The sequence below is a fragment of the Triticum urartu genome, chromosome 7, assembly GCF_003073215.2.
Source record: "Triticum urartu cultivar G1812 chromosome 7, Tu2.1, whole genome shotgun sequence".
NCBI classification, from domain to species: Eukaryota; Viridiplantae; Streptophyta; class Magnoliopsida; order Poales; family Poaceae; genus Triticum; species Triticum urartu.
The window spans coordinates 13,369,084-13,440,095 of NC_053028.1; the positions used below are offsets into that span (position 1 = coordinate 13,369,084).

General features: G+C 45.4%; 5 protein-coding genes across 10 annotated transcripts in view; 3 read left to right on the forward strand and 2 right to left on the reverse strand.

Moving 5' to 3' along the window:
• The window catches only part of LOC125524977, a 7,507-nt gene extending 6,073 nt beyond the window's left edge, over positions 1-1,434 (forward strand). For all 3 annotated transcript variants that reach the window (XM_048689999.1, XM_048690000.1, XM_048689998.1), the window contains 3 exons: positions 58-375; positions 507-568; positions 668-1,434. In XM_048689999.1, the coding sequence (XP_048545956.1) occupies positions 58-375; positions 507-568; positions 668-1,144 (857 nt within the window). In that variant the 3' untranslated portion in view covers positions 1,145-1,434. The remainder of the gene's footprint in view (positions 1-57; positions 376-506; positions 569-667) is intronic.
• Positions 1,435-22,982: 21,548 nt separating this feature from the next.
• On the forward strand, positions 22,983-31,981 carry LOC125524978 (disease resistance protein RGA5-like). Of its 2 annotated transcripts, XM_048690002.1 has the most exons (5): positions 22,983-23,210; positions 28,222-28,433; positions 28,673-29,585; positions 29,664-29,887; positions 30,056-31,981. In XM_048690002.1, exons 2-5 carry the CDS (start codon positions 28,283-28,285, stop codon positions 31,654-31,656), a joined length of 2,889 nt encoding a protein of 962 aa, XP_048545959.1. In that variant the 5' UTR covers positions 22,983-23,210; positions 28,222-28,282; the 3' UTR covers positions 31,657-31,981. The 2 variants fall into 2 exon arrangements, with proteins under 2 accessions (XP_048545959.1, XP_048545958.1); XM_048690001.1 differs by having other exon boundaries at positions 29,664-31,981.
• A 2,748-nt stretch (positions 31,982-34,729) lies between these two features.
• Positions 34,730-39,145, forward strand: LOC125518131 (dimethylnonatriene synthase-like). The gene is made up of 6 exons (XM_048683068.1): positions 34,730-34,792; positions 36,238-36,461; positions 36,566-36,686; positions 36,804-36,946; positions 37,406-38,065; positions 39,016-39,145. Exons 1-6 carry the CDS (start codon positions 34,730-34,732, stop codon positions 39,143-39,145), a joined length of 1,341 nt encoding a protein of 446 aa, XP_048539025.1.
• A 556-nt stretch (positions 39,146-39,701) lies between these two features.
• LOC125518604 (membrane protein of ER body-like protein) lies at positions 39,702-46,100 on the reverse strand. Of its 2 annotated transcripts, XM_048683429.1 has the most exons (11): positions 45,418-46,100; positions 43,660-43,812; positions 42,892-43,470; positions 42,636-42,806; positions 42,348-42,515; positions 41,940-42,203; positions 41,486-41,581; positions 41,296-41,394; positions 40,899-41,114; positions 40,716-40,777; positions 39,702-40,618 (listed from the first exon to the last, which is right to left on the reverse strand). In XM_048683429.1, the coding sequence occupies exons 1-11, from the start codon at positions 45,773-45,775 to the stop codon at positions 40,145-40,147; spliced, it is 2,640 nt and encodes an 879-aa protein (XP_048539386.1). In that variant the 5' UTR covers positions 45,776-46,100; the 3' UTR covers positions 39,702-40,144. The 2 variants fall into 2 exon arrangements, with proteins under 2 accessions (XP_048539386.1, XP_048539387.1); XM_048683430.1 differs by lacking the exon at positions 43,660-43,812 and having other exon boundaries at positions 45,418-46,098.
• Positions 46,101-52,910: 6,810 nt separating this feature from the next.
• LOC125521322 (membrane protein of ER body-like protein) lies at positions 52,911-58,134 on the reverse strand. Of its 2 annotated transcripts, XM_048686378.1 has the most exons (10): positions 57,601-58,134; positions 56,587-56,742; positions 55,620-56,207; positions 55,335-55,502; positions 55,060-55,218; positions 54,743-54,979; positions 54,371-54,466; positions 53,972-54,286; positions 53,768-53,829; positions 52,911-53,658 (listed from the first exon to the last, which is right to left on the reverse strand). In XM_048686378.1, the coding sequence occupies exons 1-10, from the start codon at positions 57,938-57,940 to the stop codon at positions 53,185-53,187; spliced, it is 2,595 nt and encodes an 864-aa protein (XP_048542335.1). In that variant the 5' UTR covers positions 57,941-58,134; the 3' UTR covers positions 52,911-53,184. The 2 variants fall into 2 exon arrangements, with proteins under 2 accessions (XP_048542335.1, XP_048542336.1); XM_048686379.1 differs by lacking the exon at positions 56,587-56,742 and having other exon boundaries at positions 57,601-58,127.
• Positions 58,135-71,012: the final 12,878 nt, after the last annotated feature.

A 71,012-nucleotide genomic window follows, 5' to 3' on the forward strand; every position in this document is an offset into this window, starting at 1 on the left:
GCATGGACTACTGTCATTCAGAGATGCAGCCTGATAACAGTAATTATATTTCTTCAGATGTTCATGGAACTACGACGACAACGTTCGAGAATGGCTCATTTACCACTCATGTAAGTCACACAACAGAACTCAAGGTCGATTACCCGAATGTGACCACTACCGCGAGGGGCAATTTACCAACCTCGCCGATTCCTCAAGCAGAAGATCAACCTTATGTAGCAGTGTCAGTCCCTGAAGATGTGAATCCTGCTGCTCCTAGCCCCCAACAGAGTGATGACTGGGATATACCAAAAGCCATAGTGTATGGTGGCTTAGTGGAGTCAGTCACCAGCCTCTCCGTTGTTTCAGCAGCAGCATCAAGTGGAGCAAAAACATGTCAGCTACTTACTTTCACTTATTTACATGATGGATTCTTTGCACAAAAAAACACATGATGAATGCACTATTTTGACACTGATATTTATATTATTCCATCTAATTAAATTCTGTTTTTCACTTGCCTGTAGTGGACATATTCATCTTGGGCATAGCCAACCTTATGGGAGGGCTTCCTCTCATTTTCCACAATGTAACAAACTTCTCTGCACACTGAATGTCACACTGTTCTTACTGATCACTGCAGAAAACTCAGAAAACTAACATATCCTTCCTTTCCCATCGACAACAGATTGCCGATCTAAGAGACATTCGAGATGTGAATGAGGACAACGAACGCGTCGGCCACTACTGGTTGCAGCTCGGAAGGCGGTCGAAAGCCCGACTCCACATGATCCTGGCCCTGCTCTCATACATCGTGTTCGGGCTACTTCCACCAATCCTCTACGGTCTGTCATTCCGTGAGAGCAATGACAGGGAGAACAAGATGATGGCCGTCGCCGGTGCTTCACTCGTCTGCATCGCTCTGCTAGCACTTGGAAAGGCGCATGTCAAGGAAGCACCCAGGACATACTTCAAGACCCTAATGTACTACCTGACAGTCGCTGTGAGCTCGTCGGGGCTGTCGTACGTAGCCGGCGTGCTGATCACGCGGCTCCTGGTGCACTTTGAAATTATCGAGCAAGGTGGGTCGGCTGCTCCTCCTTCTCTGGGCCTGTCACTCCCTCATTCTGTGGGTGCACAAACATCTGCCTGGGCCTCATTCTGAATTCTGAACTCTGAAGTTATTGGGAAACAGTGCTAAAAAAGAGAAGACATGTATGAGTGGCATTGGTGTTTAATCCTGACATATTGATAGCAGAAGTGAACTGGCAACCAGGCAACTGAGAAAGACCAATTGAAATGAACACAGGCCACTTAGTTGACCACACCAAACCGAGAAAAGCAAACACCCTCGAAAGAGTTGTTAGTACCCGGTGGTTCCACAGCAGTGCTTTTGTGTGTGTATTGTGTAAAAGAACCTAGATTGCGAATAAAAATCATTTGATTTTCGGTGTATCCGATGTGAAATGGAAGGGGGCATACAGTCCCAATCCTTTTCGGTGGTACACGTCCATTATTACGAAAATAGCCATAAGTTACGTGCCTATTATCCTTATTTTGTTTCTTGATGTTGTGTATTGAAACATTGGTTCCATGAATGTAATCAGGAAATCAACCTGTTCTTAAGAAGAAGATTTTTTTATGATGTTTGTCCTAAATTATGCGTGCTAACCTTAGCATGAAAAAGTAACAGAATGTTGTATTTTGCTCCAAACACTTCATTTTGTAAAAAAAACAATAGATGTGGATTACTCATGAGAATTTGGGATGGAGGTTTGTGCCCCTCTCTGCTAATGGGAAGACATGGTCACAAAGGATTGATTTAATTAGAGATGAAAACTAAAGCTACAGGAGCTGTATATATCACCATAGCATATAAGGTGTGGGTGCACCTGATATTCTCCCATTAATTCGCTTTGCTGCTGAGGAGTCTGGAGACGAACGTCTCTTCTGTAATCTGCTTATGAACATGTTATTGGCGGGCGTAGGCAAACCTTGAAGCTCCCTCCCCGCCCGATCAGGGCACGTTGGATTAATAGTCTGCCCCTCCCCACACGTTACCGGCAGCTGCAACCATTTTTTCTCTTGGAGCAAGGAACATTTGGCACCCCGTTCCATCCTTGCCGGTCCAATTCAGAAAGCATCCGAAGCAAACCCTAGTTGGGCACAGACAAAGCACTAACAGATCAAGCCGCCATGACTCGACCTCTGCCTGAGATAGAACGATGGCGCCATGGTGGAGGGCAGCCTCCCTCAGGAGAGCCACTCTCTACGAAACCAATTATTGGTTTCGCTAAAACTGACTGAAGCTCATGCCTGAGGCTGAGGCCGAGTGGTCAATCAGCTTAATCGGCTTCGTCGAGATCGACAGAGTCCAATCGGCATCGCCTAAGTCGACGGTTTATTACAGAATCGCGCATTATGTATCGAATTAGTGAAAAATGTATTACTATTCTTAAAAATAGCCTCCGTGGTTGCCCTCTGCACGGCTCTTATATTTTTCCACTAAACACAATATACACGGATAATTTTTCCAAACTGCTCTCTCGTATCAAGATCACTTCTTCCAGATTTCAAGAGTGGCTGTGACTCTAAGAACAGCAGATGCTCCTACACCGCAGCCTTCCCAACCACCAAATAAAAATGATTTAGCTCTGTAAGATATGACTTCTGCGGTACATATAGCGTTAACATTTTCAGTACGAACTCCCTCTGCCCCAAAGAAAGTTTGGCCAATCTAGTACAACTTTGTACAGGAGTGCATCTTTTACAAGAACGAATTGGGACGATGAATGATGCAATGTTGAATGTAAGGTCAATTGAGTAACCTGGAGATTCTCAACATAATTATTCTTCTTTTAGATAATAATAATACTAGTAGATAAATATTCTGTCAAAAGGTAACTTAATATTTTTCCACCATCAATGCAGGTGTTCTATACCAAAAACAAACCAAATTGCAATGCTTGTCCAATGAGAAGTGAATGTAGGCTTTAAGCAAGACATTCACAACTTATATTCGATCCTTGAGCCAAACTGCCTTATGTTGATTGAGATTTGTGACACATATTAGTTTCACTCAGAATACAACTATCTGCTAATTAGTTGGTTCTATTTGTTTCAAACATCATGTTTCATTTTATTGTGCAACTAAAACTTATCTCGGATTCTTGGTCTTAACTTGGCCCTCCTATGTTTGTGTACTTATTGATTTGTGAAATTCTTAGTTCTTCCGAATTTTCTTACGTTACCCAATTCCTTTTGATGAAGTGAGTGGTAGCATGCCCACTCTAAATTTCACTACCTGATTTGTGCCATGAGGAAAGTACATAGCAAAAGGATTTTCACACTAACAACTCTAACCCAATTATCGAGGAGCCAGCAAGTCCAGCACGGGAAGAACATCCATAAACTTTGGAAAAAGATATTGAAGATTATGATCCATATACTGCTCAAATACCGACCAGAATTGCTCAGAGAACATTTAACCAATATCTGGATCATAATCTTCAATATGATTTTCCAAAGTTTCTGAATGTTCTTTCTGTGTTGGACTGGCTAGCTACTCGATAATTGGCTCTGAATTGTTTGTGCTAAAAACCATTCACTGTACTTTCACCAAGCTTTTCTCATGAGGTGTAGAGAGTGCAAGCCATGCACTTCACTAAAAGGAATCGAGAGAAAAACAATCGGAAGGACAAGAAAATTCACAAATCAGTAATAATTAATTTGTACACAAAAGTAAAGAGCACCCATTTAAGACCAAGAATCCAAGATAAGTTTTGGCTGCACAAAATAAAATAAAAATGATATGTGTATCAAAATTAACAGAGCCATCGGATTATCAACAGATTATATTTTGAGCGGAAATAATATGTGTCATACAAATTTCAACCAGTGTAGCTTGGTGCAAGGACCAAATATAAGTTCTGAATGCCTTGCGAGGGCACTTGCGAAATGCCTACATTCATTTCACATTGGATAGGCATTGTAATTTGGTTTCTTTTGGTACGAAAGACATGAATTGATTGAGAAATATTTATTTATTCTTTCTAGGGAATATTTATGTACTAGTTAAAGAGAACAAATTCATCCTTAGATCCTATGAATATTGTTAAATCTGCTATATACTTTAGTTATTATTTGTACATGATGATTTATAGAGATTGCAATTTACATGGAAAGAATAACATATCATTTGCTGGTAAAAAACACAAGCTCGTAAATTTAAAATTATATTACTACACTCACAGTTTTTATTTATCAAGTTTACACCTACGAGGCCAAAGGTTAAGCGAAAAGATGAAACTGCCAGTTATTGGTAGGGAAGTACTTAAGAACAGTGCATTAATCATGTCGTCTTAATAGATTTACATATGTTACAATCACATAAGGAAATTAATGAGCATCTACCATATCCATACTGGAGGAGGATGGAGTTAGAACCCAGATTCTTGGAACTACATATGATGAAGAAAAGAAGTTTGAGAGGAATATCGGCTCCATACAGTATGATCTATAACACTAAGGCTGTGTTTAATAGCATAGTACTATATAAACCAAAGTATCAAAAATTTCAGTAATTTTGCCTATAGGTATGAGATACCATGGTTTTACTAAAACGAAGCATTTTGGAGTATTCACAATACATAGAACCTATTTGGCTGTTGCCTCACAATGCTATAAATTGTGTTGCCTAGCCGTTGCATTTAAGCACTCAGCAACTTTGTTTTTAAAAATGAGGTTTGGGGTTCTTTTTTTATGCAGAGAAAAAACTAGTATTAAAACCACAGTTATTAGGGGCAACCAAACAGCTCATTGTAAATAAAACTATGATAATCTCAAAAATTGTAGTATTCTTAAAATACTAAAAAAATACTTTGCTATCAAACGGGCCTAAAATAAGAATATATAGTGCAAGATCATGACAGATTTAACACGCCACTGAAAAATGTGTAGAAACGTGTGAGAGATGATATACTAAAAAGAAAGTAACAAATAGTGTAATAAAGTGAATTAATGCATTTTGTCTACATTAATAAGATAACTATGCCATGCGGATCTCTGCTTTATAGTAGATAGAGACCATTAATCATCAGTATGCTTATACCATGGTATTTAACCAGTAGCTAAATGCATTGTCGCGAAGTATGAACACTCTCAATTTAGGCATAGCCTTATTCTAATAGAAGAAATATGAAATAAGACAGTAACAAATCTATTATAATTCTGATAACCAAAATTATCAGATGTCATGACTTCACCATTATACTCACTGGCTGAACACATATGTGTAGCCAAAGGTCAATAAATGTACCGGAAACATTACCCAGCTCATTTTTGTTCCAACAACGAGCGTGGAATAAGATCTTATCTCAGAGTCTAATCACTCTCTACTTCATACAGGACGAATTAGTATGTCTTCATGAGCTGGAGGAAACAACTGAAAGAAACAACTTTTTCAAGGTTTGAGTGCAAGAATCAGCTTACATATCACAATAATAAGATGATGACAAAGAATCCCCTCGTACCATCTTTCAGAATTGCAGTCACTTGGCATTATGTGCTACAGCCATGAAACAAAAATGATAATAAGAAAGATTAAAAGAGAAAATAAGAAAGGAATCACTCTTAAAGACAAGAGTAAATCGCAAGATCCACACAGCCTCACGAGTTCAATCCCGTGGTGCTGGGTTAGACAGAATTATTAGTACAATTCCAAATTCTGGAAACAGAACTGCATGCCCAAACTATGGGCCGGCTTATTAAGTCAATGGCCAGATTAGATACATAGAATTAGTGCCAGTCAAACAGACATGTAGGATTAGTGCAAAACAAACAGACATGTGGTTAGATTAGTTACCAGAAGAAAAGAACCAACATATCTGATTGGTAAAGGAACATATACCAATATTAGCTGGAGATCTTGTTTTATGTCTTATGCACACTGAACAAAGAAAAAACAGCAAAGAAGAACATAACCATCTGATGTAGAATCTTTGACCTGATGGCAACAAATCTGCAAATTAGGAACAGATATTCAGCAACAGCAGCAGCGTACAAAGCATACATGAATTAAGCATACAGCAGCAAGCTGCAGCGGCAGCACACAAAGCTACAAATAATCTAATTTACAGCAGCAGCAGCAGCAGCATGCAGATGTCAATCTACAGCAGCACCAGCACATCTATTGCCGTGGATGTTGGGGAGGAATTGGTAGGGAGGAGCAACAACACGCCTTGCTTCTTGGGCACGCATGGGCAGTGGAGGAGCAGGAAACCTTGAGTTTTTTCGGGAGGCAACCACAGCACCGCAGCGGAGACAGCAGCATCGAGGAGATGGTGCAGATCAGACGACATGTCCTCCCTCTGTCCATGGCCTCTCCAGGCGGAGGAGGCAACGACAATGACGGTGGGAGCGACCCGCTCTCTCTATCTGACGTGCCGTGCTCTCTCTATCTCCCTCCCATGACGCTCGAGCACGACAGGAAAGCAGCAGCGCTACCGGCAGGCAGGAAGGAGGAGGGGCAGGTGTGTGACGGAAGGGGAGGAGGTAGAGGGGTGGCGTCGAGAGGGACGGTAGGGGCGGCACCGTAGAAGAGGGGCTAGGGTTAGGGTTAGGGGAGAGGGGGAAGCAAGGATAATAAGATCATAAAGAGTTTCTCCCACTTTATATTATAATAATAAAGCAAACACACGATACAACAAGCATGTTGGGCCGCAGCACAACGAGGCCCAAAAGATAAAACATGAGAAAGAAAGAGAAACAAATGCCGACACCAGCAGCTTGATGAAAAGAAGAAGATGGGCGGCAAGCACTGCGCCCTCCGGAGATCTTCCACCAATGCAAGGATAGTATATAATAGAATGGCCGAGACGGTCTAATAGACGGTCTAATCTATCGGTACCCATCTCTTGGGAGGCTAGGACGTGCAATGACGAAATTGCCCCGTTGGGGCATGGATATTACGAAGGAATGCAATCGGAGTTTTATCTGACGACCTACAATGGCTGGCTGAAGATCCAACATCCCACATGATCCTAGCCCGAGATCGGACTGCCAGTATCACGGAAGAAATCCGATCAGACGGCCAAGAGTCTCGGAGCTTTGTGAGAGCTTAATACCCTCTAGGTCTTTACTCCTGAGAGCATCTCCAACGCCGATGCATCCGTCCGCAGACACGGATGCAGGAGCCGCCCATCCAAAGATTGCCGCATATGTCTAGTTGGATTTAAAAAAAAATGAAGGAAATTTATCAAATTTCATGCAAACTCAAACTAACAGATGATATTCATTTAAACTATGATAAATTTTACATAAATTCAGACATATTTCATCCAGTGAACTATAAACCTTTTAAAACCTAATCCTATACTTAACGGTGACCTGGTAGGCCATGTTGGGCTGGCCGGTGGTTCCTCTATAATCATCACAATCGCTGTTTTCGGAGTCATAGACTCATAGTTGTTGGGCTTCGGGCAGCGGAAGGGTACGGTGTCGCTGCAGGGCTTCCCGACAGCTGCTTGATGCTCGCACATTATCCTGTTCGCTTGCTCCTGCGCCGTGCGCAGTGCGGCCGCAGCCACCGCGGACATGCGCACGGGAGAGGGCAGCATGCCTTGAAATTGTTACTTGCAAGGATTAAATCTGGTAAAATAAAATTTTTGGTTTTTAGTTTTGACCAGTCGATGGGGCGGACGGCTGGTAAATGATAAATTGCAAAGTGAAATAAAAGTAAGTAAATTGCAATAAGATATTTTTTGTTTTTGTCGATGTTCAAGAAATCGTTAACTGGTAGCTGCTCGGTCGGTTTAGTAGTAGCAATTATGTTTGATAGCAAAGTATCAGAAAAACCAAAGTATCAAAACCTGCAGTAATTTAGTCAGTAGGTACACAAAACAATGGTTTTTATTTAACAGAGTTTTTCGAAGTATTCATAATACAGAGCAGGTGTTTGGCTACAACACATAATGATGTAAAATTTGCTGACTAGCCCTTAGGCAGTCGCATCTAGCTAGCCATCATGGTAGCAATGCAAAAACATGCGCAGCTGGCCTGTTGTGTGCTGTTTTTGTTGCGCTAATCTAACTAGGTAGATTGGCTAGCCCTTGACATTCACGTCCATATGAACTGAGGAGCATGCACAGACGACGGAACGGTATCTTGTATATTTTGTGAAAGTCCACCTGCAGCACGGTCGCCGGTGACTCACCAGGCGATGTCTCTTTTTTAGATCAAGCGACTTGTTAGCATAGGAGGAAAGAAGATAACAACGCTGCTCTGTTTTTTAAAAAGAAGTCTGTAGTTCTTTTTTTTATACAGAGAAAAAACCACAGTTTGCTCAATACTGTAGTTTTAAAAACACTGTTGTTAGGGGCAGCCAAACACCTCGTTGCAATTAAAACCATGGTAATCTGAAAAACTGCAATATTCTCAAAAATACTAAGCTATCAAACGGGGCCTAATCGGTGAATCGGCCTATTAACTGGATTAATCGGTCGACCATAATCAGTAGATTGAATAGAAACTTGCCAACATATATCTAGATCCTTTTATGTATTATAGCATACTCTCATGCTCCCAACTATGTAGCATAGCAAAACATGTTGCCATACAGATATGAAAAGCATAAAGAATAGGTAAAATTATTAAAAACATAGCTATTAAGGAACAGGAAGGGGCTGGAAGAGGTTACGGGCCAAAAAGTTGGGCTTTGTTGCCAACTCGATAATAGGCTAGCAGGGATTAATTGGGATGACAACTGATTAATCGGTTTAACTGGTCAATTAATCGTCCTGACAAGTTAACACGATAAATAGGTGTTATTCGATTCAAACACGCTATGAGTAGCGATTAACTGACCCTTTAATTGATCCGGCCGGGTCCCTCCTCCTTCTCCTCCTCCCTCCCATGCCGCCGCCAGAGGGGGCGGCTGCTGGGAGTCCTTGTCCCCTCACGCGTCGATCTCGGGGCGGGCCGGGGCTGACGGGTCTGGGCGTCGTGCTTGACCACGGGCGTGGTAGCGCGGCGGTGCACTGGAGCAGTGCTTTCGGCGGCTTGGCGGCGACGTGACGGGCATCGTGCATGGGTGAGGGGGCGTGCCTGGGGCGGCATGCGGTGGCGGCTTGGCCGGATCTGGCCCTCCAGGCGACGCGGGCCGTGGGAGGCGCGAACTACGGGCGGACGTGATGCGAAGCATCCCACGTTCATCCCCATGTACACTCTGACTACTCTCCAAGTCCCAAGAGAACATAAGACGAGACCTCAACTAGGCATCATTGGACACAAGGTGAACTCGCTCCTCTTGGAACCATCACTTGCCATACGTGAGACATGGCTACTACCTTAAACATGTGTGCTATGCATGATCAGGAACCAAGAGGAAGCCATGGACAAGAAGGCGAGGACACCAAGCGCGAGGATCAAGAAGAAGGGCCACGGAAGAAGCTCCAGCCACCGAAGGACCGGTCGGGACCGGACGTCCGACGCCTGAAGACCCACCAGACGACTGGCCCGGACCGGACGGCCGGCGATCCCGCACCCGAGCCAAAATGAGCGGACGTCCGACACACTCCAGCGTCCGGACGACTGACCGCCACCTCATCCGAGCCAAAACGTCGGACGTCTGACAAGTACCGGACGACCGGACCCTCACGAGCCACCGGACGTCCGGTACCTGTCGGACGACCGGCCCATGGCTGTGTCTAGTGTTGCGGGCCGAAGCCCATGTACCCCTCACTTACCCCTTCGTGTCTCTAGACTATATATACTCCTCCACCACCTCCTAGTTAGGGTTAGCATTGGTTTAGCTCATTTGAGAGATAAAGCATTGCTCATCCACATCGAATCTACTCCTCGAGAGAAACCGCGGCCTCTTCGGAGAAGATCCCTTTGGATTCAAGACCTCTTCGCGGAGAAGAGCATCAAGACCTCCTCACGGAGAAGACCGGCTACCCTTGTATCGTCCCTAGTTGATCGCGTATCGTGTGAACTCTTATGTATCCGAGAATCTAGCACATGTGTGGCTTTCTTGTATTGGTTTAGTAATTCTCTTGTGTTTCCCCTTGTGTTTTCCCTCTTTTCCCCCTCGTGTTCTTCGTGTTCATCGTGGGATCCGCTCCTTTCGTGAAAGATCGGCCGATTAGGGTCCTATCCTACATCATCTTGGTATCATGAGCCACGTTGATCACGATTTCGGAGCCTCCCCTTGTTGTTTTCTAGCCTAATTCTGTTGTGTTCTTCCCTAAATTCGAAAATCCCCACCAAAAAATAGCTCCAATTTTTTTTGAGATTTGTTGGTTTGACGAAGTTTTGTTGATTTTGATCCATGGATTTGCTTTGTTTCAGGTGGATCTAGCATCTCCCCAAGTTTCCCCATCTTTCATCCACGAAATATCCTCAATTTTGACCCCAAAATCCCCAAATTCCGCCCAAAATCGCGTCCCAAAACTCGCATCTCGTGTTCACCCCGAACCCCGGACGACCGACACTTTACGGACGTCCGGAGCCCCTGGAACGACCGGACGTCCGACCTTTTCCGGACGACCGGAACCCCTAACCTGAGCCGAATTTACGGATTTCCGAGCCCGCCCGGACGTTCGGCCCCCGGACATCCGACCTTGTCCGGATGTCCGTAAACTGTAAAAACTGATTTCGCTCAAATTTTGTTTCGGCCATAACTAATTCATCCGAACTCCGATTTTGACGTTCTTTAGCTTGTTTTGAAGCTCTTGACATCCCCCTTCCCACAAAAATACTACCATCACCATTTGACTCCATCAATGTTTTGAAAGTTTGGCATATTTGCCTAGGGCTTCCACCACATCATCCGCTACACCACCACCGACTTTCGCAACCTAACCAATATTGATCCCCATCGCATTAGTGGTTGCTTGAGGAGTGATTTGAGTCTCCTAAGGTGTCTAGGCTACTGAGAGACGGTTGCTTCTTCATTAACCACCACCACCACTTCCGCATAGGCTTACCAACCATACACTTCTTCCACATCGACTTAACCCAATTTTGTTTGTGTTGAGAGTTGTGTCTCCTAAGGTGTTTCGGCTACTTAGGGACCGTGCTTCCAACTCCAACACCGTGTATAGTCCACCACCTTACCCTCCATTTCCGCATTGCGTACTCCACAACCCATCATTGCCATTCCGCAATTCCATTGAGCTTTCACAAAACCACCACCGCATTCCCGCTACCACCATTTGACATTTGACATTTGAGATTTTGAGTTCGCGATTTTTCCGTTTCCTATGATGTTTCGGCTACTTAGGGACGAGTCTCCATCATCTTGGTATCTCCATCAAGATCACCGCCACTCATCATCGACACGGACGGCAACCTCCATATCATCTTGGTATCGTGGTATCCCTCCATTGTATATTCCATTGCCATTGCATTGATAACCCCTAGCCCATTTTATGTCACTTGCCTATCGAGACTAACCATTTGAGTATTGTCGGCAACGTTACTTGTGCACATTAGTGATCTACACCTCCCATTGCATATATACCGTATCATATTGGTATCATCATATCATCCCTTGTGCCATAAGTTTGTTCCCGCATATATACAATTGCTATCTTGGTTTGTGCACTGTGCCAAAGTGGCCATACAAAAAAAAAGAATAAAGCTTTTAAGAAAAAGAGAAAGAGCAAAGAAGCTTGTAAGCAATAGCTATATCATCATACCACATTGCATAAGATTGTCATATCCGATCATCTTGGATCATACCACCGGAACATCATACATATATAGCATACTTGGGATAGAAAGTCAATACATTTTGCATCTTATAGGTTGTGCACAAGTGTCGTATCCGCCTATAGAGCAATCGTGCTAGTGTCTCTCTTGAGTTGTGCAACACGAGTGTTTTCCGTGGATTCCACATTTTGTGCTCATCCTTGGTTGCACGACCCCATTTATCTATCCGTGTGTATGTTTCCGTGTGCCATTCATTGCTATTGGTCTACTTGTTTCACTTGCGAATTTGTGAATCTCCTCTTGCTAACATTTTGCATCAAATTTTTTTGTGCCACTATCCTCACCGAGCTCCACCATAAGCCTTACTTGTGTAGGTGTGAGAAACCGACAAGAATTGGTACCAATTGTTCTATTTCCTTGTCCACATTGGAGTGATCATTGATCCACTTTCAACTTCGGTCAAGGTACATTTGGTATTCGTTCTTCTCTTTCTACCACTCACATTTTTCTCTTGGAGTGATGGATAGGCAAGGCATTTCATCTCCGGTCTTCCACAACAACGACGGCGTGAACAACTACATCACCAAAGCGTCTTCGATCTACAACAACAAATGCAAGGCGCACAATCAAGATTGCGAGAGTGCATCGAGAACCTCTCCATTGACATTCGCCACAACGAAGCGAGGAAAAGGGACTACATCTACAACAAGCTTTCCGCACAAAAGAAGGAGCAACATGCAAGGATGGAGGAGATTCGGACTTTGTTGGCCAAACGTTCTTCCCCTTCATCATCCTCAAGGTAGCGGCAAGCAAGTCAATCATCTTCGGAGCGCCCAAGCGACACAAGCGCAAGTCGTCCACGTCCACATCTCCATGGCGACCACCATCACGTTCGTGATCCACCTCGTCATGAAGGGCAAGTCACCTCCAAGCATCATGTGCACAACGACGACGAACACCATCGAGCTCAAGAACGACAACGACAACATCATCATGAAGATGCTCGAGATGCGCCTACCTACAAGTCCCAACAAGCCCTACTTCACGCCAAGTCCAAACTTCATGACCACAAGAGAAGACCGCGAGACAAGCACCACCAAGACGGAGCTACGGCTACACCAACCACTTCGGCATCTTCGCCAAGTGCTGTCAAGGCATCTTCGCCTTTGGAAGTACGGCATCTTCGCCTACTTCCCGTGAGTTCGCCTACATCGACATCATCAAGTACAAGGCGACCACCTACAAGTGAGGGCGACACTTTCATCTTCGGAAGCCCCCCCAAGCAAGAAGGTCGAGCTAGGGCTATCCCCTTCGACCATGGCGACGAGCATGAACCTCTTCAACAACATGAAGACGGCGCCCATATTGGACTCATACTCCGAGTCAAGCTACGAGACCGCACATGAGACCTTATCTTTGGTCTTAGAGGAGAGTGATGGTGTGCCATCTTCGGCCTTCATCCACGGCTACAACCACGACATGATGGAGCATGGAGACATTTGCACCAACATCTCTCCGACACCCACATGTGACGAGATGCCCCAATTTCCATGTGAGGAGAGCCACCACCCCATAAGTGACATGAGTGACTCCACCACACGTGACATTGAGAGCATTTCCTATGAGAGGATGAGTGTGACCACCACTAGCCCCACACTTGAGATCATGCCACACATCCTATGTGAGGTTGAGAGCCATTTGAGTGACTCCACCAACCATATGAGTGAGATCATCCAAGAGGGAGTGAGTGAGCCACAACACTTAGTGAGTGAGGTAGTTGACATGGCATGTGAGGCCACTATGATTTCTAACGACTTACCCTCTACTCCAAGTGTGTTTTCTTTGGTCCTAGGTCTCCTACATGATGACACGCCTATCCTCGACGAGTCCATGCCTCCAATGGAGACAACGATGGCCATGGTGGACGATGATGCACCCCCCACATGGTTCCATCAAGATGAAGATGACTACGACTCGGTCTTTGACACCTCACCTAAAACACATGAGCGATGCTCCAAAGGTAACACAGGTGATGTTGCTTCTCTCATCCCACTAGTGGACTATTTTACGAATGATTGCTTGCATGATGTTGACACACCTATTTCCATGCTTCAAGCTAGTGCAACTCCCTCATGTCATGACTTACCTATTTATGATGAATATGATGACGAGCATGTCAAGTTGCCTAGTTGTGATGTTATGCTACATAGGATATCATGTGAAAACTCTATTAGTCACATCATGTTTGATAATCCTTTGAACTTGTCATATGCTATGAGTGAGATCTCCCATATTGCATCATTTCAATCTCAACATAGTAACTATGCTTGCCCCATTAAAATAAATCCCATTTTCACTTATGGCATAGATGACGAGATGATGGTCATTGGCTTTTGTTTTTCATGTGATGATATTGCCATGCTTCCTTTACATGATTTGCGCAATTCATCTACTATGCCATGCCATGATCACATAGAACCAAATATGCTTTGTTTTGGATGTTGTCAATATTCTCCATGTGATGTTCCCATTAATTCTCATGAGGAGACCCCCATAGTTTCCTCATACATATTAGGAGATTTTGATGCATTCCAAACTTTGCATGTTTGCCATGATTGCTTGCATCGTATGCATTCCATGAATAACAATGCTCTACATATTTCTTGTGATGCGTTACACAAGTTGAGTCTCCATTATGCTATATATAGCAACAAACCTATCATGATGGATGACATGTTTCTATATCATGCATCTCATTTATTTGAGCATTGGATATTTTGTGCTAACCAACACAAGCACGTGTGCATCATGATGGATGATGTGTACATCTACCACGCACACACAATTTTCCCTTTGTCTTTGTTTTGTGTAGGTACTCATGTATACTCGTCTATTGGAAATATGCCCTAGAGGCAATAATAAAATGATTATTATTATATTTCCTTGTTCATGATAATTGTCTGTTATTCATGCTATAATTGTGTTATCCAGAAATCATAATACATGTGTGAATACATAGACCATAACATGTCCCTAGTGAGCCTCTAGTTAACTAGCTCGTTGATCAACAGATAGTCATGGTTTCCTGACTATGGACATTGGATGTCATTGATAACGGGTCACATCATTAGGAGAATGATGTGATGGACAAGACCCAATCCTAAGCATAGCACAAGATCGTGTAGTTCGTTTGCTAGAGCTTTTCCAATGTCAAGTATCATTTCCTTAGACCATGAGATCGTGTAACTCCCGGATGCCGTAGGAGTGCTTTGGGTGTACCAAACGTCACAACGTAACTGGGTGACTATAAAGGTATACTACAGGTATCCCCAAAAGTATATGTTGGGTTGACACGGATCGAGACTGGGATTTGTCACTCCGTATGACAGAGAGGTATCTCTGGGCCCACTCGGTAATGCATCATCACAATGAGCTCAATGTGACCAAGTGTTTGGTCACGGGATCATGCATTATGGTACGAGTAAAGTGACTTGCCGGTAACGAGATTGAACGAGGTATTGGGATACCAACGATTGAATCTCGGGCAAGTAACGTACCGATTGACAAAGGGAATTGAATACGGGATTGATTGAATCCTCGACATCGTGGTTCATCCGATGATATCATCGTGGAACATGTGGGAGCCAACATGGGTATCCAGATCCCGCTGTTGGTTATTGACCGGAGGGTCGTCTCGGTCATGTCTGCATGTCTCCCGAACCCGTAGGGTCTACACACTTAAGGTTCGGTGATGCTAGGGTTGTAGAGATGTTAGTATGCGGTAACCCGAAAGTTGTTCGGAGTCCCGGATGAGATCCCGGACGTCACGAGGAGTTCCGGAATGGTCCGGAGGTGAAGATTTATATACAGGAAGTCCAGTTTCGGCCATCGGGAAAGTTTCGGGGGTAATCGGTATTGTACCGGGACCACCGGAAGGGTCCCGGGGGTCCACCGGGTGGGGCCACCTATCCCGGAGGGGCCCATGGGCTGAAGTGGGAGGGGAACCAGCCCCTGGTGGGCTGGTGCGCCCCCCATGGGCCTCCCCTGCGCCTAGGGTTGGAAACCCTAGGGGTGGGGGCGCCCCACCTGACTTGGGGGGCAAGCCCCCCCCCCTCCCATGGCCGCCCCCCCCTTGGAGATTGGATCTCCTAGGGCCGGCGCCCCCCCAGGGGTCCTATATATAGTGGGGGGAGGGAGGGCAGCCACACCCAAGCCTTGGCGCCTCCCTCTCCCTCGTAACACCTCTCTCTCTCTCGTTGGAGCTTGGCGAAGCCCTGCCGAGATCACCGCTGCTTCCACCACCATGCCGTCGTGCTGCTGGATCTCCATCAACCTCTCCTTACCCTTGCTGGATCAAGAAGGAGGAGACGTCTTCCCAACCATACGTGTGTTGAACGCGGAGGTGCCGTCCGTTCGGCGCTCGGCCATTGGTGATTTGGATCACGACGAGTACAACTCCATCAACCCCATTCTCTTGAACGCTTCCGCTCGTGATCTACAAGGGTATGTAAATGCACTCCCCTCTCCCTCGTTGCTAGATGACTCCATAGATTGATCTTGGTGCTGCGTAGAAAATTTTAAAATTCTGCTACGTTCCCCAACATCGTCAACCTCTCAATCCCAAGAGTTGACGAAACGAGCTCTTGAGAGCAAAGATGACTTGGGATCCCATGAACTATCCTTCCCACCGCTCTCTTCGCGCAACGACTACGCGCATCTCTCTCACTTAGCTCTCACACGGCTATGGGCTATATACCGCTTGTCGCTTCATGCTCATTTTATCGTGTTCACTTTGCATGCTATGCTTGCTTCTATGCCTTTGCCATGCAATTGTGACCCTTCCTTGCATCTACCCATGATTCACTATTATGCTACTCCTATGTGTATTTGCATGCTTGGTGGAGATCCTTGTTACTATTGCCATGTTTATCATGTGCCTCATGCTATTGATGTTATTTTGCTCATATCTTGCCTTCATGCTTGTGATATGTCTTGTGCATTATTCATGACTACCATTTGCACACATGACATACTTGACATGATTCCTTCTAGTACGTTGCATCTTCGCACTACTAGCTTGCTTGCCTTGATTCATATGATCGTTTGCTTTGTCGCATCACCCATGTTCCACTCTTACTTGCTTTCTTGGGTTGATGACGTATATGTTCATGCCTCTCATATGAATATTTTTTTCATTGTCGCTTGCCTCCAATTGTTGCATCTATGCTTATTGATCGTGGAGACTTGGACACTTTACTTGTGATGCATGCTTGCTTGATTGAGCCTATTGTATTTGGTTGTTCTCGCATCATATGCCTCCATACTATGAAATGCTCCCTTGTCCTTTCTTATGATGAGCATGATGCATTCACTCGTTGGGTATTTTACCACACGAATGCTAGGTTTTGCATCTCCGCTAACCTCATTTGTTTTTTCGAGTGTTTGTCATGTTCTTTCATGTTGAAGGATTCACAAGGCGATACCGTCATGATACAATTTGGTCATGTGAAGGCATACACGATGTGCAACACCAACATTTGCGAGAATCTCCTAAAGGTGAACTCCTTCCCTTTGAGCCATCCTCAAATATGCATATTGGATGGGTCACTCTCTCATTGTTGTTTCCTTCTTGTTGTCTACATGATACATATCATGAACGGAGGAGCGACATTGGAGATTGGCTCTATGGACTTTCAAAATGAGGAGCGCTCGAACTTATTGGAAGCACCTTCGAACCTCCACTCATGCCACGACATCGAGCATTGGTACACCAGCACCTCCATATTTGTTGATTGTGCTCACACATGTCATGCTCATTGGACATATTATACACATGACAAATTTGCATCTTATGCATGGATTGACTCATATTATGATTTCCTTGTTGCATCTTGTATTCCCATGTCATCCATGATATATGAGCTTGTGCATTTCCTTAGCAAATTTGTTATGATATAACTTGATGGCATATTCATACATCATGATCATATTGCCCATCATCAATTGCATGATCACGTACTCGTCTTGAGCATCAATTGCCATATTCATACTATTGATAAACCGTCTCTCTATGACATCATTTTGCACCGTGGTTGCATTGATCATATTTATAACACATTTGTGTGCGAAATGAATGCTTTTGCTCCCATGAATGCTTTTCATACCATTCCATCTCTTTTGGATAAGCTTCATGCACCTTGTCATGATAAATCTTGTTGCACAGACTCATTCTTACATGATGGACACTTTGTGTGCTCTAACCATTGTATTTCCGAGTGTCGTTTGTGTTTGCTCTTTTTGCATGTATACCACTCCGGCGACACCTTGGAGTACTTGGATTGCGCAACATCTTCCACTCCGTCCAACTACAAGTCCGTCCACGACTACCGTTTCCATGGTGATGAGGATCACGATTCGAGGTCGGATCTTTCCAGGGGGGGGGGGAGATGATGCGGAGCATCCCACATTAATCCCCATGTACACTCTGACTACTCTCCAAGACCCAAGAGAACATAAGACGAGACCTCAACTAGGCACCATTGGACACAAGGTGAACTCGCTCCTCTTCGAACCATCACTTTCCATACGTGAGACATGGCTACTACCTCAAACATGTGTGATATGCATGACTAGGAACCAAGAGGAAGCCCATGGACAAGAAGGCGAGGACACCAAGCGCGAGGATCAAGAAGAAGGGACACAGAAGAAGCTCCAGCCACCGGACGACCGGTCGGGACCGCCCGTCCGACGCCTGAAGACCCACCGGGCGACCGGCCCGGACCGGATGACCGGCGATCCTGCACCCGAGCCAAAATGAGCGGACGTCCGACAAGTCCCGGACGTCCGACACACTCCAGCGTCCGGACAACCGACCGCCACCTCATCCGAGCCAAAACGTCGGACGTCCGACAAGTACCAGACAACCGGACCCTCGCGAGCCACCGGACGTCCGGCCCCTGGCTGTGTCCAATGATGCGGGCCGAAGCCCATGTACCCCTCACTTACCCCTTCGTGTATCTAGACTATATATACTGCTCCACCACCTCATAGTTAGGGTTAGCATTGGTTTAGCTCATTTGAGAGATAGAGCATTGCTCATCCACATCGGATCTACTCCTCGAGAGAGACCGCTGCCTCTTCGAAGAAGATCCCTTTGGATTCAAGACCTCCTCGCGGAGAAGAACATCAAGACCTCCTCACGGAGAAGACCGGCTACCGTTGTATGGTCCCTAGTTGATCGTGTACCATGTGAACTCTTATGTATCCGAGGATCTAGCACATGTGTGACTTTCTTGTGTTGGTTTAGTGATTCTCTTGTGTTTCCCCTTGTGTTTTCCCTCTTTCCCCCCTCGTGTTCTTCATGTTCATCGCGGGATCCGCTCCTTTCGTGAAAGATCGGCCGATTAGGGTTCTACCCTACATCAGGCCATCTCTGTCGTGGACATCCTGGATGGTGGAGGTGGTGGTGCAGGTGTGGCGGTGCAGGTGCGGTGGTGCGGGCGGCGGCGCTGGTGGGACGTGCTGGTCTGGTTTTGGTCCGGACCCTCTGGTTGCGGCTTCCAGATGATGGCGGGCGGTGCGGGAAGACCCTCCGGTGAGCGTTTCTGGCTGGTGGTTTTCGGTCGGTTTGGTGTCCCCCGTCAATGGGCATGTGGTTCTTGGTGGCTTCGCGCCGCTCTGCTCCAGCTACCGTGGTGAGGCGAGAAAAGGTGTGTGTCGGGTAGGAAGGTTGGCGGAGGGATGGGAGGTGCCGACGTGGTCGGGCCACCCGTCGCCGGCACGGGGGTGTGTCGGTCGTGGATGCATCTGCTCTCCCTACTTCCTCGCCGAAGTGCGGCTGGGTTGATCTGGCGTCATTATGGTCAGAGCGACTACTGGCGGCTCTGTCGTTCGCGGGCTGCCAAGTGGGCCAAAGACGCAGCCTTTGGCGGGCAAGGGGGTGTCTGGTTGTAGGTCGGCGGCCCTGGCGGCGGGAGACATGTTGCTTGTGGGCGGAGAGCGTGTCTTGGGTGCGGGCGGGCAATCTTGGCCACGTGGGTGGCATGGTTGTTGGTGTTCGGTGGAGCATGGAGGAGGGATGTGAGTGCCAGAGTTCATTACTTGCCTCATTGTTGCATGGCCGATGGTGGCGACATCCGCGGGCGTGGTTTCCTTCCTGAAGGCTCTGTCGCGGCCTCTCCTCCTCTCCATGCTACTCTGGGTGGAAACTTGATCTTCACGATCCGGCAGTGACGGCACCATGGTTCGTGCCCTTGTTGGAGGCACGGTCGAGGAGCCCATGCTTAGTCCATGTCCAGCTTCACTTCTTCACGGTGACTTGCGCTCCGTGGATGTCTCCATCGACGTCAAGTGGTCTTAGTTAGCTTGGTTGTTGTTGAGGTGGTGTGTCAGGTGCCCAGCACCTCTGAATCTCGTCGTGGGTGTGTGTGTTGTTTGTGGTGGCATGTGTTTGTATCGGCTTGCTCAGATGTTTGTGATGTTGATTGATTTATTATATATACTAGGAAAAAAGCCCGTGCGTTGCAAGGGAGAAAAAGTATTCCTACATTATCATGTTAAAAGGAAGAGCCCCAGTCATGGTTAATCTTCCTACCTGAATATTGGGGCTTCCGCCTCGAAACATGCATTATCATTAACTATGACTGAGGCTCTTCCTTTTAACAGGATGATGTAGGAATACTTTTTATCCCGTTGCAACGCACATGCTTTTTTTTCTAGTAACGTAAAAGAGAGGTCATTGCTAATAATTTTAAATATGAAACTTAACCTTTTGTGATTCATTTTGTGTTTTTAAGAATCAGAAATATATGAAAATAGGTATATCCGAGATAAAAATGACCATTGTTAAAAAAAAGTTTGGAAATTATGAAAAAAAATTGTTGGGTTACGAAAAACAAATTATAGTGATGCATAGTTGCATAGTTACCATAGATGGATGGATCTACGAAGCATAAATTTATTTATCAATTATCACTTACTTAAGGCATTTATAGGTTGTAAATGTATAGTTGACTCTGAACCAATAATATTATAACACCAATAATTATAATATTATTCATATATTTATTAACTGAGGAAATTTGGAGGGACAAGTAGTTGTCAGAACGTGCCTCAACAAGAGTTATGTACTAACATAGATCTTAATTAACACTGACCACACGTGGAAAATAGAAGGGACAATTAAGTAGACGGCCTGAAAGTTGTGAGCATCTGATGTCGCACCTCAAGGTGGACGACACGAGCGGTCTTTCAGATCGGCTCGTGGCCCGCTCGGTCCTAGCCAGCTCGGGCCTAGTCCGCTCAAAAGATTAGTCGGTCTGAGCTCAATAATCAGGCCCGACAAAGCTTCGGTCCGGTCCGGGCTTTAACCAAGCCGATCAAGCGGACCGAGAAAACGTAGTCACCGTCGCCGCCATTCCTCATCGTCGTGGCCACCGGCAGCCCCCGGGTGAACCATCGTGTCCCCGAGCTTCCTTTATTCTTCCTTCCTCCCCTCCCCATGCACCATAGCCTCTTGCTGTCACTCGCCATCGCTGTTGTGCTTGCACCACCGCAGATCTGGAGTTCTCGACCATGGCCATGGCTGTCGTTTGAGCGCAGCACCCACACTTGCCACCAGCTAGCCCAGGTAGGCGAACGCCTCGCCGGCGCCACCAGGATGAACTGGACGGCCTCTTGCATGTGTGGGTGTTTCACCAGGTTCGCCATGATGTACTGCAGCTCCAAGGCCACTGTTTCAGTTCGTGCACCGACGAACTCGGCGCACAAGCCCACGATTTCTCCGTCGGCGAGCCAACGCTGCCGCCTTCAACTGCTACCGTTGTGGTCTTCCAGGACCTGAGGGCGATGAGCGTGTCCACATATGCCGGCGGCTCGCTATCAGTTTGTAAAAATTTAGTTTCGTCAAAATTCAGTTTCGTCAGTACGGTCAGTAGTTCAGTTAGCTAGTCTATCAGTAGATTCAGTTAGATGGTTAGCTAGTTTCGCTCGCAGGACCAGGTCATGGGATGGCATGATCACAATAGTTTGTGCGGGCGCAGTAGTTGCTCGATCTCAGCTCTGCGTCGTGGGATGGCACGACCAGTAAGCCAGCTTGAGACGTGGGCGTTTTGCTTGTTATTGGCAGCTATTTGAGCTTGCTACTAATAACAGAAAAGCAGAGAAAAGCTGCAGTTTTCAGTGCGCAGCACAAAAACAACATTGGTCAGACTTGTTCTTCTCTCGCGTGAAATCCTCTCCCTCTTTCTCTTGTGCGATCAACAGCTATCTGCAACTACATAAACGGCAGTTAAATAGGACCTAAATGCAGCAAAAAATAGTCTGTCAAGCAACATCACTGGTCGGTCCTTTCGGGCTTGAACGAGCTGACTCCCAAACGGTCCGGTCCGGACCGCTGGCGGCCGGTCCAAATGACGGTTCGGACCGAGACTGGACCGTGTCTACCCTAAGTTGCACCCTGAGCTTGTATTCTTTAGGAGGATTATGTTCTCGCCAGCGTTGTAGCAGAAGGCATCGTCGCAGACCTCCACATGGCAGTGCCGATTGACGAGCAGTTTCCTGCGTGGATCATGGTCGCCAATATGGATGTACCAAAAAATGCAAAGATATGGGCAAGCAGCACCGTGCAAGTGCAGAGAGGAGCGGCGTTGTAACTTTAATTAGCGTAGAGCAGCAGCTGGTGGAGCCACGACGCGGATGCTTCCGCGGCAGCTTCAGCCCGAGCTCCTCCATGTCCCGCCACCGAGATGTCCGTCCCTGCTCGTCCCCGCCGAGGCATGCGTGTGCCGCCGTCGGCCCTTCCCTTCGAGCCTTTTTTCCTTTTTCCTCGTCTGATCACGTCAGATCCAATCTTTTTCTTTCCATCCAAGCTGTGCTGCACCTTTTCCGTTCTATTAAATCAGTTCTCTTTCCCACAGGGCGGCCGTGCTTTTCTCCCTTCTTTATTTTATCGGTTTTCTCTCGCTCGTTAATTCCTTCTCTTGACACTTGAGGTGGCTTGATGATTTTAGATTGCACAGATATTTAAATTAGTGAAATAGGATGTAAAAATGCGAGGCGATACTATTTAACACGAAGAAGCATATTGTGACCAATGTTTTAAATAGCGGGCTATGGCATTTAGCGGCGACTCCAGCTATAGCGGCAAATTGTACATGAAATCATTTAGCGGCAACATCCTCAAACAGCTATAGCAAGGCTATAGCCGGCTATTTAAAACTATGATTGTGACAGTGACCCATGGAGTTAATCCGTGCCTTATTATTAGGGAAAGATAAAGCGGAAACCTTTTTTTTCCTCCGTCAAAATAGATTTACTGGAGCAGTCAGTCACCCCTCACCCGAACGGCGGCCTGGTGTGTTTCTCCGGAGCAGAGGAGGCGTGCGAGAAAAATGGCGGAGAGGCGGAGAGGCGGTGTTTCTGCCGGCGGCCTGTGGCGCGGAGGTCATCCTCAGCCGTAGCCGGCGCCAGCGGCATCCTGTCCCTTAGCTCGGGTGGAGGCACTCACCGCGGCTTGATCTGTAAGTGTTCGATTTGGATCTGTACCTAGCTAGCTAGGGTTCCTGATGCTTGCTCCTTGTTAGCGGTAGTCTGATGCCGAGCACTCCATGCTCCCACAAAACGATAGCAGCGCACAGCGGCATAGTTCAGGCATTTAATTTTTAGCGTGATGTACTCATAGGTCATAGCACTCCCTGCTCAGGAGGAAGATTGAGTTGCTGGAGCAGAGGAGTCTGCATTTTAATTTTTCTTACAGACATCCACTTGCTCTGCAAATTCTTAGTTCAGACTTCAGACCACGGGCATAGTAGGAGTAAAAGAAAAAGAAAAACTCTGCAAAATCTAGGGCCGTATAGGATTGTCAAGAGCATTCGAATAGACCATCCTGTAACTGAATGAAGGGCCATGGTAGAAGTTCTGTGAAATTCCGAAAAATCAAAATCTAGGACCATACAGGAGTCTGTTTCGTATTCTCAGCACCAGCCGAGGATCCAATTCATCATTGGAAACTGATGAAAACAGGTTCCTGATGGTCCAAACTAAAGCAAGTACAACGACCATCAAATTTCCAACATCTCTAGTAATCTTCAGAAACTGAACCACACAAACGGTTGAAAGAAACAGGAAACAACCTGAATGTTCGGTGTGTACTACTTAGTTACACTCAGACAAATATTCAGAAACAGGGTGCAAAAGGAATAAGTGCTCCACTTCTAACAGGGGAAACATAACTAAGTAGGTCTACTTACAGAAGCTGAACACTTAACACAACTATCCACATCCCCATTATCATCTCAGAGAAGCTCCTGATTAGCCTTATAACCAAAAACTTCAGTAGCGCATTGTCAGGCTTCTCCGTGCTAGACCGAAAAAATCACTCATCTACCAACTACCATATCACTTATCACTTGAATAGATTTATTCACCTCAAGAATATTACCTCCTAACTTCACCTCAGTTCTACTAATTACGCTAATAAGAGAGCTTTGGAAGAATATAAAACAATTTTTGTTTGCAGGAAATATAAGACAGTTATTAGCTTGTGAAATTACTTCTATCCATTTGCCGATCCTTTCAAACCACCACCCCTTCGACCTTTTCTTTAAATACAAGCAATGTTGGTGATTGGACCATATTCTTGTTGTGCACTAGCAAAGGCGTCATGGTTCACCGACAACGTCGTATTATCAGTAGTAGGCAGCGCCACATGAATTTTTACAACCACCGCCCTTGCCATCTTGAAACAGAGAGTATATATACAACTTAACGTACCCCAAGAATTAACCGAAGTGGAAATTTAGAAATGAGATGCACATACAACACTTAATTACCTTGTATTCTTGTGCATTAGCAAAAGCTTCATGATTCACTGGCAGCATCGTATTATCAGTACTAGCTGGTGCCATAGGGATTTCCGCAGCAAGCTCACTTCCCATTTCAGAAATATCAACTGGTACTGCACAATAAAGAATAAAAAATGCCATATGCCTGTGTGAAGAGAGAGTTTATATATATGTAGCTCACACCCCAAGAAATAACCAAAGTAGGATAAGATGCACATACAAGCTTGCTTATGACTCTTGGGCCTTCAAAATAACGTCCTATCGGTCTTGTGGGGCTCTCAAAGTTCTCTGCATTTTCTTAATATGCAATAAAATTCTCCGCAAGTTCACTTTTCCGCATTCCACACATATCTCCGCGGGCTCACTTCCTGGTAGTATAAATGGTTATCATTTCTTTGGTGACAAACAAGAGCTTGAAAACCTTGGCCTTTTGGGTGCTTCTTTACTGCTTCTTTCCAGTCCTATTTTTTGGTCGCTTAATCCATAATGGAGAGCGATCTCCATAAGAAATGGCAAGGACTGGATCATCATGCCACTGAGATCCTTACGTTGCAGCTGCAGTGACTAAATGTGTGACAGAGGCCCCCTTGTATTTCCAGCTTCTGCCATGATGAATAGGCGTTGCATGCTTCTGAGCACGCATATGCTTTGGCCCATCTGCCTTTTTCCCCATTTAATTTTTCTTCCGGGTTTTCATGCTGGTTTCTTTTTCTTTGTGTTTATTTGTTTTCCCCTTTCTCCTTTGCCATTTCTAGGTTTTGTTTTTTCATTTTCTTTGGGAAATATGTGAATTTTCCTACAAAGTGCATGAACATAAATCAGTGGCAAATTAACCCTTTTTGGAAACCACTAAAATTTTCTGTAAATTTGAATTATTTTTATTGTAAATATGATTTTTTTTAAATGTGAACATTTTTTCAAAGTACATCGGAGTATAGGACAACATTTTTATCTCAACACATGAACACCTATCTTAACATAGGACAACATGTTTCAGGCATATCACCATATTGTCGCAATATATACATGATTGTAGCCAAGCATGTTCATTTTATTCTATTTTTTGTAAACATGAACATTTAGAAATATGAGACTAGTATTTTTTTAATATGAACATGTTCATTGAGGAATAGGACAATTTTACTTTTTGTTTCTCCCTATTTATTCACTTTAAATGGGTTTTATATATGTTTTCTTTACAATAGTAAGTAAAAATAAACTTCAGAATACAGGCCTTTCAAATCTTCTTGGGCCGGCCTACATAAGAGCACTCACGGACAGAGCTAAATTCATGTGTTCGTAAAAAAAAACTAAATTCATGTACATGTTGTTTTGGTAGGTGTGGTGTGAAAATATAACTGAGTACCAGTACATCCAAACGGTAACACTACCCTTTTTGAGTCAATGCAAAGTCGACCCACACCTCGCACGATACTGTCAGTCACCGTCCTCTGCTTTGTAAACCGGGCGATAAGCTTAACAATGCGCAAAGCAGGCACCGGGTACGACGGAGTGTGCTTCCCGATGCTTGCTTAAAATACTTGAACACCCACGGAACCATGCATGCAGTGGAGCCATCTTTGTCTTGTTAATGTATGGAGATTCAGGACTGTTGTACTGCTTTAGTTAGTATGTAGAGGTTAATTAACCACGACACAGTACTCTAAGCCGCATCTGAATCTATTCCCAAGGTCCCATCTCAGTCTTTGCTTGCTTAAAATATGTTGTTTAAATTTTGTCATACTTGTAGTATTTTGGAGTGCATTATGTTTTCAGTTTTTGTCCATAAACACGTACTGCGTTACAATTAGTTACTTTCGGGCATCCATTTCAATACTAAAAATGTTGCAATATTGATCAAATTCTACACTTTTAGAAACACCGAGAGCGACATAATCGCTCACGTTACATTTCTCACTTCTTGGTCCACCTACTCCTCAAGATATACTCCGCTGTCACTATTGTTTGCCGACACGAGGAGCGGTGTTTGCATCCGACGGTTATGCATCACTCTAAGTTTGCATGGCGTCTGTAAGCCCTGGGGGTCGCCTGTTGTTCAGTTTTCTGGTTACCCCCTCTTCTTCCTTCTCTCAATATTATTTCTCCTTCAAGCTCCCTTTCTATGATCCTCCTTCAGTCCTGATCTGTGGGCGCATGATTTTCTTTTTCTTTTTGAAGATTGCGGTGAAAATGTTGTTTTGGTATGTGTAGCATGTATAAGACTTATGTGAGTCCAGTAGTCCATCCAGTGTAGCCATTTCGAAAAGAAAAAAAATAGTCCATCCAGTGTCTGCCTCGAGTGAATGCAAAGTAGAAGTGAACTAATGCACAGCCAGCTGCTTGGATCGACGAGGAGACAAGGCATGAAAGGTTCATGAATTGATTAATCCAACTAATATGGTAGCTTTTGTTTCAAACTGGCTGTCTGGCACGCAGTGCGGATCAACTGTGCACCAAACTGTCATGTTAATTAAACTAATACACTGTCAGCTGCTAACTGGATCGAGGAGGTGGAAAGACGGGAGATAAGCTTAACAATTCAAGCACCTGGTGGCTGGGCACCACATTGTGTTTTGTGATGCTTTTAGTGCATGAAGATTGACCATGCTCGTAGTGCTTTCGTACTACTATGAGCCCCCGGGAAGCACAATACTGTAAGCCAGCCGCATCCGATGCTATTTTTCTGCACTCCCAATGTGGCATCTCAGCCTTGGTTACATAGCAAGCTGAACCAGCTACAAAATTTCATTTGTAGAGTGACAGGAGAGGAAAAAAACATTACGTAGCAAAGCGTGCTTTCAATTTCTTCCTTCCCTCCTTCCCTGACACGGCTTGATATAAGAAAAACTGACATTTGGTGTAGACAAACTGTGACACAAAAACTTATATCTGGATCATTTATACACTAGGTTGATTCAACCATTTGACCTCTTTAAATTACATACATTCACATGCTTGTAGAGTGTTCCCTCTTCTCTCTACCTGTTCATTTCGAGACTTCTTCCAATGTAATTTGTCCCCGCGCTTTCCAAATGCAAGAAATGCCATGCTATGTGTGATCCTTTGATGCAGCCAGTGCTCCTCATAGGAGGAAGACAGGAAAAAATAAGGAGATGAAGACGAGGGGACCGGAAAGACTAGGATAAGAAAAATCATAGAGGTGTTGGCCCCGCTAAAGACGAGGGGACTGGCCCCGCGAGGAGATGGTACTCCAACAGCCATCAAATTTCAAACATCTGTAGAAAACATCAGAAATTGAACGGCACAAACATTTAGAAATACCGGATGTTCAGTGTGCTATTAGGGACACTACACAAACATTTAGAAACAGGGAACAAAAAGAATAAGTGGCCCACTGTTTTGAAAGCACTACAAAACATAGATTTGGGTCTACTTCTACCAGGGAAAACAACTAATTAGGTCTACTTACAGAAGCTAAGCACTTAACACAACTATATCTACATCCCCATTATCATCTCAGAGCAGCTCCTGAATAGGCCTATAACCAAAACTTTCTGTAGCACACTGTCAGACTTCTCCACGCTAACAAAAAAAACACCGATCTACCAGCTTTGGTATCACTTGTCACTTGAATAGTTTATTCAGCACAAGAATATTACCTCCTAACTACAACTCAGTTCCCCAGGACTCTGTCCCTCTGCCTCTCACATGCGCTAATCTGATGCAGGGTGGAAGAGGGATCACGAGCTAGCGGTGAGAAGAGGGGGCTGCAGGTTCCTGATTGATTGATGCTGCGAGAGTTCAAGGAGGAGGGGCAGATCGTACCTCTCCTTGAGCAGCAGGTACGGTCTCCACCTATTGATGATGCGGAGGAGGCCGAGGAATCTCCTCAAGTGCCCAACAATGTCTTCTCCGATCCAGGTCCTTCTACCAGAAGAGGTGAGCCCGAGATCCTGCAAACTATGTTTTCTTCTCTAATCTGTAACGCGATTTGGGCAACTATTTCCATGAAAATGAGGACACATCTTCTAACCTCTCCCCTTCTAGTATGGAGTCTTTACTTGATCTAAGGATGGTCAATGATGTCTCTCGACCACGGCTGATGTCGCTCATTATTATTTTTTGCTGTAACATGCATTATTTGTTAATTAATTCTACCTTTGTTTGTGTGTGTTCAGATGTTTCGATCCGAGGCACAGAGATTAGGTCCCCAATCAGTGCTTCACTGGGCGCCATGAGACCCCTTGTTGGGAAGCTGGATATGCTGCTGCAAGCTCCTCTTATACAAGGATGCTCCAACTCCAAGAGGGTCAAGAGGCTCATGGAGGTGATGCGCCTCCTCAAAGATGACGTTGAAAAGATGGACTCCTACCTTGATCAATTGTCAGAGGTGGACGACCCTCCTATGGCGGCCAATTGCTGGATGAATGAGGCGCGCAACCTGTCTTATGACATGGAGGATTATATTGACAGCTTAATATTTGCGCAGCCTGAGCATCCCTCCCTTGTTCCCAACAACATCAAGACATTCAGATCCGGCCTCAAATTCAGATTCTTCCTCAAATTCTTCAGTCATGCCAAGACTACCAAGACTCAGCTTGTTAGTATTGCGGAAACGCTATCAGAATTCAGGATGTATGTTCAGGAGGCGATTGAACGGCACCAGAGATACAGTCTCCATTCTTGCAGCACACTGAAGCGGTGGTTTGTGCCCGTTGGACCTACGGTTCCAGTTTCAGTGCGGTATGATGAAGAAGCGGCACACATTGTAGTCGATAGTTGGATGAGTGAGTTTATTAACTCACTGGTGGCTGACGTTGGGGAGGATCAAGAGCAGCAGCAGCACCAGCAGCTCAAGGTGGTAGCTGTTCTTGGACCGTCATGTCTCGGTAAAACTACACTTGCCAAAGTGTTGTACAGCAGAATTGGGAAGCAATACCATTGTCGAGCTTTCATTCGTGTGTCTAAGAAACCCGATATGAAGAGGATTTTCCGTGACATTCTGTCACAACTCCAGCATCCGGACCCCCCACAGGATTTTAAGGAGACTGACCTCATTGATAATATCAAGATATATCTACAAAACAAAAGGTACTACTGTTTTTCTTCATACAAAATGTTGCCATAAAACCCTGATTAATATGCAACCTCAATTCTGGCATGCTGCAGGTATCTGATTATTATTGACGATCTATGGGAAACATCAGTATGGGATATTATTAGTCATGCTTTTCCCGAGGGTAGTCGAGGCAGCACAATAGTAACAACTACACAGATCGAAGACGTTGCAGTAGCATGTAGCTGCTATCAGTCAGGGCATGTCTTTGAAATGAAACCTCTGGATGATGATCACTCAAGAAAGCTATTTTTTAACAGACTCTTTGGCTCTGAAAGTGAGTGTCCTGATGAACTGAAACAAGTATGTGATGAAATTGCTGAAATATGTGATGGTTTGCCACTAGCCACAATCAGCATAGCTAGTCTTCTACTAAGCCAGCCTGTCATGTCAAATGATTTCTTCACATACATCCATCACTCGGTAATCTCTTGTTTCTCTGCAGTGCCTACTTCTGAAAGAACTAGACAAGCACTGAATCTGAGCTACAATAATCTTCCTCGTTATTTGAAGACATGCCTGCTCTACCTTAATATGTATCCAGAGGGCTACACATTCTTAAAGGGTGATTTGGTTAAGCAATGGGTGGCTGAAGGTCTGATCTGTACAACAGAAGGGCAAGACATTGAAAAAGTTGCAGAAAGCTATTTCTATCAGCTTATTGGTAGAAGCTTCATCCAGCCGACATGTGTCAACTACTACAATGAGGTGTTGTCCTGTCAAGTGCATGACATGGTACACGATCTTATTGCGCACAAGTCTGCAGAAGAAAATTTCATCATGCCAATAGACTACAGATGTCAAAAGAATGTGTCACTTTCTCATAAGGCCCGTCGACTCTCGCTCATATTCGGTGATGCGAGATATGCCAAGACACCAGCAAACATCCGAAAATCACTAGTTCGGTCAGTTAGATTTTCTGGATTACTTGAGTCTATGCCTTGTCTTACAGAGTTCAAGCTTGTTCGTGTCCTAAACCTTCAACTAAGTGGTCAAGGCTGCCGTGATAATGATATGGCAGACCTCACTGGGATTTCAGAAATGTTTCAGCTGAGATATTTGAAGATTGCAAGCGATGTCTGCATCAAACTGCCGAACCATGTACTACAGTGCCTGGGTACATTGGATATTACCGATGCAAGATTTGCTCCTGTTCCATGGGATGTGAATTTTCCACGCTTGCTGCACTTGCACATGAGTCTTCCTGTCGAGAGAGATCTGCTGGATTGGATAGACAGAACAAGGTCCCCCAGTCTAATGAGCCTTGGCAAGCTAAACCACCTGCAGGAGCTCCATCTTACCTTTTCTTCACTGTCTACTTTCCAGCATGTGGCAAAAAACATGGAAGCTCTGGGTTCTTTAATCGGAGGTCATCGCAACCTGAAAACTGTAGCAGTGGCTCAGGCCTCATCGGTTAAAAATACGCCGGCTTCAAAAACATACATTTCATGGGATTGCATGGAACCTCCTCCCCTTCTCCAGAGATTTGAATTCTCGCCGCACAGCAGCTGCATATTCTCACAGGTACCTTCGTGGGTTGGAAAACATGGCAACTTATGCATTTTGAAGATTGTTGTGAAGGGACTGCCAGCACATTGTGCTGATATTCTCAGAGGATTGCCGGCCCTCACTGCCCTGTCGCTGTATGTGGAGACGCCACCTGATGACACGATCATCTTTGACAAGGCCGGTTTCTCAGTTCTCAAGTACTTCAAGCTTACGTTCATGCGGGGTATAGCTTGGGTAAATTTTGAGGCGGATGCAATGCCTAGTCTCTGGAAGCTCAAGCTAGTTTTCGATGCCATCCCCCCACTGGGCCAACAGTGGGAAACATATGCACATAATACGGCATTAATCAACATCGATTATATGCCAGGCCTTAGAGAGATATTCACAAAATTTAGGGGTGCAGCTGCTGATCTGGAGTATGTTTCGATGATTGGCGTAGTTAGCAATCATCCGAGCAATCCTACAATTGACGTGCAATTAGCGGATTCTGGTTCCTATGGCAACGAAAGCACCGAGGCAGAAATGACAACCAGATGAGATAATTCATTCTGCTTCTCGCTACTAGGAGTACTAGCACAGGTCGGTTCAGGTGCTATAATTAAAGAGCAGATAATCTGGTGGCGCAGAATTTGCTGTCCTGGCTTTCGCTTGCACTGAGTTTGTGAAGTATATTGGGGAAATGTCTTGAATCCACTTAGGCATATTGCCTGTTGTAACTTATACACATCATCATCTGCATGTTGTTCGTGTGAGCTCTTATGTTCTTGACAAACAGTCAGCTGATATTTATGCTTCTTATCTGTTTTTTCCAAAGAAATTTGGATCTTACGAACATCTTTATACAAGTCTAGTTAGTAGCAGACATGGTTCGCCAGAAGATAATGCAGGGGTACTAGCCAATTGAAAAAAAAAATAGTGTGCTATGACAAAATAGTGTGGCCCTTAAAATAGGCGATTAACATGATATATCGCGTTATAGTGTGCTATTAGCGAGACATTCTACACTAATTAATTTAGCAAGAATAGCTTAGAACGTTATAGTGTGCTATTAGCGGCGCTCTAGCATGGTTTAAGATTGTGGAAACGAAGCCACACTTAGAAGTTGGCCTGGCAATGATAGATTGGTGATGGGGAAGGAAAACCTGAACTATCCAAGCAAGATAGCGAGAGAGAAAGGCGTCAAGCAAGCCTGTTCTGACCAGGCTAATTTGTCATTCTGACCGCTACTCCATAAGAGAAGGTGGGTGCAAACTCGCCCCCTTTCTTTGATCCATTGTTCCATTCTATTCCCTTCCAAAAGTAAGGTGTGGGTCTCAAAATGGCAACGGGGATGAAACCCATCGGATTTTGCCTTCCCAAACCCATCTCCACGAAAAAATCACAAGCCCGTCCCCGTCCCCGTCCCCGTCACCGTAAGCGGGGCTAGCTTTCTGCCCGTCCTCTAAATCCCATTGGGTTTTCTAAACCCACGGGGAAATCAGCATATTAAAGCAAACATAGCAGCAAAATAGAATAGAATTTCAGCAGCAAAAGGAGCATATTTCAGCAGTGTAACTTCAGCAAATATCAACATAATACAATAGTACTCCCTCCGGTCCTTTTTACTCTGCATATTAGGATTTTCCGGAGTCAATCTCATTCAACTTTGACCAAGTTTATATAAAAAAATTATAGACATTCACATAACAACACCAATATCATTAGATTCATCTTGGAATTATTCTCATATTATATTTATTAGATATTATAGATGCTAATAATTTCTAATATAAATTTGGTCAAACTTAGCAAAGTTTGACTTTCGGCAAATCCAATGTGCAAAGTAAAAAGGGCCGGAGGGAGTACATGGTTCAGCAACTAAAAGGAGCATATTTCAGCAGCATAACTTGAGCAAAAGAGAGCAATAACATCAGCTACAAGGAGCATATTTCAGCACGAACAGTAGCATATTTCAGCCATAAACAGTAGCATATTTCAGTTCAACAAGATGTCCAATTACACAAGGTCTGAAATAGAATTCATGGTTCACAGATCACAAGCACAAACGAGACGAAATGGTCCAATACATAAGTTCTGAAATGTAATTCATAATTCCAGTGGCGGAGCTTGACAGTAATCTCGGGGGGGGGGGGGGGGGGGGGGGGGGGCAAAGCGATAATATAAACAACTGAGAGGGAAAAGAATTGATTTTTTCCAAATCTAAGCCATGCATAGTATTTTTTTCTTCATTGTTTTGTCTTGGGCTGGGGGACCATGGCCCCCTCAGAGTTGAACTAAGCTCCGCCACTGCATAGTTCACAAATCACTTTAAAGTGGGCATCATCATGCCATCTTTCACATCTCCAAGCCTCCAAAAGACTATCTTCAAAGCATACAATGCCAAATCAAAGTGCCAAGTCCTAGAGAAGATCAAAATTTACTCAAGCTATAGTTAAACATGAAAAATATGCAGATTGGTATATGAAATGTGCAAGTACTTGTACTCCACCTGCATTCCCTCTTGAATGTCTTGAAGACTGGCGCAGATCGTGGTCAGCAACTCTTGCAAGATCGGATTGAGCCAGGCGGCGGCGGCCCTTTTCCATATCAGACCGTGGTCGGTGGAGAAGACGTGGAGGGAGGAGGCTCGCCGGTGCAGATCATGATCGGCGGCTCTTGCAAGATCGGATCGAGCCAGGGGACGGCTGGGGACCTAGGTTTAGGTTTAGGTTTGATGTGCGGGGAAGAGAGACTCGGGTGGGGGTGTGCAGAGGAGAGGAACGAGCAATACTGGCCACATCGAGTAAGCAACCCAGCGAGGGGTTGGTTTGGCCTCCACGCTGGTCGCTGGGGGGTTTGGCCGCTCGGTCTGCGTGGCTTTGGGTTGGGCCAGATCAATGCATGTGTATTTTACCGGGTTTTGTCGGGTTTCTGGTACAGGGACTATCGAAACGGGTGTAAACCCACAAAACGTGTCGGGTTGTATAATCTGCCCAATAACAGCCCTGCGGGGATGAAAAAGTGCCCATCCCCGTACCCTAATAGGGTAAAAAACCGCGAGGACGCGGGTTTCAGGGCCCCATTGCCATCTTGATGGGTCTGCTTACTAATACAGAGAGGGTACTGAATGATCGCTGGAACGGGGATATGGGAGAGACCAACTACTAGAGATCAACGAGGCGGCTGGCACATGCGCTGCAGCCGCCGACGGTAAAGAAAAGTAGACCATGGGAGGCCGTCACCACTTGGGTCCCGTGAAGGCCACCGCCACCGCGTCGCCATGTCACACAGCCGATGACTTGCCCAGTTCGTGGGGGTGGAGACCAGCCTCACCGTCTTCCAGCGTTCGAAAACCAACCCTGATTTGTGCTTCGCGAGGCCGGAAGCCACTCTTCTCCTCACCTCCGGGGCTCACGTATGGCTGTCTGATGAGTCGGGCTGCCGGACATAGCAAAGACATGGCTGCGGAATGGGGCTCAGCCGCGGTCGGCGATAGGCTAGGGTAGCCTAGGCTAGCCTAGTCCGCTATAGTCTATCCGAAATGTAATACGGTTTATATGAAAAACATCAGGTTTGCACGAGTTCGTTAGGCTTGTTCAAATCCGCTCTCAAATGTATGCGCTACGGTTAGATGTCCGGCTCCCGCGTCAGTGGCAGCTCCCTCGGTCCACGGACGGTGGTATCCAGTTTGCGGGTTAGTGTTAGAGATCCCAAACTCCCCTTAGCATTTTGTGCTTGCCCATTGGTTATGCACACTAGTAGTTTTGTAACATGTTGATAGCTGGACGTCAGTTGACGTACGTATGGAATAGAAAGTTGACGTATATTGTTTAGTGCCTGATGTATGTGATCCGGTTAGAAGAAGCATTCCTCGCGAACCAACCTATGGTTGGATGGATGCATGGTTAAAGGGACTGTGGTATTCCCAGTCCACTAGGATTCAAACTCTGGTGCTCGCATTTATTTCAGGATTTTTGGCAACGCGCATTCAGTGAGAGGGGACGTTCTTGTCGACGACGAGGTGCCTACGGTGACTTCGTAAAATTCAAGATGATATGCCGGCTCAGTCTTTCGAAGATGCTTATAGAGGTAGGGTATGCGTGTGTGCATTCATAGGGGTGAGTATATGCGCGTGTACTGGAAGAAGCATTCCTCCACATGTACACTTCACGTGGTCTGCTCACAGCTTGGAAATTTGTGTACTAGAAAAACTGAAGGCTTGATAAAATTAACAACTTGAGGAAAATATGGAGTGCTTGGCTTGTCACATACGAAACATCCCTGCAGAAATTGCGGCGGCGCGCGCAATGATGTCACTGAAGCCTGAACACGCACAATAATCCTGCGTGTATCCTCCTATAAGTAAACGTATATATCCATTATTCACTTGCACTGCATTTCCAACAAACAATGTGTATGCGTAGTGAGCTAATATCAAAGTAGTATTATGCTTGAGATGCTTTGGACTTCAGATGAACTTTAATAATAGATCTGGATCATTTTCACATAAGAAATATTTTTGGTTGTATGTATCGTGACGCTAGCGTCGTGTCAAGAAAATCTGGAAGAAGCTAGAGATGTAGATCATCTGATCATTTTCGTAAACTAAAACAAAACAGGAAGAAGCTAGAGATGCGGTAGATCGATGTTGACGTGGCCCGAACCCTAAGAAATCTGCTAAGTTGACGTTCCCGTTTTTCGGTGCGATGACCTGACTGAGATCTGAGGACACAAAATAATGTACCCCATAAGCCTGCAGGAGAGAGAGAGAGAGAGAGAGAGAGAGAGAGAGATACGTAGGGAGTTGTGACTGCCTGACTGGCTCGTATATACACAAGGACCCGAGACAGATTTGACTTGATACTTGTTAAAGAGACCCAAGTAATTAATTAAGTTACGTACAGCAATATAATCCAGCCCAATGCCTCGAATCACACTTGACTTGATACAGTCATTATCTCCTTCTCCTCCTATAAGTATACACATTCAGTTGCATAACATTTGCATCCATCTCCAAATGCTCAGTCACTAAAACTAGCCCTTCCTCCATCACTAGCTCCCCTTCCTTGGCCATTCAAAATGGAGGCCGCCCTCTTCCTTTTCCTCAGAGCCGCCTCTTGGTGTGGCCACAAACACTAGAACCTCCCGCCAGGTCTGAAACCTTGGCCCATCATCGGCAACTTCGACCTCATCGGCGCGCTGCCGCACCGCTCCATCCACGAGCTCTCCGGAAAGTACGGCCCGCTCATGCACCTCCGCTTCGGCTCCTTCCCCGTCATCGTCGGCTCCTCGGTCGACATGGACAGGTTCTTCCACAAGACCCAGGACATCCTCTACGCAGATGACCCCACCCTCGAGGTCCAGTACGGCCGTGTCGGTGTGAAGGCCACCAAAGCCAATGAATTCTCCAGCCAACCAAAGCCAACTTTGGGTATGTACGTATACAGATAACATACCTGCCTGTTAGGCATCGAGAAACGCTAGTCGAAAAGTATGCAATGAGTTGGGCCTATGCCAACACCGGCCACCGCGCAGCATCGTCCGTCGACGCGGGCAACCTCGTGGACCTCGCCCCCGTGGAGTTGGGGGTGAGCCCAAGCTGGTAATCACCAGTTCACAAGCTACGTCGGGCTGAACCGGTGCCATGTCGCCGGCGTCATCCACAAGACGGTGTCACACAATGCCACACCCATTTACACCGCAAGAACGTTATGCTCTTCATCGTATCCGACAAGATCGACGAGGCCGAGCTGCAGTGCACCGAGACATTGCTCCGCCTGCACGGCGCTTGTGACGAAGAACACCACTACGCATGCACGAAGCTTCCCAGGGCACCACGTCGTCTACAGTGAGCTGCTGCCCGACGGTGGACGAAGGAGACGCTGGACACGTCCTGCCTGGGACATAGGAGTGTATATAGGCGGAGCCAGGTGTCCACGTCAGCAAAACCACCTGCCAAAACAGCTTAAAATGGTCTGGGGGATGTTTTATCTGGTTTTAAAAACTTGAGGAGATTAAGAATGCGGTTTTAGAGACGAGGGGGTGATGTGACCGAAACGTGATATTTTAGAGGGCTATGTATACTTTTTTCTGGCGCACTAACCATCTACTGCATGCACGTCCATATCCTCAACGGCCACACCATTGACCATGCAGCCAACTACTCCTAGCTAATTGCACGGCCAAGTTCAGTCTTTACGCAGCCACACCAACGGCCACGGACACTGCCAAATTAGCATGCAACCATTGACTAGATAACTCACTAGCTAATGATCCGGCTAGCTACACATACAATCAATATGACAAGATTAATGCTAACATTTGACACCCTCATGGAGCACATACTCGATCTCGACGAGCACATCCTAGGCAAGCAGTGCTGCCATGAAGGCGAGGCGGCGAGGGACATGGTGGACGTGCTCATGGACATCGCCGATGACCCCACCCTCGAGGTCCAGTACGACCGTATCGGTGTGATGGCCTTCACGCAGGACCTCATCGCGGGTGGCACCGAGAGCTCCGCCGTCACCATGGAATGGGCCATGTCAGAGCTCATGAGGAGGCCCGCAGCCTTCGATGCAGCCACCGAGGAGCTCGACCGCGTCGTTGGTCGTGACCGCTGGGTGACCGAGAAGGACATGCCGAACCTGCCCTACATTGAGGCAATCGTGAAAGAATCCATGCGCATGCACCCCATCGTGCCGCTCCTCATCCCGCGCATGGCCCGAGAGGGCGCCACCATTGATGGCTACGACATCCCCAAGGGTGCGCGTGTGCTCATCAACGTGTGGGCCATCGGCCGGGACCCGGAGTTGTGGGACCCACCGGAGGAGTTCATGCCGGAGAGGTTCCTGGGGAGCAAGATGGGTGTGATTGGGCAGGATCTCGAGCTGCTGCCGTTTGGGACCGGTAGACGGATGTGCCCCGGCTACAACCTCGGGCTGAAGGCGGTGCACTTGAGATCGATGTACTCACGATCGAAGAGCCTCGGTGCCCGGTTGGGCTTGATCAACACAACCCATCTTCTATTTGTTAGACTTGATCTTGATTCCTTGTATCTGCATGTTTGAGTTTTGCATATAGTTTGGTCTAGAAGTAGAGAGTCTTGCTAAGTTTCATGCATGAGCCGTTAGCTACACAGCTGCGTCTTGTTGACCTTGGAGAGATTCCAGGAGATGTAGTGTGTGGAGTTTGTTGGGTTAGTGGCGTAGTAGATGGATTAGTGGGTTAGTGGCCGAGCGTGCCGGCTAGTTACTAGTTAGGGTGTGCGTGAGGCAAACCTCCTGTGTATATAAGTATGGCATTGAGTTAATGAGAAAACGAGGCCGTGAGGGCTGGACAAAACAATGTAGTGTATGTGTGCCTCACCGGGAGTAGAAAGCAAAGCTAGTCTCTCTCCACGGTGAGGTGTGTGTGTATGTGTGGGTTTCTGAGTTTTTCTTTCCCACAGTATGCGTTCGTGTGTTCTTGAGAGAAGAACAAAGCAACAAAGAAGAGAGAGTTGAGTTGTGTGAGATAGAGGAAGAAGAAGAGCGGCGCTGCAACAACACTATTTGCATGCCCTTCGGGCATTGGAATTCTCCTTTCACGGTATGGATGGAGCAGACCAATTTAGCAAAGGACAAGGACATCAGTTGGGTTTATCAGTAACTAGATTCCATCGACCGAATGAAACCAACAGCAAGTGGCAACAAGTTACCAACCCATTAGTTTTGACTTTTGACGGAAAACACATCAAAGTGTAGCTGAAATCCTGGTTCAGTGACCACCGTGCAAGTTCATGTGCCAAAAAGTGTAATGAACTCCTCCTAAAACCGAATCCAGAAACATGAGAAACCTGAAACCCCTGGGCTAGTTTACGGAACAGAGCACTTGCGGATCAAGCCGACATGACTGCAACTCTGCCTGCTGACACAGGACGCCGACGCCGGCGGAATCGTTCGCCTTTGCCGCATCATTTGTGGTCTCTGCACTTTCGACTCCTCTGCTCCGGGCACGAATTGGAAGGAAGGCTGAAGCAGAGTACCCCAGCCAGCCAATGTACTAATCGGCACCGATCGCGGCGCACATCGGACGGCCACCAAGGTGACTCTGCTCTCTCTTATATTCATTAGTAGTATGTCTTATGAAACAAAGAACTGTAAGCATACTAATATGTAGTAGTATTTGCCAGTGAGCTGTGTGTCTATGTAGTACGTACTTCATTCAGAGTAGGTGCAGAAGAGAGGGCAAAGACTGAATTTGATGTCCCAAAGTAAATCAACTTGAACTTGAACTTGGTAAATTTGGTTTGGATTAATTCGCGTATCGACATCTGAATTCGCCTTCAGTTGTTATTGTTTTTTATAGCACTTGGTAAGTGTAGCAGCCATGTCTGTCTGTCTGTCCCTTGTTCAACCTGCTCACGCTGCAGCAGCGAAAGCGCAACAACGGACCAACACAACAGCAACAAGGGACACTTGTGTTTATCCCTAACTAGCGAGGACTCGATCAACCCGTTTCTAAGTACCTGCAGCAAGGGTAGAGTCCATCATCCGAAATTCCGAATGAAACCAACAGCAAGTAGCAACAAGTTACCAACCCATTAGTTTTGCCGGAAAATGTATCAAAATGTTTCTGAAATCATACTTCATTGAACGATGTGTGTCATTTTCAACTTTATGTATGAATCTGTACCACATCAACTTTATGTATGAATCTGTACCCACCGTGCAAGTTCATGTGCCCAAAGTATAATTACAACTCCTAAAAGCATGGCATATTTTGCTTCATCCAGAATAGGTGAGTTACAACATGGCATATTTTTAGAGTATGTAACACTGAACTTCTTGCTCTTCTTGCTCACAAACATTCTGACAAAGATCACCATGAGAAGCATCAGAGCTTCAAATGTACAACAAAACTACAGCAAAACAGCTTAGCAGGTAGCAGAAACTCAAACAGCCTTCAGATGTTTCTTCATGCAGTTGCAGGCACTTTCTCTCGAGCTCGCTCATTTCTTCCCTTTTTATACCACCAGGACGTGCTCCCAGGAACTTCAGACTTTTCAGAATGAGGCCCATGCAGACGACTCTGCCCCAGCAGCATAAGCGAACGGCGACGACAGCCCCGGAGGAGCACGAGCCGAGCCGCCTTGCTCAATGATTCCGTACTGCACCAGTAGCCGCGTGATCAGCACGCCGGCGACGTACGACAGACCCGATGAGCTCACGGCGATCATCAGGTAGTACATGAGGGTCTTGAAGTAGGTCCTGGTGTGGACCTGTGCCTTTCCGAGCGCCAGCAGAGCAATGCAGGCGAGCGAAGCACCGGCGACGGCCATCATCTTGTTCTCCCGGTCGTTGCTCTCGCGGAACGACAGCCCGTAGAGGACCGACGGGAGCAGCCCGAACACCATGTACGAGAGCAGGGCCATGACCATGTGGAGCCGGGCTTTGGACCGCCTCCCGAGCTGCAGCCAGTAGTGGCCGACCTGCTCGTCGTCCCCGTCCACGTCTCGGATGTCTCTTAGATCAGCGATCTGTTATTATCATCGAGGAAATTAAGGACATGTTAGCGTTTTGATGATCAGTAAGAACAGAACAGTGTGAAGTTCAGTCAGAGAGAGAATTTGTTACATTGTGGAAAATGAGAGGAAGTCCTCCGATGAGGTTGGCTATTCCCAGGATGAATATGTCCACTGCAGGCAAGAGAAGGACATAATTTCATTAGATGAAACAATGTAATATATCAGTGTAAAAATAGTGTCATTAATTAATTAATACAAGCAGGCATCTGGTAGCAAGAGGATAGTAGCTGACATGTTTTGGCGCCGCTCGACGCTGCTGCCGAAACAACTGAGAGGCTGGTGACTGACTCCACTAAGCCTCCATACACTATGGCTTTCAGTATATCCCAGCCATCCCTCCGTTGGGGTCTAGGAGCAAGCTGATTCACATCTCCAGAAACTGGTACCACAACATGATCTGCCGGTTGAGGATTCGGCGAGCTTGGTATATCGCCCCTTGGGATGAAACCTGGTACAGGGGGAGACAACTTGGCCATCAGATACAAAAGAGAGATTAAGATGGCACCGACAAGAGAGGCACCAAGTTTCACAGAGGTGGTTGCTCTCGGAGATTTGTTTGTTCAGTACGTAACGTTACGATGATAGGCAGTGTGGAATAATAACAAATCTAAAAGGAAAATACCCCTCACCTTGTGTGATATTTGTCGCAATGGGGCTATCGAACTTGAAGTCTGGTGTGTGAATTGCATAGCTGGGAAATGAGCCATTCTCTGAAGTTCCGTGAGTATCTGAGGAAATGAAGTTACTACTGTCAGGCTGCACCTCTGATTAAACAGTACATAGCTCATGCACGCATGCTGATCACTTAATCAGACATACCTTTGTAGCTAATTTGGGGGTGAGTTGGATCCATGATAGCTCCACCAGAAGGCATTTTACCGGTCACCACTTCGGATACGTCTTGCTTGAAATATTCTGCATGTGATGTTTCTATTGTCTGTTAATCTAGTCCAATACTTTGGCATACTGATCCTAAATAAACTGTGACGATGGAGTTACAATATGGACAAAGTTATGTGTATGGATTTCTGATATATTGGCTGGCTGCTATGCTCCATGAAACTATACTAGCAAAAAAAATTGGCATATTTAGTGTTTGTACATTTTTCACAGCGCTACGGACACGGTTTCAACAAAATTTCAGAATTCGCAAGTACAGATGCCAAACGAATGTGGCGCCTTCGCCATTATTTCTATAAAAAAATTGTTGTTTTATGGTCTTGCTGACTGATGATCACTAAGTTGCAAATATAAATATGATTCCCGGTAGTACCTGTAGAGGATGATGTTTGAGGTGATGCGCTAGGTGCTCCTGTTGTGGTTGTAGAAGATGTGGTGTTTTTTTCTGAGGTGACTGTAGTGGTAGTTTCATTGTCTTCAACTGTAGTGGTGGTTTTCTGATGTTGGGAAGATGAGTCAACTGTCAACTGCTGTGTGCCATGACTATGCTGAACATGTGATTCGTTGGTTTCAGTTGTCGTTGTGGTTGTACCACTGGGAGTCGCTATACCAGGTGACGGTGGAATCCTTGGTGAATCTGCAACATGTTCAATTGTTCAACCCAATTTAAACATCAATTGCAGGCTCTTCAAACGGAGATGTATAATATTTTTTAACTTGGTCAAGGAGAACACACACACACACACACACACACACACACACACACACACACATTACATACCTGCAGGATCAGTTTGGTTCTCCGAAGGTGATTTGACTGTCGAATGCTCTGGTTTTACAACCTTGCCTTCACTATGATAAACATACGATGTGCTAGATTGAGATTCAGTTATTGTGTTTGTATTGTCAGAGCTCTGTGTACCGGACAGCAATGGCACCGTCGTTGGATCTGAAATATGTTGAATTGTTCAACTGATGAAATGGAACATCTACTGCAAAGACAATCAATAACTATGCATATTTCTTCCTTTAAGTTGGTCCAGAGAACATAGGTAGGTTACAAACATACCAGCACGATGAGGTTGGTTTGGGCTATCTCCTGGCTGAAAACAAGACAGAAGCCAGCTTGTGCAATTTTCAGAGTGAGGAGGCATGTCCTCTGATGCAGGAGGAGGCAGAACATCCGGTTGTCCGTCCACATCCCTCCTCCCAAATATACGGAATATGTTGAAACTGCATCCTGGTGAAAAGAACAAAAGTTAAGCCACTCCCTATTGCAACAAAATATTAAAGCAATAAAACTGAACTAGGAAAGTTACTGATACCTGTTGGAATGAAGAAGGAGAAGCATGACAAGCATCTGAATACTTCGGGCGATTCTTCCTCAACCCTATCAGGTAAAGGAACAGGAGGCACATGTCCTTCAATATACGGTCTCTTTGACGGTTCATCGGCGGGTGTTGTTCTTACTGTCCTTTTCCTCTTCTTCAGGATGACCCTCCGAGTTATGCACGAGGTGCAGTTGGGACAGAACAGTTCATAAGTTTCTTGCTGATCCAAAATCTTCTCGAGGTCATACTCTTCGACCTTCGGTTCAGCCTCGGTGACATGTCCGTCCTTGTGAACTTCAGTTGGATAAATTTCAGTCTTGTTGATTTCAAACATGTATTCTATCTTAGGTTTAGCGCCGTTGGGGACCTGATGAAAAACATTTGAGTGTGATCTATTCTCTAACTTGCCGTTGCTTGGACCATGATTAATTTCTTGAGCATTTCCATTTTCATGTGCTTCAAGCCCTTTGCCTTTTGGAGTCAATGTCCCATTTGTGTCTTCCTTTTCAGTACTAGATCGCATCGTTCCCATGACATGATAACTGGCAGTTACTTCAGTAATGATATCAGGGACTGAAAAAAAAAGCAATATCAGTACTAATACAGGAAGCAACTTTTTGTTTTATTTTGTGCAGCAAGAACTTTGAAAAAATATGACACAGAGAAGGCAAGCCAGACTGGCAAGTTTGCTAGGTAAACTGAAGCTAATCACTGCTGTCCTAATTTTTTCTTACCACCATATTGTTGGGCCTTGACACTGACCTCTGTTCGGTGAACCGTACAACGGTTCTTTCTGAACTAACGATTTGGGATTCCATTCGATCTGGTGGCGATAGCCCTGATGGTTCAGGATACCAGTTTCGCAAGGACTAGCCAAGCGGTGCGTCCAATCGCAGAGCCGACACTTCCATAGCCCTTCAGTGAAGCAATAGAAAGCTAATTTTACTATACAAATTAAGAGAGAACTGGAGTCCAAGTCTAATGGAAGAAAGCAGAGGCTTCTAGTACACAACTCAATGATGACTTGTAACTTGTAAGAAAAACTTTTGCCTCAAGGAGTCACTGTCATTATCCGCACTGAGAGGGCATGCCTATCATTGTTTTTTTTAGTGGTCAGCAAAATATTTCCTAGGTAGTTTTGAGTGGGAGAGGGCTAGTTTAGATGAGAATGATCTGTAAGTGACCCAATCAAAGAAAGAGTGGGTAGGCAGGGATGTTGGTACCAATCAGCATCAGTGCCCTACCCACCATGTGGTCCTTACCTAGCAAGTTAGCATGTGTTTTCCATGTCAGGTATCATGTCCTTTTTTTCTGGTTTCTAAAGAACAAGAAAATCTCCAGAGTACTGAAGGCAATATAATCACTGCATCCTTATCCCCAGGTAAAACTGACGGAACAGAAACTACAGGAGTCAATTATTTTTTTAGAGAGAAGGAACAGCAGTCAATTTTTTGCACATTTTATCCATACAAAGTACTAGAAATGAGACAAGATCACAAAGTTAGTTTTCCCAGCACACATGGGTTATTTTTAAAGAAGGTTCCAGATTGCTTTCCAGAAATGGACAGAAGAGAAGTTGCAAGTAGGGTCTAAAATGCAACAGGAGTTCTCTCATGTAGACAATAATTCAGAAAACGATCATTTCTGAAGAAACAATATGGAATTCGGTACGATTCTTGAGAACTATCATGTATCCAGTCGCAGTGCTGACACTTCCACAATCCTTCAGTAAACCAATACAGAGCTAGTTTTACTTCTTCCACAAGGAGAGAAAATCGGTTTTCAATCAAAGAAAACAGAGCTATCTAGTTCCTAACCCAAGTACCCAACTATGTGCCGACTAAAGTCATAGTCATATCTACCCCTGACCCTGAAGGCGACACTTTGGGGTTGTGGTCAGGAACTCAGGATCAATGTGCTCCCATTTAATTTTGACTGAGAGGGGTCTGTAGTTGCATCCTGTAGCCAAATCAAACCAAGATTTTTCAGGCGCTGTTGCTATCAATCATTATCTGTGCCCTTCCCTCCTTTGATCCTTACATTACATACCATCTGCTATTGGTGTCCTTTTTCTCTTGCTTGATTCTTCTAGCAATGATATAGCCACTGCATCCCAGGCAGTGGCTGAGGGGAAGTCCCCACTTTTTGAAAAGAAATGTCCCCACATTTTTCATTAAAAAGACTATTGCTTGCTTGCCAGAATTGGACAGAAGAAGTTGGAAGCAGAGCATATAATGCAACAGGATGAATTTTTCAGTTTATCCTCTGAAAAATAATGATGCAGATTGCAGCCTCCATCCAGCAAGGAAGGGGAACAGCTAAAAATTAGGCAAGAGGGAATGGGGAACAGCCTCCATCTATCAATCAATTAATCAAGATTTGGTTCATCTTTATCTTGTTCTTCCTCCCATGAGGAGAAATTAATCAAAGCACAGGACCAGTTCACCCACCCCGAACAGTGGAGCTGCAAGCAAGGGGGATGAGAGCAGAGCAGATGGAGAAGCAGAGCAAAGCTCTCACCTTTGGCTGGATCGAAGACGATACTCTTGTGCTGCTGCTGCTGCTCCTCGACCTTGACCTCCTCCTCCACCGCTTCTTCCTCTCCCCCGCCACTGGCGTGGTCGTCCTCATCTCCCCCACTGGCATCGTCGTCTTCTTCCTCTTCTTCTCCGCCATTGGCGTGGTGGGCGCCGTCGCCGTTGCCGCTGCCATTGCTGCTGCCGTGGCCGTGGGAGTGGTCCAGCCGCTTCCTGATCTCCCTGGTCAGCAGCTCCTCCACCGCATCAGCGCCGCCGCCGTGTTCCTCCTCCATGATCTCCACCTCCTCCTTGAACTGGTCCCACGGCTGGTGCGCGCCGGCCTCCGCCACCACCTCCATCGCCTGCCCCCTTCCTTCCCTCCACCTAGGCTATGCTAGGCTAGGGCCAAGAAAGCTCCCCTGTTTCTTGGTCTCCTTCCTCCCCTGCCTCCGCGACTCTGCCTCGCGCCCCAAGAATGGGGATGGGATTTTATACTGGCGTCGGCAGAGCCCCCTCAATCTCTAGACCATGTGTGGTGTGGTCGTGTGGGGAAGAAGCTGCTTCTGCCTCTGCTTCTTCTCGCCATTAAATTAGTGCGGCTGAAGAGATCAATCGACGGCGTCGCCGTCAAGCTCGAGATGGCCCCGCGTCCGTGGAGAGCATCTTGACTTTGGGAGGGTCGTGGTTTATCATGTGATCGAGGTAGATGCACAGTAGTATGAGTACATTGCTGCTGATGAGATGAGAACAGCCGGACCCACTTGTCGGTCACATGGACCCATCTCATTTCCTTTTTTTTGCGATCATGACAGACAGGATAATACTACTAGAGTACAGTGGTGCTAAAGTTGTCTTAGATCAATGCAAGGGCAACCAATAACCACCAACCACTTGGGTTTGGTGTGTCTCCCGTTCTTGACTACTTGATTTTGTTCCTCGCCATTCATGTATGCAATGAGGAGGATAAGAGTGACATGGCAAATCCGACCCCTCAAACGCCCGTAAACGCGTCCGGACTGGTGCACCGTATGGGGTGCCATAGAATGCGACACCACCTCGCCAACGTCCACCAAGGCGAGTGCTGCCACCGCGTCCCGTGCCCACTGCCGCGTACGGCAAGCACACCGCGTCATGTTTGCATCGGATGACGCCCACGGTACGTCCATGGCCTCGGCACGTCAACAGAGGGGTTGCGTGTCCGCCACCGCGTTCGGACGCCGGACGGACCGCACCATCTCCGGTGAGGCAGCGACGGCTGCCCTAGCGCCGGATCCATGCACCATATGGGTGGATGCCATGAATTCCCGACGGAAGGAGTCCGAGTGTTTGACGTGCACGGGCCTCCTCTCTGGAGCGGCGGAGCGCAAGTCGGATGGCCATCTACTCTTCGGGTCCGCGTGGGATGAGCTCGGGGTCGACAGATCTGGAGGTAAAGGACTCGGATCCACTGCCCGCCATGTCGAAGACTGCCGGACGGTGCCGGGACGAGCTTGGGTGGCGGAAGGGAGTGAAGGCGGATGGAGTGAAGTGGCTAGGGTTTGGTCCGGCGAGCGGATGGGAAGAAATATATGTGGGGTCGGGTGGGCCAGCATGGGCCGAGTCCGATGTGGTGGGCGTGCCCGAACGCCCCCATATTAGCCCCATTTTTGGGCTGGATATGAGGGGTGCCGGTCAGCCGGGGCGTCTGAGGCGCCCATCCGGGTCAAAAATTTGCGAGCGGATAGTGACCGGGCGGCCCGCCCGGGCCTATGAGGCGGATTTAAGGCGCCAGGTTGTAGATGCCCTAACATACATTTTTCTTAGAACAGATCTTCCATGAACTTTCTTTCCCCTCTCGCAAGGCGACTGGGGCAGAGCCTCCAACCCTTCGATCTTCGTTGGTGAGCCTGTGAATTCGCCTTCCCTCTACTTGCCACTCCGACGGCTGGTGGCGAGGAGGTGAATTTTTGTGTCTCGACTCCGGGTAGTAGATATATAAGAGTTTTAGTTCTCACAGACATGGCACTCGGACGGATGTCGCCGCTTTTTCTTTGAATTAGTCTTCTGGGCTTCGGTCCTCCTCAAGTTCATCCGTCGGGATGGATTAGACGAAGCTCCCTCGTAGATTCCTGCCAGCTCCTTGAGGCGTCGAGGTTATGGTTTCTCGTCGTATGTATCAACGGCGAGTTTTGGTGTCAGCCTCCTTAGGACCACGTGCACGAAGACTTCTCAAATGTAATCGACAAGGTCAGGCCGATTGCGGTATGGGTGCGGTGACAGCGGTACGTTGGTGGCTTGTTCTGGCGGCGATAGTGGTAGTCCGATGGTCTAGAGACCTCGATGTAATTTTAATTATGTGTGGGGTATTTTGTACTTCTGATGAGCTACTTTTATAATAGATCTTATAGTCATGTTTTTAAAAAATGTACATTTATATTCTTTTCCCATTTCTTCTTTGATGAAACTACGCGTGTATGTATGTTCCTCGTTGTCTCGTGGTCTGAACAGAGCTGAAGATATGGTTGAGAAATTTTTGACATTGTCATCCGAAATGTAGGCTCGCGCTGGCCACAGCTTCAGAATATTGGAAGAACAGGTACATATTGGCTGAATATGTATTCTTAATGGCCTCGGTTTTCTTTTGCTGAGTCTGTTTAAATAATATGCAACACATTCATAAAAATATTTGAATTTGAAAATAATTAAATAAACAACACTTGCACATTTTTTATATATTGTTCTTAAACCTGGCTGTTAGCATGGAGATGTGCGATACAACTAAACCCATGAGTTGTCGTCGTGCAGGAAGATCTTCGTTTTTCTCATAAAGAAAGTGGGAAGATTAGTGATAGGAGGAAGATCTGGATAGCTGAAAGAGCGAGAGAAAGTGACTTTTGATGAGACATGCGTGATCAAACCGAAGAGAATTATTATTATTATTATTATTATTATTTGGGTAAAGACTTCCTCGTCAACTAATTAGCTGGGATGGTTGCCATGTCATGGAGTTGATTAATTAATCAAACAAATTACTAAGATATGCATGCATGCATGTTAGATAATCCTCTAAGATCTTGTCAACGGTCTGGCCGCTAATCACAAACGTTATACTCTAGATTAACATCGTCATCAAAACGAAAATGAAATTGTTTTGGAGTGATTTAAAATGGCATACAAAATGATGGTTAGATTATGTTGGCACTACAGCCAGCTCAAAATGTAATAAATCCTTTACAATTTCGGTGACTAAATATTTCTTATTTCTTCGTTTGCCCCTGGGTAAAGAAAGAACCACCAACATCTTGTTATTACTAGATGCATTGTAAAATGTGTGATGTTTTGTTACATGGAAATGGAATTGTTCTGGAGTGCTTTTTTAAAACATGTTTGCCGGAAAAAAAGATGGTCACATCTTGGAAACTGTGTCATTTCTTCATGGAACTGAGCGAATGGCATTCCTAGCCACATTGTTCTCGTGCCCCGTCTTTCTCTTGCTTTGTGATCAACCTCCTCATACGAACTGTGTCATTTCTCTTTGCTGCCACCGCAGAGCGAATAGAGTAAAGGTGACACATTTTTTTACACCCCATGAGCAATAGTTTTAGCGAACCCACAAGGTGGCTTGTTTCCATCTGTCTTTGCCAGTTTCCCTTTCCTCTACAAAAATTCCTCAGTCAATCGTGCATGAGAGTTCGCTCATACGATGGAGCGAACATCAAATGCTCATTTGAAGAATTAATCAATCAAACGATTACCTTATAAAAAGGAACCTTTGTAGCCTCTCGTTGAGATAGATGTTAGTGAAAGAGGGACTCAAAAACTAAAATCTCAATATTCCCTATCCCACATGTCAATGTGCTAAGTTAGCCACATTAGCTGGTAAATAACACATTTATTCTACCCAGGTGCGTATTTTACTTTACGGGAAAAACTTCTGATCTATTCATCAATTGTTAAAGTACTGAAAAAACATCAAAAGTAAACAAAATACATCCAGATTCATAGATAACTTAGGGACGACTACAAGCACTGAAGCGAGCCAAAGGAGCGCTGCCGTCATTGCCCCTTCATCAGTGTAGCCGGGCAAACCTTGCTGTGGTAGACAGTCAGGAAGTCGTCGTGCTAAACCCCTAGAGGGCCAGCACACCATAAGTCCAAAACAACAACCGCTGCCGATGAAGAGAAGCATATATCAAAATGATCCAATATATAGACACATAAACATAGACGGACGAAGATCGGATCCAAGCAGGTCCACCGAAGTAAAACATCGACTAAATACCGCAAGATCCATTGGAGACAAACTTCCACACGCCCTCCGACATCACTAGAAGCACTATTGGGACGAGGGCTAGGTGGGAAAAAAAAATCTTATCCTGTCTTAATGTAGTCACCGCCGTCTCGTCTTTCTGAGCAGGACACAAAACCTACCAAAACTAAAAAAAACACACATAAAAACGGAGCCCTTCTGCTAGCAAGGACTAGAATCCACGAGGCCTCCATGATCCTAAGACCATAGGAAATGAGGTAGCCCGGCGGCTGCAGCGGGAGGCGGCCCACCCAGGCGCGTATTAATTATGTGTGTTTACCAGCAATCCCACCATCATGTTAATTATGTGTTGATGTGTGCGGTGTCGGTATAAACACGCTTGACTGACCAAGTGCCGTAATTAATTAATCAATATTACTGTTGGGTATGATAATTAATCAACCAATTAATTAATGTGGGCACAATCCCATGAGCATTTGCCACTGTTTATTCCCCGACGAAACATACAAATAACCCAAATCTCAGTCCAATATTGATCAAATGGCTGTTGTCAATGTAGAAATGAACTGGGGCTTGACTTTGGGTGGTGAGAGAGGAGATGATCGTGTATCATGTGAGGCCAGATATTGCTGTTGCCCGGAAGCAAGTACATGATGGGCACCCTACATGCACAGCCTGGCCCACCTGTCCCTGCTTTTAAGTACAGGACAGGATAACACGACTAGATGAACTGAACGAATGCAGAGGCAACATGCAACCACCACCATTATTAATTAATTAATTAATTTTATTAGTCCTTAAAAGAAATAACTCTTTTATGATGTCAGTGAGATGACATAGCTCTGACAGTGAGATCGCACGCTTATTTCTTTTCCGCTTCTCTTTTTCTTCTTTTGAAATTGAGGTGACATGGTGGGAGCACGTGCCCGCACTTTGCTTCTTGCAAATAGGAGTATTGTACTGTACTGTACCATCATCTATACGGTCCAGGTATGAACTGAACTCGAGTGATTACATATGGTTGATGGGTTGAAAAACTATCATGTGAACAAAACTCTGCCTGATGTAGCTTAGATCACAAGATTGGTGCGACACGCGTATATATGGACTAAATAAAAAGAAATAAAACTATTCTCGATTCGGTCTTCTCTTGACGATTCCGCTTGGAAACAAAATCGACCGCCGGTTCATCGAAAGAAAAAACCTTCCATTAAATAAATTGAAGTTGGACAATGGTATAAATTCTTCTAGGGAAGATCACATGGTTTACAGCTAGCCTCAGAGTTGCCATCGTGTGTAAGAAGACTCATCACCAATGATCAACTTGGTTTTCTTGTAAACAAAAGATATGGGGAGCTGGACAGCTGAAAGAGCAAGAGAAAGTGACATGTGCTGAGCCATCCAAATAAGATGATTATTATAATTTGAAGAAAAAACTCCTTTTCATTTGTCGGTTTGCTTGATAGAAAACGATAGTTGACATGCCGTGGAGTTAATTAATTAATCGGTTAAAATCCAGCTACTGTGCGGTTGCACGTCCTAGATACTGCAGGTGTTTGTCCTGCTGCTTTGAACTGTTCAGAGACAGTTGCATGTTAGATCATTCGGATGCTAATGTTGTTTATCAGATCGGGTAGCTCTGCTTGTCAACGATTAGGATGCTGATAGCGTAGCCAAATTCTACGCTGATTAATGTCATTAAATTATTAGAATGAAAACGAAGTTGGTTTGATTGGAGTGTATAGAATGAGCGAGATTTGCTGGTATTAAAAATGTTCTTAACTAGTTGGACTGGTAGGGTCTTATATGTTGATGTGCTGCCAGACTGAGCAAGATCTTATAAGTATGTGTGTGTGAACATGTTGGACCGGCGAAGAGGCAAGAGCTGTTTTTCTTTTTTGAGGGAGAGGCAAGAGCTGATGCTGGTCAGCTGAGCCGCACAATAAATGGGCTGGCGAAGTACTCCGATCTTTTGGTGCACGGGGAAGTATCATGTGCTCCCATAGCATACATGAAACCGCGCTTAGAATCTATTAAAATTAAAATTATTTTTTTAATAAAAATACCATTTCTTTTTTGAGAGTACGTCAATGATGCGGACATCAACACAAGTGAACCAAGACACCTGCACCAACACCTACTCAAAAGCCTACTCTCTCACAAAACGGTCTAAAACTCCTACACCTAGTCCGGCCTCCTTCCAGTCTTTGATCTCGTTCATGATGTGGTTGTATAGCTCATCCACGGTTTTCTATTGATTTATCCGATTGAACATCCTCGCGTTTCCCTGCTTCCATAGTGACCAAGCCACTGCGACTACCGATATGTCGAAACCTCTCCTGCCAGCACCTGTGAAGCTTCTTCTAGCTTGTAGCCACCAATCCAGCAGGCTATCTTGCCCAAGCGGGTGAGTCACCTCCAAGTTCAGCCCAACGATGCACTTGTGCCACATCTGTCTAGCGTATGAGCACTGTATGTGTATGTGTTCCGCATTGTCCTCCTCTTGCAGGCACGTGAAACAGGCCGAAGGTCGATCCAAGGTCCAAATCCGATGCTAGACAGTGAGCCAAACATGGATTTTGCATTTCAACGGCGCCCAACTCCTCCATATGCACGAGGCGTAGGGAAGCGTATGTTTCTACAATCCGCCCCCTCCCCCCTCCCCCACCACCAAAAAAAACTAAACACAGAGAATAAAAAAAGGACAAATCTAGATGAGAATAGTGTCTTGGTATGCTTACACAATGCAGTGATATAGAAGGGCTTAAATGTTAGTTTATTGTGTGTTTTTCTTCCTTTTTTTGTGCGTCTGATCCATTTCCATTATGGAATATTAAATGATTGAAAATAAATATGAAGCTCAATGAGACATCAGTTCTAATTATATTATTGCATGTTTCAAGTGTCTTAATGTAGAGAATGGCATTTTGGAGCTCGGCCTTCCATAGAGGCAGAATTATTTGAAAATTCAAAATTTTAGGTTTCAGAAAAAGTTGAAAAAATTAACAAGTATACAAGGATGTGATGTGTATGTGTGTATAATTCCAGGATGAAATACCTTGAGATGCGATTTATGCAAAAAGAACAAATTCATGGACTTTTGGGATGAACAGTATCATGTCTAGAAAAGCCTCGGATTTGTCTTTTTTGCACAACATTCATTTCAATGTATTTCATCCTGAAAATTTACACACATGTATGTTAAGCCTCCATGTGTATCTGCATTTTTTCAGAATTTTCTGGAATGTAAAAATATGAAATTTGAATTTTTCAAAAACCAGCCTCCATGGAGGCCGAGCTCCAAAAGCAATTTTCGCTTAATGTGTGCCTTCATGTTTTAGTACGAACTGAAGCCCAACTGGAAGATGTGGCACAAGGTTATCTAGCTAGTGCTACATTTCCTAGTGTGCACCCCCTACATATCTTCAGTTCAGGCACTTGCTCTTTGGACTCATACGTGTCTTTTGTTTGTTTTTTGCACCAGTGTTCCCGTGAACTTCAGAGTTCAGACATCAGTCTTCAGAATGAGGCCCATGCAGATGTCTGTGCACCCTCTGAATGAGCGAACGACAGGCCTGGAGGAGCAGGAGCAGCCAATCCACCTTGCTCGATGATTCCAAAGTGCTCCAAGAGCCGCGTGATCAGCACACCTGCGACGTACGACAGCCCCGACGAGCTCACGGCGATGGTCAGGTAGTACATGAGAGTCTTGAAGTATGCCCTGGGTGCTGTCTGTACATGCGCCTTTCCGAGCGCTAGCAGAGCGATGCACGCGAGTGAAGCGCCGGCGACGGCCATCATCTTGTTCTCCCTGTCATTGCTCTCGCGGAACGACAACCCGTAGACGACTGGTGGAAGCAGCCCGAACACGATGTATGAGAGCAGGGCCAGGACCATGTGGAGCCGGGCTTTCGACCGCCTTCCGAGCTGCAGCCAGTACTGGCCGACCCGCTCGTCGTCGTTCACGTCTCGGATGTCTCTCAGAACGGCGATCTGTTATCGACGGGGAAATGATATGTTAGCTTTTGGTGTTTGGGGGTGAGTTTTCTGTAATGAGCAGTAAAAACAGTGTGAAAATTCAGTCGGGAGAGAAGTTTGTTACATTGTGGTAAATGACAGGAAGCCCTCCGATAAGGTTGGCTATGCCCAGGATGAATATGTCCACTGCAGGCAAGTGAAAAACATAATTTCATTAGATGGGACAATATAAATATCAGTGTCAAAATAGTGCATTCATCATGTAAATATTTTTATTTTTGCAGAGTATTCGTCAGGTAAATATGTGGAAAGCGAGTTAGTAACTGACATGTTTTTGCTCCACTTGATGCTGCTGCTGAAACAACGGAGAGGCTGGTGACCGACTCCACTAAGCCTCCATACACTATGGCTTTCGGTATATCCCAGTCATCCCTCTGTTGTGGTCTAGGAGCAACCAGATTCACTTCTTCAGGGACTGATACCGCTACATGATGTGAATCTGTTGTTTGAGGAATCGGCGTAGTTGATATGTCGCCCCTCGCGACATTTGTCACATTCGGGCCATTGACCTTCACTCCTGAAGCGTGAACTGAATGGGTTGTAAAGCCATTCTCGGAGGCAGTCGTTGCAGTTCTGTGAACATCTGAACCAATAAAATTACTACTATAACGTTGCATCTATGAATAAATGTAGCTAATGCAAACTGATCACGTTTAATTAGACCTACCATCATGGCCAAGTAGGTGGTGATTTGCACCACCGTCAGGCTTTGAGGGAGGCATTTCACCGGTTATCACTTCCAGTGTGTCTGTGTGGAAGAAACCTGCGTGCCATTTTTGTTACTTTAGTCCATTACACTGACAAATTAGTCCTAAACAAGATGCAATTAATATTGAAAAGTTAAGCTTCCTGATCTATTGCATTGCTGTTTTTTCACGAGAAAAAAAGTGTAGATTGGTATATACCCCATGAAACTCTACAACCTCTTTTTTGGCATATATTTTTGTTGTTTCTATGCAAATGTAGCCATTGCAGCTTATTACCAATAAAGTACACATATGTGAATCCATAAAACAAAAGAATGTTGCACGCCACGTACCTGTAGCAGACGCGGTGTGAGATGAAGTGTTTGTAGAGGATGATGTAGCCGTTGCTTTCGTGGTTGTAGTTGTGGTGATTGTGGTGGTCTGATGGTCCGACGATGATTCGGCAGTCGAATGCTCTGGGTTAGCAACTGTGCCCTGACTATGATGAACATAGTATGTACTAGATCCAGTTGTTGTGGTTGTATCATTGGGGCTTTGCGTATCAGACAACACTGGCGTTGTCGCTGGATCTGCAACAGTTGAATTGCTCAGCTGATAAAATAAAGCATCAGTTACAGATAACTTGGTCAGAAGAACACAAGGTACATACCTGGTGCAGCTTGGTTCTCCAAAGGTGATTCGACTCTCGACTGCTCCGGCTTTACAACCGTGCCATGACTATGATGAACATATGATCTGCTAGATTCAGTTGTTGTGGTTGTATTGTTGGAGCTCTGTGTACCGGACAACAGTGGCACCGTCACTGAATCTGCAATATGTTGAATTGTTCACTTAATGAAGAGAACAACTACTTCAGGATAATTGATAACTACACATATATTTTTCTAAGTTTGTCAGGAGAACATATATAGGTTGCAAACATACCAGCAGGATGAGGTTGGTTTGGGCAATCTTCTGGCTGGAAACAAGACAGAAGCCAACTTGTGCAATTTTCAGACCGAGGAGGCGTGTCCACTGATGCCGGAGGAGGCAGAACATCAACTTGGTCCAAATCCCTCCTCCCAAAAATACGGAATATGTTGAAACTGCATCCTGGTGACAGGAACATAAGTTAAGCCAGTCCCATTTGATCGAAATGAAATGTTTAAGCAATACAACCAAAACATAAGTGGAATACCAAGACTGCCTCTAACTAAATGTTATCGGTACCTGCCGGAATGAAGAAGGAGAAGCATGACAAACATCTGAACACGTCGGGTGACTCCTGCTCATCACTTCCAGGTAAAGTAGCAGAAGGCAGTGGCACTAGTACTTCTTCAGTGTACGGTCTCTTTGATGGTGCATGGGGGTTTGCTGGCCTTACTGTCCTTTTCCTCTTCTTCAGGATCACCCTCCGAGTTATGCATGATTTGCAGTTGGGACAGAAGAGGTCATGAGTTTCTTGCTGGTCCAAAATCTTCTCAAGGTCGTACTCTTCGACCTTCGGTTGAGCCTCAGTGACATGTTTGTCCTTGTCAACTTCAGTTGGGTACATTTGAGTCTTGTTGATTTCAAACAGGTACTCTGTCTTAGGTTCAGCACCGTTGGGGACCTGATGCGAACCATTCGAGTGTGATCCATTTTCTAACTTGCCATTGCTTGGACCATGGTTGATTTCTTGAACATTGCCATTTTCATGTGCTTCAAGCTGCTTGTCTTTTGTACTCGGAGTTTCATTCGCTTCTTCCTTTCCGTCACCAGATCGCATCGTTCCCGTGACCAGATATCTGGCACTTACCTCAGTAATAATATCAGGAACTGAAAAACAAAGGGAGATATATCAGTGCCAATTCAAACATTGTGAATCAACTTTATATTTTGAGCAGTTTTAACATGGTCCCTCTTACCCCCTCTTTTCACATGAGAGGTAAGAGTATAAAATAGATCTTAGCCGTTGATCTCATCAATGAATGGCTTGATTGACTCTTACCTTCTTACCTCACATGTAAAAAAAGGAGGTAAGAGGGACCATGTTAAAATTTGCCTTATATTTTATTATGCGCAACAACAACTTTGAAAAAATATGACAGAAAGGCAAAGAAACCAAGCTAGAATTGCAGGTATGCTAGATAAACTGAAGTTAATCACAGCTGTCCTAAATTTCCTCATCGCCATATTGCTCGGTCTCAGCACTAACCTTTGTTCGGTGAACCGTAAAACGATCCTTTCTTCTCAACTAACGATTCGCTATTCCGTTCGATTTGGTGGCGATAGCCTCGATGATCTATGGTACCATTTCCACAGGGACTACTCAAGCGGTACGTCCAATCGCAGTGCCGGCACTTCCACAACCCTTCAGTGAAGCAATAGAAGGCTAAGCTTTCAGTAAAGCAATAGAAAACTAGCTTTACTACTCATATTATCGAACGACCACAAAGCTAATGCTTGAGTGAAGCAATACAAAGCAAATTTTAAGAGAGAGTTAGTGTCTAATCTAAATGATACTCCCTCTGTAAAAAAATATAAGATCGTTTAGGACTCTTATATTTCTTTACGGAGGAAGTAACTTCTAAAAAAGACTTTGCGGATCCGGGGAGCTTGCGAGTCGCCGTCGACATCTGCCATGGAAGGCTACGTATCAGTGAATTGAGTGGTCAGCAAAAGGTTTCGAATGATTCTGAGTGAGGCCTAGATTAGATGAGAGGGATGTTGGCATATACTATCGCTTTCACTGAGATTTTGTCCTTTTTAGCATGCGTTTCGCGTGTCCTTTTTTGTCTGGTTTCTGAATAAGATCTCCAGGATACTGAATGCAATAATCACTGCATCCTATCCCACATGGTAAAACTGAGGAAGCAGAGACAGCAGCAGTAATGAAATTTCCAGACACTGCCTAGAGCTCTTACAAGACGACAAAGTTAGTTTTGCACAGCACATATGGATTGCTTTTTGGAGAACATTCCAATACAAAAATTATTGCTTTCCAGAAATGGACAAATTAAGGAATGAGAAGCAGGTGGAGCCTGAAATCACTGCAGCAGGAGTTCTCTCCTGCAGGAAAATAATGCAGCCTCCACATCCACCAACCAAGAAATTAATTAAGCAAGAGGAATTGGACCAACCAATTAAATCCCATCCCTATATTCTTCTTCTCCCCATGAGGAAAATAATAATTAAGCAGGAGCAGATGGGTAAGAAACAGAGGTGTCACCTTTGGCTGCATCGAAGAAGATACTCTTGTGCTGCTGCTCCTCTTCAGCAACCTTGGGTTCTTCCGGAGCCTCCTCCTCCTCCTTATGCTCCACCTCAGGAGCAGCCTCGGGCTCCTCTGCTCCTCCTCCATTGCCATGGCCATGGCCATTCCCATTCTCACGGGCATGGACCAACAGCCTCTTCTTGATCTCCCTGGTCAGCAGCTCCCCTGCTGCAGCAGCAGCAGCGGCGGCGGTGGCGACGGCAGTGCCGCCGCCCTCCGCCTCCATGATCTCCACCTCCTCTTTGAAGTGGTCCCATGCCGCTGGCTGCGGGCTCTCCACCGCCACCTCCATCATTATCTCCCCCCTCGAGGCCTCGACCTTCTTCTCCTCACAAAGTACAGCACTAAAGATCTTTTCTCTAGGTCCTGCTCTGCTCTGCCTCGCCCACAGGGGGAGCCAGGTTTTTTTTTATACTAGTGGTGTAGGCGCAGCCTCAAGCCATATGTGGTGGTGGGGAAGAAGGTATTAATCTACTGATGTTGATGAAATCAATGTGGGTTGTCAAATGCAAGAGATGGGGCTTCTTGACTTTTGGAGGATGAGAGAGAGAGGTAGCAGGAGAAGATCGTTTATCATGTGATTGAGAGTGAGATAGAGATTGCCTCGAAACAAGTGCATGATGGGCACCCTACCCTACCTACACCATGGCCCACCTGTTCGTCACATGCGCTGCCCTGCTCTTCAGTTCAGATGGAGTACAGTACATAACAGGATAAGGCTAGCAAACTTTTCTTGCATGAGCTGAACTGAATGCAACCACCAACCAGCAACCACATCAATTTGTTTTCACTCCATGGAAAAAAGAACTATTTTCATGCTGTCAGTGAGGTAGCATTGCTTTCTTTTTTCTTTTTCTTTTTTCCTTTTTTCCTTTTGAAATTCACGTGGCATCGCTCAAGCATGTGTTACACATAAATCTACTGCACTTTGCTTGTTGCAGAAGGCAGAGTTAAACTGAACTGAGTCCGAACTGTATCATCTATGAAGTCTGAACCCAGCTGAAGATATGGTTGATGAGTTAGTCTGAACAGGCCATGCATGCTTCAGTTTACATCACACGATTGACCTTCCTATGAGCACCAAATAAATAAAACTGTCTTTGCCTCGGTCTTTTTCCTATAAGTCAGCTTAATAAAAAACCGATCCGTCGATTAGTAAAGAAAGCTATTCTTTATTAAATCAAATAAATGGAACCTGGACATTTTTATGCATTCTCTCCTAGAGAAGATGACAAGTATGTGGTTACAGCTAAGCCTGTGCGCTGTCATAGTGTAAGAAGGCTAATCACCAATGATAACCCTAGTTTTCTTGTAAACAAGGCTGAAAGAGCAGGAGAAAGTGACACTGTCGTGACTCATCAGACATGGTCAGTCACCAACAGTATATATTTATCATCAATCAAAAGCTTCTTCATCTTTTTTTCCCTTTGCCGAATGTCGATTAGCTAGCTAGAAAATGATAGTTGCCATGCCGTGGAGTTAATTAATTATTGGGGTAAATTCAGGCACACAATGTGGTTGCACGTCCTAGATACTACTACTACAGGTGTTTGTCTTGTTGCCTTGAGCTGTCAGACACAGTAGCATGTTAGATCATCCGATTGCAAATGTTGTTTATGAGATCCCGTATCCCTCTGACAGATTTTTCAACGATTTCGTTACTGATTGTGTGTGATGATTCTGCACTAACTGTCGTCATTATGATAATGAAAATTCAGGTGCATATATGGTTGGGTTGAGAATGGGAGAGATTAGTGTGGTATTAAAAAAGTAGTTAATCAATCGGACTAGTGGGGTCTTATATGTTAATGTGTGAACATGTCGGACTGAGTAAGATCTTACGTGTGGCCAAGAGGTGATGACTGGTCAGCTGAGCTGTGCAACAAATGGGCTGACGTGGTGAGTGGTGGGAGGAGAATGAATCCATTGCTCCATGTTAGAGTACTTTTTTCCTCGAAAAGTCGGATACCCCGCGGCCTCTGTCCATGTTAGAGTACTTAAAAATCATCAGAAAAATCCATGACACCGACTTGACATGCATCTATTGTATGTACCGTAAATTTTGATATCGACAATCGATCTTTTTCCCAAGAAACAGAAAACACAAATCCAGCGATAATATTGTATACTTCGTATCATGGAAAGCGTGACTGAATAATGTAATTGTTGATCAAAATGTTGATCAAAATGCATGCTTCAGCTTACATCACACGGTTGACCTTCTTATGAGCACTAAATACATAAAATTGTCTTTGTCTCCGTCTTCTTTCTCGGTGTCCGCTTAATAAAAAACTTATCTGTCGATTAGTAATGAAAAATATTCTTTATTACATTAAATAAATGGAACTTGGACATTTCTATGTATTCTTCTAGAGAAGATTACAAGTATGTGCTTACAGCTAAGCTGTGCGTTGTCATGGTGTAAGAAGGTTATAATCAGCAATGATAACCCTAGTTTTCTTGTAAACAAAGAAGTTGAGGAGCTGGACAGCTGAAAGAGTAGGGGAAAGTGACACTGTCATGACTCATCAGACATGGTCAGTCACCAACAGTATATTTTTATCATTAGGCAAAAGCTGCTTCTTCTTCTTCTTTTTCCCCTTTGTCAATTAGCTAGCTAGAAAACTATAGTTGCCATGTCATGAAGCTAATTAATTAATCGGTTAAATTCAGGAACACTATGTGGTTGCACGTACTAGATACTACAGGTGTTTGTTTTGTTGCCTTGAGCCGTCAGACACGGTTGCATGTTAGATCATTCGATTGCTGATGTTGTTTATGAGATCCCGTATCCCTCTGACAGTTTTTTCAACGATTTGGTTACTGATTGTGTCTGATGATTCTACACTAATTGCCGTCTTTAGTATAATGAAAACAAATTCGGTTGGTACATATGGTTGGGATGAGAGTGGGAGAAAATAGTTTGGTATTAAAAAGGTAGTTAATCAATCGGACTAGTGGGGTCTTATATGTTAATGTGTGAACACGTTGGACTGAGTAAGATCTTACGTGTGGCCAGGAGGTGATGACTGGTCAGGTGAGCTGTGCAACAGATGGGCTGGTGTGGTGATTGGTGGGAGGAGAATGTATCCATTGCTCCCATTTTGAAGTACTTGGTGTGTATTTACGTTTTTTTGGCTCATCCAAATGCTGCGATAAATTCGATAATCGGTCCTTTGTCTGAAGAAACAGAAAACACAAATCCAGCGATAATATTATATAGTTTGTATCATGGAAAGCGTGAATGAACAAAGTAATTGTTGATCAAAATGTTGTTTTGGCAGATGAAACGACGCTCTGTATATTAAGGCGGAGGGACTACGTGATATTGCCAGCTGGTTCAACACCTGGCCGAGGTTGGTAAACTAGTTTTTGCTTACTGAATTTCTTTAAGCAGGTATAAGAAGATGCATGTGTTGTACGTATGTATGACTTGGCTGGGTAGGTAGGTTAATGGAGCTAGCACAAGTCACACAAGATTGATTGGTTAATTAAATAACTTGTGCACGCAGACGGCGTTGCCATTTGATTATTCACCAACTACTACCTCCGTCTCAAAATATAAGATGTTTTAGAGGTAGTAGGCAGCAAGGAAAGTCACGTAGATCCGTGCATTGTTCGTGACCAGCTGACGAGCTATGCTTGAATTGTACTCTCTGCTTGGTTCAAATAGATGGTCCTCGTTGTCTCAAGGTTTGAACTAAACTCAACTGAAGTTGTGATCGAGCAGCTGAGATTTTTTTGACAGAACCTTGTCAAGAGGGGAGGGTGTTCATGCAATTTCATAAAAAAATGAATAGAATTAGCATGGCTTATAAGGAAAATCAAGCAAAAAACCCGACCACGAGCGCAAAAAGGTAAAAAAAAAAGAGAGAGAGAAAGGAAACAACAAAGCCATGGTCGGCCAACTCAACCTCCACTGCCTACTCGCCCGCTACATAGAGAGAAGTGAGCGGGATCTCCGAAGATGCCTATTAAGAAGCAAACACGACGCCCGTAGGCGTTATCATCGCCGGCATCAACCCCCCGATCAATAAAGCTTTCGCCGGGAAACCACCCACAACTCCCCACCGGAACCTGGGAAGGGGTCCGGCCACACCAATTGCCACCACCGCAACCCAAGCAACGACCACCACGACCTAGTGGAGAGGAGGGCACTTCGCGACAACTCCCAAGGAAAAAAGCACCACCATGCCATTGTCGCCAGTAACCAATCCCCATTGGGAAGCAAGGCTTTCGCCCAGAGCCTTTGCCCCGCCACCCCACGAAGCCCCGTAGAAGGGGTCTGACCATAGCCGGCAGAGACCGCCGGCAACGAAAGACCATGGCTGCCACAAGAGCACACTGATCGAGCCGCCACAACACCACGGAGAAAAAATCACCGATGTGTAGCCACCACCGCGCCCTCCACACCCCAATACTGCGCCCTTTGACATGAGAACTCACCATGCCTCGCACCGCAACAGGAAACTTGTGATGAGCCGCCACTAGGAAGATCGGGCACAATCGCGCCAATATACCTGCACGCCCTATGGCCACCACACCCCATTGTTCTTCCACGCGCTAGATCCTACTGGCGGTGCCTTGACCGAGCTCCACACCATACACCTCAAGCACCAGCTTGTAGGCTCGCATGGGCACAGATCAAGCCCACAAGCCGCAAGTCGTGCGCCCACTGCGCTGCTGCTCTGGCGCTGCACCACTGTGCCACCTATGAGCGACACCCCCACCGACGACCTGGAACAACCCCCACATCTGACGAAGAAGCCACCATCGGTTCACCATGGAGCACCCCAGATCTGGCACCGTTCCACACAACGAGATCCCCCGCCACCAGCCTACCGAATGTCGTGTCCACTTCACCAACAGTATCCTCAGGTGGTGGCGAGATGAGAGTGAGGTGGTGCCTAGGCGGAGATGGTGTGGTTTCCCTCGTGTCGCCAAAACGCGGCGACACATTGGCGGGGATCGCGGCTTACATTAAGAGATTTGTGCAAGCTAAGGCTTTTCTTTCCTCCCTCCCAAGGTGACTTGGAAAAGCCTTCCTCCCCTTGATCTCGGTCGGCGAGCCTGCGGATTCGCCTCCCCTCCGCCTGCCGATCCAGCGGCCGGTGGCGGGGAGGAGAATTAATTATGTTGTCTCGACTCCCACTAGTAGATAGGTAGGGTTTTAGTCTCACAGTGATGGCGTTTGGACGGATGGCGGGGCCCCTTCGACTCAGTGTTCCAAGCTCCGGTCCTCCTCAACTTCATCCATTGGGACGGATTAGATGGAGCTCCAGCGTAAATTCCTGCCAGTTCCTTGGGGCGGCAAGGTTAGGGTTTCTCGCCGTGTGTCAAACTTTAATCACACACGCTGGTGGAGGACAAGGTGTTTTTTTATGGCAAGACATAAAAATGTAACAGCTACAATCAGCCTATTCAGACCAAAATAGGACATCAAGAAACAGACCACAACAAAAATAAAGCTGATAGAATAACCAATTGTTAATTTATAAAATGGAATCAACCTTGTTAGAAATACATGAACTAGTATTTTTGATAAAAAGCAGCGAAGACAAGTACACCAACCATTAGTATTTTTGTTACGTGGCTTTTCTGCAAGATTCTTTCGACATGGATTTTCTGCAAGAATTGATCTCTAATTTTATCTTTTTGGGATCTAAAATAAATATCTTTTTTGGAGTAAAAAACTGAGTTTCCTGCTTTTTTCTTGAGACAAAAACATGAATCAGCGCTGCCCAGATCCTTATGGCCCAGCCAAGAAAAAGGGCTTTGTGTGACCCACCTCCACTTAACCATGTGTAGTGCTAAAGAAAGACGGCCAAGGTCTGTTTGTTAAAGGAGAATAATCTCTTTCTAATAATAAAAAAGCACGGAATGCTTCTCATCGTTCGTCAATAAAAATAAAAATACCCTCAAAGTTGCTATAAATTACCCACCATGCCATCCATTAGTGGAAAATATGATTTGACTAGTAGAATGCCCGTGCGTTGCTACGGGCACAAGAGAAATATAGATGAGTCCAAGAGCATAAGTTGTGGCCATCTTTTATCTTCTCCACGAAGATGTTGTCCCTCAACTTTTCTACATATACAGGTAATATATACTTTTAGATATATACCAAGATTGTGGGAAGACATAAGGTAACATTTCATATCTCTTTCCTTTCCATTTCCTCTATATTCACCATCGCAACAAGACGTGACATCATGTGCATTCTCCCGCAAAAAAATAAAAAAAATGTTAATTCTCCCTAGCTGCCTTCTATTTTCTGACAAACCTTGGACCTCACCTCCGACCTTGCTATCACATAGTCATCTCTCTTCTCTTTCATTGTTCATATCCTTTCCATCAACGGATGATAGTACATTACATTTAGTTGAAATATATTGCCCATCTCTCTTCATTAGTTCAAACTTTTGAATAAGTTGGCTGAAGCATGAATCAATATGGTATACAAGCCAAGAGGTCTTTTGAGTTCAAGACCCACCAATGCAGTATTAAAATAGAAGATCCTACGTTCTACATCGATCACACATCTAAGCACTAAATAAGCCTAAACGTGATAGTGCATTACATTTAGTTGAAATATATTGTCCATCTCGCTTCATCAGTTCAGATTTTTTGATGAGTTGGCTGGAGCATGAATTCAATAAACACCTCACGTTAATATTCTCTCATTGTCACATACATTTGAAAACAGTGATGATTGTCATGTGGGCGATGTTTTTGTCGATAATCTCAAGACCAACTGGCTCAGTATCTTGGAGGTGCTCATATGGGTAGAGTGTGCATGCATGCGTTCATAAGGATGAGTGTGTGTACCTGTTTGTAAACATCGGCGTTTGTACTGTGTGTGTTTTAACTTCAGAATACACAAGAATTATATCACAAGCACAAGTGTCAAGATATAACAACATGATGGTTTTCAAATTAAGGAGTTCTGTGAATATACATTTCTTGCCAAAGGAAACAGGAATGTGTTGGGGAACGCTGCAGAAAACAAAAATTTTCCTACTCGTTTCACCAAGATCCATCTAGGAGTTCATCTAGCAACGAGCCATCGGATGCATCTACATACCTTTGTAGATGGCGTGCGGAAGCGTTCAAAGAACGGTGATGATGTAGTCGTACACGACGTGATCCAAATCACCGATGACCAAGCGCCGAACGGACGACACCTCCGCGTTCAACACACGTACGGGACGGGAGACGTCTCCTCCTTCTTGATCCAGCAAGGGGAGAGGAGAGGTTGATGAAGATCCAGCAGCACGACGGCGTGGTGGTGGATGCAGGGCGTCACAGTAGCAGGGCTTCGCCTATACTACGAGGGAGAGACGTAACGGGGAGAGAGGGAGGCGCCAGGGGCTAAGGTATGAAGTCCCTCCTCTCCCCCACTATATATAGGGGTGCCGGGGGGGGCGCCGGCCCTAGTAGATGGCATCTACTAGGGGGGGCGGCGGCCTAGGGTGGGGGGGGGGCTTGCCCCCCAAGCAAGGGGGCGCCCCCCCTTTAGGGTTTCCCCCAACCCTAGCCGCATGGGCCCTTGGGGGGTGGCGCCCCAGCCCACTATGGGCTGGGTTCCCTCCCACTTCAGCCCATGGGGCCCCCCGGGATAGGTGGCCCCACCCGGTGGACCCCCGGGACCCTTCCGGTGGTCCCGGTACAATACCGGTGACCCAGAAACTTGTCCCGATGGCCGAAACAGCACTTCCTATATATAATTCTTTACCTCCGGACTATTCCGGAACTCCTCGTGACGTCCGGGATCTCATCCGGGACTCCGAACAACATTCGGGTTACTGCATATACATATCTTCACAACCCTAGCGTCACCGAACCTTAAGTGTGTAGACCCTACGGGTTCGGGAGACAAGCAGACATGACCGAGACGACTCTCCGGTCAATAACCAACAGCGGGATCTGGATACCCATGTTGGCTCCCACATGCTCCACGATGATCTCATCGGATGAACCACGATGTCGAGGATTCAATCAACCCCGTATGCAATTCCCTTTGTCAATCGATATGTTACTTGCCTGAGATTCGATCGTCGGTATCCCAATACCTCGTTCAATCTCGTTACCGGCAAGTCACTTTACTCGTACCGTAATGCATGATCCCATGACCAGACACTTGGTCACTTTGAGCTCATTATGATGATGCATTACCGAGTGGGCCCGGTGATACCTCTCCGTCATACGGAGTGACAAATCCCAGTCTTGATCCGTGTCAACCCAACAGACACTTTCGGAGATACCCGTAGTATACCTTTATAGTCACCCAGTTACGTTGTGACGTTTGGTATACCCAAAGCACTCCTACGGTATCCGGGAGTTACACGATCTCATGGTCTAAGGAAAAGATACTTTGACATTGGAAAACTCTAGCAAACGAACTATACGATCTTGTGCTATGTTTAGGATTGGGTCTTGTCCATCACATCATTCTCCTAATGATGTGATCTCGTTATCAATGACATCCAATGTCCATAGTCAGGAAACCATGACTATCTGTTGATCAACGAGCTAGTCAACTAGAGGCTTACTAGGGACATGTTGGTGTCTGCTATTCACACATGTATTACGATTTCCGGATAACACAATTATAGCATGAATAAAGACAATTATCATGAACAAGGAAATATAATAATAATGCTTTTATTATTGCCTCTAGGGCATATTTCCAAACAGTCTCCCACTTGCACTAGAGTCAATAATCTAGTTACATTGTGATGAATCGAACACCCATGGAATTCTGGTGTTGATCATGTTTTGCTCTAGGGAGAGGTTTAGTCAACGGATCTGCTACATTCAGGTCCGTATGCACTTTAAAAATATCCATGTCTCCATCTTGAACATTTTCGCGAATGGAGTTGAAGCGACACTTGATGTGCCTTGTCTTCTTGTGAAACCTGGGCTCCTTGGCAAGTGCAATAGCTCCAGTGTTGTCACAGAAGAGTTTGATTGGCCCCAACGCATTGGGTATGACTCCTAGGTCGGTGATGAACTCCTTCACCCATATTGCTTCATGTGCTGCCTCCGAGGCTGCCATGTACTCCGCTTCACATGTAGATCCCGCCACGACGCTCTGCTTGCAGCTGCACCAGCTCACTGCTCCACCATTCAACATATACACGTATCCGGTTTGTGACTTAGAGTCATCCAGATCTGTGTCGAAGCTAGCGTCGACGTAACCCTTTACGACGAGCTCTTCGTCACCTCCATAAACGAGAAACATTTCCTTAGTCCTTTTCAGATACTTCAGGATATTCTTGACTGCTATCCAGTGTTCCTTGCCGGGATTACTTTGGTCAACCTACCAAACTTACGGCAAGGTTTACATCAGGTCTGGTACACAGCATGGCATACATAATAGAACCTATGCTGAGGCATAGGGGATGACACTCATCTCTTCTATATCTTTTGCAGTGGTCGGACATTGAGTTGAGCTCAATTTCACACCTTGCAACATAGGCAAGAACCCCTTCTTAGACTGATCCATATTGAACTTCTTCAATATCTTATCAAGGTATGTGCTTTGTGAAAGACCTATGAGGCGTCTTGATCTATCTCTATAGATCTTGATGCCTAATATATAAGCAGCTTCTCCAAGGTCCTTCATTGAAAAACTCTTATTCAAGTAGGCCTTAATGCTGTCCAAAAGCTCTATATCATTTCCCATCAAAAGTATGTCATCCTACATATAATATGAGAAATGCTACAGAGCTCCCACTCACTTTCTTGTAAACGCAGGCTTCTCCATAAGTCTGCGTAAACCCAAACGCTTTGATCATCTCATCAAAGCGAATGTTCCAACTCCGAGATGCTTGCACCAGCCCATAAATCGAGCGTTGGAGCTTGCACACCTTGTCAGCATTCTTAGGATCGACAAAACCTTCCGGCTGCATCATATACAATTCTTCCTTAAGGAAACCATTAAGGAATGCCGTTTTGACGTCCATTTGCCAAATTTCATAATCATAAAATGCGGCAATTGCTAACATGATTCGGACGGACTTCAGCTTCGCTACCGGTGAGAAAGTCTCATCGTAGTCAACCCCTTGAACTTGTCGATAACCCTTAGTGACAAGCCGAGCTTTATAGATGGTCACATTACCATCCGCGTCTGTCTTCTTCTTAAAGATCCATTTATTTTCTATGGCTCGCTGCTCAACGGGCAAGTCAGTCAAAGTCCATACTTCGTTTTCATACATGGATCCTATCTCGGATTTCATGGCTTCCAGCCATTTGTCGGAATCCGGGCCCGCCATCGCTTCTTCATAGTTCGAAGGTTCACCATTGTCTAACAACATGATTTCCAAGACAGGTTGTCGTACCATTCTGGTGCGGAACGTGTCCTTGTGGACCTTCGAATTTCAGTAGGAGCTTGATCAGAAGTATCTTGATCATTATCATTAACTTCCTCTCTAGTCGGTGCTGGCACCTCAGGAACATTTTCTTGAGTTGCGCCATTTTCCGGTTCAAGAGGTAATACTTCATCAAGCTCTACTTTCCTCCCACTTACTTCTTTCGAGAGAAACTCTTTCTCTAGAAAGGACCCATTCTTGGCAACAAAGATCTTGCCTTCGGATCTGAGGTAGAAGGTGTACCCAATAGTTTCTTTTGGGTATCCTATGAAGACGCATTTTTCCGACTTGGGTTCGAGCTTCTCAGGTTGAAGTTTCTTCACATAAGCATCGCATCCCCAAACTTTTAGAAACGACAGCTTAGGTTTCTTCCCAAACCATAATTCATACGGTGTCGTCTCAACGGATTTCGACGGAGCCCTATTTAAAGTGAATGCGGCAGTCTCTAAAGCATAGCCCCAAAAAGATAGCGGTAAATCAGTAAGAGACATCATAGACCGCACCATATCCAATAGAGTGCGATTACGACGTTCGGACACACCGTTACGCTGAGGTGTTCCAGGCGGCGTGAGTTGTGAAACTATTCCACATTTCCTTAAGTGTGTGCCAAATTCGTGACTCAAATATTCTCCCCCACGATCTGATCGTAAGAACTTTATTTTTCTGTCATGTTGATTCTCAACCTCACTCTGAAATTCCTTGAACTTTTCAAAGGTCAGACTTGTGTTTCATTAAGTAGACATACCCATATCTACTCAAATCATCAGTGAGGTGAGAACATAACGATTGCCACCGCGAGCCTCAACACTCATTGGACCGCACACATCAGTATGTATGATTTCCAATAAGTTGGTTGCTCGCTCCATTTGTTCCTGAGAACGGAGTCTTGGTCATTTTACCCATGAGGCATGGTTCGCACGTGTCAAATGATTCGTAATCAAGAGACTCTAAAAGTCCATCTGCATGGAGCTTCTTCATGCGTTTGACACCTATGTGACCAAGGCGAGCAGTGCCACAAGTATGTGGGACTATCATTATCAACCTTACATCTTTTGGTACTCACACTATGAACATGTGTAGCATTACGCTGAGATTCATTAAGATAAACCATTCACCATAGGAGGTGACCATTAACATATCTCTCATATAAATAGAACACCATTATTCTCGGATTTAAATGAGTAGCCATCTCGAAATTAAGCGAGATCCCGATACAATGTTCATGCTCCAAGCTGGACTAAATAACAATTATTTGAGGTTTAAAACTAATCCCGTAGGTAAATGTAGAGGCAGCGTGCCGACGGCGATCACATCGACCTTGGAACCATTCCCGACGCGCATCCTCACCTCGTCCTTCGCCAGTCTCCGTTTATTCCGCAGCTCCTGCTGTGAGTTACAAATATGAGCAACGGCACCGGTATCAAATACCCAGGAGTCACTACGAGTACTGGTAAGGTACACATCAATTACATGTATATCAAACATACCTTTGGTGTTGCCGGCCTTCTTGTCCGCTAAGTACTTGGGGCAGTTCCGCTTCCAGTGACCACTTCCCTTGCAATAATAAAAGCACTCTGTCTCAGGGCTTGGGTCCATTCTTTGGCTTCTTCCCGGCAGCTTGCTTGCCGGGCGCGGCAACTTCCTTGCCGTCCTTCTTGAAGTTCTTTTTACCCTTGCCTTTCTTGAACTTAGTGGTTTTATTGACCATCAACACTTGATGTTCCTTCTTGACTTCTACCTCCGCTGATTTCAGCATTGAGAACAACTCAGGAATGGTCTTTTGCATCCCCTGCATGTTGAAGTTCATCACAAAGCTCTTGTAGCTGGTGGAAGCGACTGGAGGATTCTGTCAATGACCGCATCATCCGGGAGATTAACTCCCAGCTGAGACAAGCGGTTATGTAACCCAGACATAGTGAGTATGTGCTCACTGACAGAACTATTTTCCTCCATCTTACAGCTGAAGAACTTATCGGAGACTTCATATCTCTCGATCCGGGCATGAGCTTGAAAAACCATTTTCAGCTCTTCGAACATCTCATATGCTCCATGTCTCTCAAAACGCTTTTGGAGCCCCGGCTCTAAGCTGTAAAGCATGCCGCACTGAACGAGGGAGTAGTCGTCAACACGTGTCTGCCAAGCGTTCATAACGTCTTGGTTCTGTGGGACGGGTGGATCACCTAGCGGTGCTTGTAGGACATAATCTTTCTTGGCAGCTATGAGGATGATCCTCAGGTTCCGGACCCAGTCCGTATAGTTGCTGCCATCGTCTTTCAGCTTGGTTTTCTCTAGGAACGCGTTGAAGTTGAGGACTACGTGGGCCATTTGATCTACAAGACATAGGTAAAATATTTTAGACTAAGTTCATGATAATTAAGTTCATCTAATCAAATTATTAATGAACTCCCACTTAGATTAGACATCCCTCTAGTCATCTAAGTATTACATGATCCGAGTTAACTAGACCGTGTCCGATCATCACGTGAGACGGACTAGTCAACGTCGGTGAACATCTTCATGTTGATCGTATCTTCTATACGACTCATGCTCGACCTTTCGGTCTTCTGTGTTCCGAGGCCATGTCTGTACATGCTAGGCTCGTCAAGTTAACCTAAGTGTTTTGCATGTGTTCCGAGGCCATGTCTGTACATGCTAGGCTCGTCAACACCCGTTGTATGTGAACGTAAGGATCCATCACACCCGATCATCACGGCGTGCTTAGAAACGACGAACTTTCAACGGTGCACAGTTAGGGGAGAACACTTCTTGAAATTAGTATGAGGGATCATCTTATTTACTACCGTCGTTCTAAGTAAACAAGATGCAAAACATGATAAACATCACATGCAATCAAATAATAAACGTGACATGATATGGCCAATATCACATAGCTCCTTTGATCTCCATCTTGGGGCTCCATGATCATCTTGTCACGGCTTGACACCATGATCCCCATCATCATGATCTCCATCATCGTGTCTCCATGAAGTTGCT

Bases quoted from the DNA above. Each gene is read 5' to 3' on its own strand.
- LOC125524978 (XM_048690001.1), top strand. From the start codon at position 28,283: ATGCTGCGAGAGTTCAAGGAGGAGGGGCAGATCGTACCTCTCCTTGAG. The intron at 28,434-28,672 runs GTGAGCCCGAGA...GTGTGTGTTCAG, and splicing joins AGGTCCTTCTACCAGAAGAG to ATGTTTCGATCCGAGGCACA. The intron at 29,586-29,663 runs GTACTACTGTTT...GGCATGCTGCAG, and splicing joins ATATATCTACAAAACAAAAG to GTATCTGATTATTATTGACG.
- LOC125518131 (XM_048683068.1), top strand. From the start codon at position 34,730: ATGTCCGGCTCCCGCGTCAGTGGCAGCTCCCTCGGTCCACGGACGGTG. The intron at 36,462-36,565 runs GTACGGCCGTGT...CCTGCCTGTTAG, and splicing joins GACCCCACCCTCGAGGTCCA to GCATCGAGAAACGCTAGTCG. The intron at 36,687-36,803 runs GTGAGCCCAAGC...TTACACCGCAAG, and splicing joins TCGCCCCCGTGGAGTTGGGG to AACGTTATGCTCTTCATCGT.
- LOC125518604 (XM_048683429.1), bottom strand. From the start codon at position 45,775: ATGGAGGTGGTGGCGGAGGCCGGCGCGCACCAGCCGTGGGACCAGTTC. The intron at 41,115-41,295 runs GTGAGGGGTATT...CCCCTGTACCAG, and splicing joins TGCGACAAATATCACACAAG to GTTTCATCCCAAGGGGCGAT. The intron at 40,619-40,715 runs GTAACAAATTCT...TGATAATAACAG, and splicing joins TTCCTCTCATTTTCCACAAT to ATCGCTGATCTAAGAGACAT.
- LOC125521322 (XM_048686378.1), bottom strand. From the start codon at position 57,940: ATGATGGAGGTGGCGGTGGAGAGCCCGCAGCCAGCGGCATGGGACCAC. The intron at 55,219-55,334 runs GTATGTTTGCAA...AACATATTGCAG, and splicing joins AAACCAACCTCATCCTGCTG to ATTCAGTGACGGTGCCACTG. The intron at 54,980-55,059 runs GTATGTACCTTG...CAACTGTTGCAG, and splicing joins GGAGAACCAAGCTGCACCAG to ATCCAGCGACAACGCCAGTG.